At 39.9% G+C, this 54371-nt stretch overlaps 1 protein-coding gene across 2 annotated transcripts; it reads left to right on the top strand.

Moving 5' to 3' along the window:
• The first annotated feature begins 17112 nt into the window (after positions 1–17112).
• col17a1a (collagen, type XVII, alpha 1a) lies at positions 17113–53622 on the top strand. Of its 2 annotated transcripts, none has more exons than XM_079812425.1 (52): positions 17113–17171; positions 19752–19828; positions 20800–20856; positions 20949–21155; positions 21882–22370; positions 22533–22580; positions 23618–23659; positions 23797–23844; positions 24044–24178; positions 24261–24359; positions 24492–24542; positions 24679–24750; positions 24852–24905; positions 24998–25162; positions 26529–26597; positions 26692–26730; positions 26855–26986; positions 27084–27350; positions 27430–27480; positions 27563–27589; positions 28664–28690; positions 28923–28985; positions 29111–29215; positions 29328–29390; positions 29533–29622; positions 29702–29737; positions 29818–29853; positions 29960–30022; positions 31637–31672; positions 31756–31827; positions 31940–31966; positions 32128–32163; positions 32634–32669; positions 32755–32838; positions 32928–32963; positions 33048–33113; positions 33191–33265; positions 33342–33413; positions 33729–33779; positions 33865–33891; positions 33984–34016; positions 34108–34224; positions 34415–34462; positions 34571–34696; positions 37965–38078; positions 44879–44998; positions 45226–45366; positions 45452–45520; positions 48809–49000; positions 49093–49161; positions 52497–52595; positions 52682–53622. In XM_079812425.1, exons 2-52 carry the CDS (start codon positions 19765–19767, stop codon positions 52738–52740), a joined length of 4404 nt encoding a protein of 1467 aa, XP_079668551.1. In that variant the 5' UTR covers positions 17113–17171; positions 19752–19764; the 3' UTR covers positions 52741–53622. The 2 variants fall into 2 exon arrangements, with proteins under 2 accessions (XP_079668551.1, XP_079668552.1); XM_079812426.1 differs by lacking the exon at positions 17113–17171 and adding an exon at positions 18976–19100.
• Positions 53623–54371: the final 749 nt, after the last annotated feature.

Raw genomic sequence — 54371 nt, 5'->3', positions numbered from 1 at the left:
TCTCAGACAGCAGCAGTGACAGACACATCCGTGCTTCTAAAGGTATAGGCCTATTTTTTTTTAAATGGATAATATATTAATATAATATATTCCAGACATTATCAGAGCTTGGCAGACAGAATTATAATTTTTTAGACAGATTAATTAATAGATTATAGTCTAATAAATGTTATTATTAATTTATAATTTAGCTAGGCTATATTCATATAAATAATCCTGTCATATAAAGTTTATGGCATTTAAAAAAATATTTAGATAAAAATGGGACAAATAATTACATGATAATATAGTCATAATTTAAGTAAATTAATTTTAAAAAAATAAACATTTTTGAAACTCAAAAAGGTGATTACTGGTTCAGAATGACTGCCTAAAGGGACAGTTCACCCAAAAAATTAAATTCTCAACGGTGCCCCCAAAGCAGCCTTGTTGCACACTTTCTTCAAAATCTCTTCTTTTGTGTTCAGCAGAGCAAAGAAACTCATACAGGTTTGGAACATCATGAACGCGAGTAAATTATGACAGAATTTTCATTTTGGGTGAACTATCCCTTTAAAGTGCACCAAATAGGCTACTAAAGAGTTCTTTAGAAATAAATAAAATAATCAGATGTAAAATAATATAAAATGTGTTCTGTTGCAAGTTCACATACTTGATCTCATGTTTTCTTATGGTTTATTATTGAGCTGTCAAGTTGTCAACGTTGAAATAATCATTTCATGACGTATTCTTTATTTCTGTCCCTTTACTTGTGAATGGGTGTCCCTCATTTTGCCACACTGAAGGTGGCAACCCTAAATACGTGTTGTATTTGTAACCTATAGGCCTTTTGAATGATAACATCTGCATGTTATCATTCAAAAGGCAGGTGAGGAGAATTCAGCTCGGTGCAAGGCCTTTGTGACATCATAAATAGAATTCTCAGGGTCTTAAAAGGCTGAATCTCACTTTCTCATTTTGTAGGTTGATGTTTTTCGGAGTGGTTTTATCGCATAGCGCATTGTTATTTTATATTGTTTTTATGGGACAGCTAAGTTCAAGACCAAAGGCATCTGATGTGGTTTATGTACCAGAACCCCAACCCTGTGTACTGCTCAAATACACCACCATCACAGCAGAGGACCATGCTCACCCGTTTGACGAGACACCTGTTTGCGAGGCTGAGATTAAGGAAGGAGGAAAAATTAGGAGATTTTTTTCCCGCAGAAAATCCAGAAAACACGACCTGGCTCAAGCTGAGATGATGTACCAGAGTGAAACGGGATCTTATCGGAGAATTACTGATGGTAAATCACATGAACACGTTATGATACTAGTATTGATGGGAGATTTTTAGAACAGTTTAGAGTGACTTCTCAGATTAGAATCTTTGTATTCCTCCATAAATCAGAAAATGTATATTTTTTACCATGTGTTTAGGAGTACATTTTTGTATAAAATCAGGCAACCATATCTGAACACAAAGCAAACCTCTGTAAAAACCTTCAGAATATAGATAGGCATGCTATTGAAACTGACATGCATGGAAAAAAGCCCTTAAACATGTATTGTAATTTTAAATCTACAAACAAATTGATATAGTGCAATACAATGAACACTTAAACGTGTATTTTGAACATCTTCCACTAGTTTAAAACATGTTTTTTCCTGTAGTGATTTTTGATCTGATCATGGGAAGCTTTATTAATGGTCATTCCCAAACCCGTCAATATAAATAAGTACATTTGCACTGTTTAAAAAAAGGTTAGTTATTCAATGGGTTCATGGTATTAATATTGCTTTTAATATTCCCCTCTTTAGATCAAACGTCTAATCTCCGAGAAGCTCCAGTCTCAGAAACCCTCCCAACTCTTAATGAACAGCTGGAGCGGGACGTCCTCCAGCATCAGGACGTCAAAACTCCAGTTAGTTCGACTATGAGGGATTTCACAGAAGAAATCAATGATCTTCGTGATGAACAGCTGGAGCAGGACGTCCTTCAACAGGATGTTGAGACTCCAGATATTTTGCTTGATGATGACGACGCAGAAGAGCTGGATGAAGGTAAGTTGAACATTAATATACACACGTTCTCACATTACCAGTTATTGAGGATAGCTTTATTATCTTCAACTCCAACTTCAACTTTATTGTCCATTCTACTATATATACAAGAATTTAAAAAAAAATGTTTTTTTAAATGTATCTTCAACTTTCAACTTTATTATGTGTTATTACCAAACGATTCAATATGTGAGAATTGAGTCAAAAGTGACCCTAAATGATCCTCTCTAATTTGAGAAGGATATATTTTATTCTAATTCTTTATTTGATTTCATACCTCATTTTTCCTTCTTTAGATCAAATTTCTCTGCAGACACATCTTCAGGAAGCTCCAGCCTCTGAAGTGCTCCCAACCCCTGAGGAACAGCTGGAGCAGGACGTCCTCCCACCTCAGGACGTTGACTCTCCTGAAGATGGCGACGCAGAAGAGATGGGCATGGGTAAGAGTAAGAAATATATGAGAACTAGAAAAACCTATTATGAATGCTAAAATTTAATTAAATTTCATGCTAACAACAATTGTTTATCTTTTAAATAGGGCACATTTTCTGGAGATATGAAACCGGACACAAGCTGGGCGAAGGAGGATTGGGTGTTGTGAATGCAGGGACTCGCTGCAAGGATGGCCTTAAGGTTTCTTTTGTTTTACTTATTCAACTTTGCATATCTGTTCAGGATTCAATCTCTTCTGTGCACATGCTAACTGTTAATTCTCTGTTTTGTTGATCAGGTGGCTGTGAAATGCGTTGACAAGACACCGCACATGCCATATATAACAGTTGTGAGTAGGCTAATTTATAACATTTTATATTCATGTTAATCACAATAGTCAAACTTGTTTGTAGGCTAAGTCCTTACTTGGGAAAGCCCCTCCATCTAACCATCATATTTTCCTTGCTTTTAGCCTGGTCATCCCAAACGCCTCCCCATGGAGATCGGTTTGATGTTCATGGCCAATAAGGGTCCCAGAGTCCCAGAGATAGTTAAATTGGTGGATTGGCAAGATGACCCAGACGACTACATGATTGTTATGGAGCGGCCCTTGCCTTCTATGGACTTGGATCATTTTGTGAAGCTCCGTGGAGGAAGCCTCAAAGAGGACACAGCACGAGATGTTATGCGGCAGGCCATTCATGCAGCTAGCGTTTGCTGTGAGCGTGGTGTCTTCCATCGAAACGTACATTTAAAGAATCTACTCATCAACCAGGACACCATGGAGGTCAAATTAATTGACTTTGGTTGCGGTGCGCTCATGAAAGACACTGCCTTCGTGGCCTTCCGTGGTATGTGTTATTTTGTTAGAGGGTTAATTAGTTTACTGAAACGACTCTATATTCAAGATGCTGTGGTAATGTGCTAAACATCAGATAAAATCTCTTTCATCCAGGCGAAAAAGTGAACCGTCCACCGGAGTTCACAACTGACGGCGAGTACTTTGCTAAGCCAACGACGGTGTGGTCGCTCGGCATCCTCCTCTTTGAAATGGTGTGTGGGGATCATCCTTCGGCCAACGACTTGATCATGATCAGTGCGAATAACTGGGCAAGACCTGGCCTGTCACAAGGTGAGGACAAAGAAGGACAACTTTACTTCTTAATCATACAAAAAAGATCAACAGCTTCAAAAAGAGCAGATATGAGCAATAAGCTAATGTCTCTCCCATCTTTTTTCACAGAATGCTGCCAGATCATCTGTGCTTCTCTGCAGCCAAATCCACAGCAGAGACTTGCTCTTGAAGAGATGTGTCTCCATGACTGGTTTAAGGTACTGAGTCTAAGATTACCTAAATGCTTTTTTCATATATATTTTTGTTTTTGCTTTTGTTGCCAAGTCATATTTGCTCTAAATGTAGTGTATGCAGTCAAATAACACTGATTTATGTTTTTGTTTCAGGTCATGGAGTAATACACAGGAAACATCAGAAAACTGCTCCCTGTCACTCCCTGTTTTTTTCCCTTTCTTATATATTTCTTCTATAATTTCTTTCAAATTTAGAAAAAAAATATTATAAATGTCTTACAAATTAATTAATTATACATTTCCTTACAAATGTTATTATAAAATAAGTTAAAAAAAAAAATCTTTTTTTAATATTTTTCTTACAAAATATATATATATACACACACACACACACATATATATATATATATATATATATATATATATATATATATATATATATATATATATATATATATATATATATATATATATATATATATATATATATATATATATATATATATATATATATATACACACACACACATATATATATATACACACACACATATATATATATATATATATATATATATATATACACACACACACACACATATATATATATATACACACACACACATATATATATACACACACACACACACACACACATACATATATATATATATATATATATATACACACACACGCATACACTTATTTATTTTACATTTACATTTACATTTATGCATTTGGCAGACGCTTTTATCCAAAGCGACTTACATTGCATTCAAGGTACACATTTTGTCAGTTCTTGCTTTCCCTGGGAATCGAACCCATGACCTTGGCGTTGCTAGCGCCACGCTCTACTGTTTGAGCTACAGGAAAGCAGAATTTATATATATACACACATACATACACATTATTTGGCTGCATTAGCTAGGTCAGCTGGAACCGGGAACACTTCCCAAAACACCTGATGTACTCATTACATCATCAGAAGAATGGCATCTACGCTAATGATAGTCTCTCTGTTTATCCCGAGGTCTACTGCAGTCAGCCGGATCCGGGCCGCATCCAGATCAGATGGTGGACCTGCGCCCAGACATGACCAACGCATGACCCTGAAGTGTCTGCAGAGACTTCAATTAGACTCCCCTGAAATTGCCTCATCGACACGGCATCCTCAATAAACCCGTCTCCGGCATGATGACTCCGATCTTTCGAATATTGCACTTTAATAATTGTTTCATCAATACGGCATCCTCAATAAACTCGTCTCCGGTGTGATGACTCCGATATTTCGATTATTCCTATTTAATAATTGTTTAATTGACACATTCTCGATAAACCCGTCTCTGGCGTGCTGTCTCTGATCTTTCGAATATTCCGATCTATTATGACCTCTGACCTGTAAAGTTGCCAGAATAATAATCATACGCTGTTTGTTAATTGACCAGAGGAGAACTGGCACCCCGACTGAGCCTGGTTTCTCCCAAGGTTTATTTTTCTCCATTAGGTCACCTGATGGAGTTTTGGTTCCTTGTCACTGTCGCCTCTGGCTTGGCTTGCTCAGTTGGGGACACTAAATTTTTCAAGTAAATATCCAAATAAATCTAATTATTAAACTAAATTACTGATCTAAAGCCCACATTGGCACTGTATGACAATTGAAATGAACTGATGACATCACCGTTTTCTCCGGAATGGCTATACGGCTGAATAAAATTATGTTGCATTATTTTCCTGTTTAACACTGCGAAGCTGCTTTGAAACAATCTGCATTGTTAAAGGGTTAGTTCACCCAAAAATGAAAATTCTGTCATTAATTACTTACCCTCATGTCGTTCGACACCCGTAAGACCTCCGTTCATCTTCAGAACACAAATGAAGATATTTTAGTTGAAATCTGATGGCTCTGAAAGGCCTCCATTGGCACAATGGCACTTTACACTCTCAAGACCCTTAAAAGGTACTAAAGACGTCGTTACAAAGTCCATCTCACTACAGTGGTTCTACAATAACTTTATGAATCGGCGATAATAGTTTTTGTGCGCAAAAAAACCCTAAATAACGACTTACATAGTGATGACGATTTCAAAACAAGGCATCATGAAGCTTCGAAGCGTTATGAATCAGTGAGCCGAATGATGATTCGGATCGCGTGTCAAACCGCCAAACTGCTGAAATTTGGCGATTCAAACGAGTAGTATGAAGCTGCAGACTCGGAGCCTGCTGCATCTACAGTCCCGCACCCAGAGTCCCGCATTCTCAGGCCCCTCGTTTTTCGAGACAGCGCCTTCTATCAAATTGAACATGTTGAAAAATAAAACATGTTATATGCACGTGTGTTTGAGTCAGCGGGGAATCAGGCACGCGCAGGGCTCCCTGCAGCACATCCACGGAGGAGAACATCCACCGTCTTCGCGATTTCAATGCCAGATTTGCACAACGTCAGCTGCGTGAAAAAAACACTGCCGGTGCGTGGATGCACGACGCGCGCTCTGCACATTTCACGGAGGACAACACAAACTTCCACAAACTTCGCGAGTTCAATACAGGATATGCACAACGGCTTGTCCTGAAAGCTGGATTTACAAACAGAAGCTGTTCACGGGCCACAACCTGTAAGTCTGATTTATTTTTCATCGATGTGTTTTCCTGTAATAGGTTGTAGCAAGGAAGTAAACAGATGACAACGCTGTTCTGCAAACCAGTCTGTTAAATGCTCATTCATACTTAACGTTATCCGACGAACACCTAACGTTACAAACACTAACGTTAAAATCTCAACAGCGAACCTGGCATTAGTGTAAATGATTCTTTGATTAGAGCTTTTATGTATTGTTTATCTACAGGCATGCTAAACATGGTTCTGTGTGTGATTTGGCTAACTTACTAGTTAAAGCCAGTGCTTAGTGTTTGTTTTGGGTTAGTTCTTGTGACAGATATTTGGCTATAATCGTTCTAAAAATACAAAAGTTAAAGTGCCATTCAGTAGCGATCATTATAGATCCGCAGTCTTTACTCTTGAGGACTGAACAGGTTCTGCTCGATCATCTTCACTCAAATGTTCTGGGTCTGATTCGGGCTCAGATTGGTATGGTTTTATTGACGCCGTTGTTTCTAACACTGACCAAAGCACAGCCTCCGATAAAGGTAGGGGTGTGACGTTTCCGACATACGTGCACTAGGCGTTTAGCGAATCACAACACACTGGGCCAGCTAACCAATCTGAGCCCATCGCGTATTTTTGAGGGACTGGCTTCATACAACCCGGAAAGCATCAGACCGTTTTACAAGGAGGGACAGAGCAGTGTAGAATAAAGGTCAAATATATGAAAAATAAGGCAATTTTTTTTAAAACGAAGCATGAACACATGTTACAGTGCACCCCACAAACACAGTCAAGCCTTCAAAAGAATGTGTTTTACCACTCCTTTAATTAGACCATTAGCATAGGTTGAACTGAAAGAAACATTGGAATTTGAAAAACATTGAGGCAATATAATAATCACACAATATTAATATTGATAATAAGATAGTTCAATCTGTAATTGTATCTCTTCCATCAGTAATTTTCTTTCGATTAGGCTAGCCTACCACCCACACACAAAAAATAACTACTGGGTAATTTGTTAGTCAGAGAACACAGTGTGTTTTTTGGCACATGCACTGAGCAGGGAACGCAAATATGTTGTTTTGTTATTATTTTGTGTTAATTTATTTGAAAAACTTTAAAAGAAGCGAGACCGTTATATTGCATCCGGAGTCTGAGAATGCGGGACTCTGTGTGCAGGTGTTATACGATTTTCCGAACAGCAGGAGGCGCTGTCTCGAAAAACGAGGGGCCTGAGAATGCGGGACTCTGGGTGCGGGACTGTAGATGCAGCAGGCTCCGAGTCTGCAGCTTCATAATGTTGATTCAAACCGCTGATTCGACTCATTGATTCATAATGCTTCGAAGCTTCATGAGGCCGTGTCTTGAAATCTACATATACACACACACACACACACACACACACATATATATATATATATATAATATATTTTGTAATAAAGTTATATTTATTGCAGATTGTTTCCTTGTGGAGTTTCTAGGACATTCCCCTGAGAGCCCTGATCCTAGAGGCTCCTGCAAGTCCTTCCTGTCACTTCTAAAGTCTCTATGACCTTAAGCTCTCCCACATATTCTGCTAGTCTAACTGCGGTAGTTTCCGCCATTGGTGTGAGCAGCAGTGCGAGAAATAACTTTTAAACTATCTTGCTAATAAAATTTCTGTAGTCATTTGGCAATCTTACAACCCTGCACTGAAACCACACTTTCCAGAATGTGCTATTGCCTTAATTAATGAGGTGATATTGATAAGTAAAGTGGCAAATAACAAAAACAGCAAGTCAGGATTTCGGTTTAAAGGATAGTTCTTCGTACAGTCTAGTGCTCCCATCACTGCACTTTAGGAGCCATACAGGCCTGGGAGTGAGCACCCCCTGCTGGCCTCACTAAAGCATCTTCCAATAACAACTGAGTTTTTTAAAAAGGTCTCCCTTCCATGTTACAGCCTGGCTCGAGCCCGCTTAGCTTTGGTAGGGAGCCAGGCTTTGGGCATGGGACACTACAGCCGCTCTGCTTTGTGTTAACTTGATATAATGGGTCCAATGGAGGGGAAGCACATCCTGACAATAAACTGAATGATATCGTCCCCTTGTGTGGATGCTAATATAGAATCAGCATCTTTAAAGCCACCACATCAACACCTCTAATCAGGTGGGTGGAGAAAGTGCAACAGTTTTCCTCAGTGAAAACACCTGTGTGTCTCATGTAACTTGATAATTATAAGCTATAAGGTTGATGAGAGTGAATAATGCTTCAGTCTGTCAGCTATGATTAATACTCCCTTCTGTATGGCATTTACTAGCCTGTACAACTATGTAGAAACCCTGTGGATCAAGCCCAGACACATATAGGCCTAATATGTTTTAGGTTTAGAAGCATACATGAAAATCTACATCTATAGATCTATAATACCAAATTTATCTGCATTTAATCTAGTCCTGGACCTCATTAACAGTGACTATTAACTTTCAAATGCTTAAATAATTGGGTAATAAATTGGGTAATAAGTAATAAAGTACAGTTTATAAAATGTAGTTAACGTATTAATATGTACAAACAGTGAGTTCTTCATTCATTGTCGCTGTAATTAACAAATGATTATTGTTTAATTAGGTCATAATATAAAGAGTTAGATAATGCTTTGTTAACAATTTATTAACCATAAATTGTTCTCACTTTAGATCAGTATCAGAAAATGTCATTAATTAAGTGCTTTAAACCATGATTCTGCTATTTTGTTCAGGGTTGTCACTTCGGTTTGTTTATTCTTGGTTTGCTGACAGAGCTCTGACACTGCTATCGTCCTGCTTGTGTGAGTTATGTAAGACCATTGTTAAAAGGAGTCACATGGAGGCGTCTTGCCTCTGGGGAGTGATGACTGTCCTTCTTACAATGTTACATTTTGCCTATGAGAAAGGGTTGACCATCAATTGGCAGAATCTCACAATTAGGGAGTAAGGCAAAATATGTAGAACTTACACTCAAAAAACGAGTACAAAATTGTACCTTTAAAAGGTACAAGTGGCCGTCACTGGGGTGGTAACCTTAAGGGTACATTTGTGTACCTCTAAGTCAGGAGTAGGCAAGTTCGGTCCTAGAGAGCTGATGTCCTGCAGAGTTTAGCTCCAACCCTACTAAGCCACCACAGTATAAAACTCATGGCTCCCAGGATGCATTGCAGCATTAAGTGTGTCACCATTGTTGAGATTCATATGTTGATTGTCGATATCTAAACTCCACTCCAATTCAGAATTCAGAATGTCTGATCTGTGGCAAGAAAGTATTGTTGGTGAATATTATTTATTAATATTTTTAGTCAGTGATGAATTTAGTCAGACATTTTTCTTCATGATTTTTTGTTTGTGGCTTCTTTTGATTTGAACAGATTGTGTGTTTTGTTAACACTAACGAAAACTACAAACTCAAATAAAAAGACAAGAGTCAAACTGCCCAACTAAACGAAACACTGATCACCATAATGGCGACCAAACATTTTCAATAAAACATCAACATCTAAACCTCTGTTAATTCTCAATAAGAGCGTCTATAGATGTCTTTCAGGGTTGGAGCCAAACTCTGGACAGCGACTCACTAGGACTGAACTTGCCTACCCCTGCTCTAAGTAGAGGAAAACATTGGTATTATTGTACCTTGTGTACCTTTAAAGGTACAGTTATACGTTTTGCTCTCCAAGGAACAAAATTACCTCTGCTGTACCTTTTTTCATCAGCTGCATACTTTCATGTCATATATTGTCTTGTGCTGTGTTGCACTCGGCTTGTGTTTTTCATTGGCTGCGTGCTGCATCATGTTTTGTGTAAACACACAGTTTATGAGTGTTCTCATTTGCTGCATGTTCTTGTCATGTTTTGTTTGAGCACATGGCTAGTGATTGTGTTCGCTGGCCATGTGCTTGTGTATTTGGTGTGAGCACATTGCTTGTCGTGTTTGTTTCTTTGGGCCATGTGCTCTCCTGTCTATTGTCTTTACCCGCCCATCTTGTTATCTGATTAATTTGCCCCAGCTGTCCTTCCTCATTACATGCCTCGTTTGATCCCAACTTATTTTCCTTGTGCGAGGATATCTGAATGCAACAGGACTGGTAAATAGGATTTGGATAGGAAGAATAGTATAAGTTCTTCAACCAAGTTGTGCTCCATACTCCAATCCGGTAGTTGGTTTGCCAACCGCCATTCAAAAAACAGAAGAAGAAGAAGAAGAAGAAGAAGAAGACATGTCCTGCCTAGTTGCTGGTCATTTTTCCCCTATGGGCTAATTTTTGTTTGTTTTATTTTATTAATAATAAAAAGCCCAGTGTTTCTTGCTTCTTGAGTCCTTGCTTCACCCCTCGCCCAACCCTGACACATTTGATTCTCAGAAATTTTTATCTAAGGATGCCATTAAAAATTCCACTTAATTCCAACACTGCTTAACCCTAATCCTTCCCTCGGGAAATGTAAAATTGCGTGTTCATTGGAGTGGTCTAAGACCCTAGGACTTTTGTCCCAAAGAAATGTACTTGATTCGAGGAGTTTTGTGGTTGAAATTTAAAAAAAGTAACAAATCCTTCCCTCGTGGGTCAATTTGACCCCCTTAGGAATTAATGGAATGCGAAGAATGCTTCATTACACATAGAAAAACCTAAAAATGCTAAAAATAAATAAATAAATACAAATAAAATTGCTAAAAATTTGCCAAATTTTTTTTTTATAATGTGTATCTGAATGCTGAAGAGCTTAACTGAAGAACTGACTTTAGGACCCAGCGGAACAGCCATATAGACCTTTAATGCCATCTAGTGGCAAGAGTCATGAAATATCATGTTATATTATTTGTTTTCCACAAGAGGTCAGCAAAGATAAGATATTTTGAGCTGAATTTAAAGGGGTTATGCATGAAATTGTGAGTTATTCTGAATTTAAGTTGAAAGAATGTGCTTAAATGACTATTGAATTATTATTTATTGATAAAATCTAGTAAATCAAATAAAACATAACAAAAAATCTCCAAAATAATTGTATCAAAATATTACCAAGATGTAATAAGCTTTCTGGACCCCCCAAAAAAGTATAATTTTAGGACTTTGGGTAATTTTGACCCGTGAGGGAAGGATTTGTTACAAAGTGAGAGGGAAGGATGAGGGTTAAAACACCTACACTGTAAAAATTTCAGGTCTCCAATTGAACATTTTCTAGTGACCGATCACATCTAAATTTTTAAGTTGGCCAAATTGAATTTCTTCAAATTGATGCAATTTATTTAACAGAAATTCAATTTGGCCAACTAAAAAAAATGTAGCTGTGATCAGTCACTAGAACATTTTCAATTGGAGACCTGATTTTTTTTTTTACAGTGTAGAGGAACTTATTTGCATGCTGCGTTTGGCAGAAACACAAAATGCATCTTGTAGAAACAATCCATCACTTAAACTTCCCCTGTAACCACATGTGTACCTTGATTCATCAGTGATGACTGTTCAGCGTCTATCTAATGTCAGGAATGATACAACACAACAGGTGAGGTCTTGTTTGGAATGATAAGGTCTTCACTCAAAAGGGAATTAAGTGAAAAGCCTTTTTATTTATTTTTGATTATTGACTATTTTACCCATAAATACAATTTTTCTTTTTTTTACAGTCAAGTCCGGGCAGGAAAAGAAAGAAAAGGATCTCCTTAAACCCAGAAACACTTTTGAAAGTATTCTCTGGCATGCTAACATGCAAGCCTACAAAAACTTCTCATGTCAACCAGCTGGTGAAGACAGGCGTGACTACACTTAACAGTGAGCGTTCAACTGAGATGGTTACAACATCCTCAGAAAGAACGCAGAATATACTGTAGAAGTCTGTGTCATCAGTGCATACAACTACTTACATCTATATGGCTATTTTGAGTTATGGTTGCCAATGCAAAACCACTTGATGATGTTTGCAGTGCTTGGCAGACCGAGGTGATGACACCAGTGTGATATTGGCTCCATATTCCACGCTGCATGTTTGTTTTATGATGCTCAGAGTTGGAATGAACCAATAAACAACATTTTCTCTGGCACTGATTATGCTATGTGCTACTAAATAATACACACCCAATTTGTTTTGTATTTTTCTTTTACACAATTAAATTTTACTTACTGCTTATTTATTTATCAAAGATTTGCATACCCTTAAAATTTGTACATACAACTGTATATTGTCTGTTTTATAGTTTCTTCTATTTACTAATTTGATGCTTTTCTTATATCATTTATTTCTGGTGGGCTCTACTGCTATTTTGTAAATATTATTGTGCAATAATTTTTTTATGTTTTTTTTTTTTTAAGATTTAAAGAAAGATTCAAGTGTCAAGTATCAAGAAAAGCGGTCACATTTAGAAATGGCATCGCGCTGACCCTAACAAGTGAAATGTGTGATGGGTTTTATGTTCATCTGATTTTCTCCAGTTTCAGTGAAATTGTGCCTCTGGTCAGGCTTTGCCTTAACTTGACTGTTTCTGTGAAATTTTCTACCCTGTGGCAAAGGGAAATTTTACTTGACATTCCTTTACAGTAAATCAAGTACTGTACAGCAAGTTGGTAAAAATAAAGGACAAGTGGCCGTTAAGCACTAAGAAGAAGGGAAAGAAAGCAAAGGCAAAAGAAGAAAAAAAATGTTCCTTTGCTCTTTAATAGAGCACTGTTGCTTTCACAATGTTGTCTGAAGATTTTTTGATTGAAGCTTCCAATAAGTTTGCTTACTTAGACCTCTGGGCATTGAATAAAACTGACATTTTTACCTGTCTAAGACATGTTCAAACACAGTGTTTATGCACTTGCATGGAAAAACAGCCATAAATTCAATCGTTTCATGCATTTGAATACATTCCTATAATATTACACATGTATAATATATTTATAAAATTTGTATTTCTGTTCACAGGCGACTGGAAGAAACAATTAAATGCAGGGTCAATGGCTACACTAAAAACACTGGCTTAAAAACAACCCAATTTGTTTTTTTTTTTAACCCAAGGGCTGGGTAAACATACAACAGAACACATGCTGGGTTAATTTTACCCAACATAATGGGTTGATTCATTTCTATAATACTAGCTTTTTTTTTTACTTCATACATAAATTAATGTTCACGGATTAACTTAACTTTTTAAATTCTCGACACAACCACTGGTTTGCATGATAATTCCATTATTTTCGATCATATTTTACAGTATAGCATATTTTATATAATTTTAATACAAAATATATAATTGGGTCAACCCAAAATGGAACAATGCATAATCTGCTTTAATCTTATTTAGTTAAAGGTACAATATGTAATTTTTTGCAGCTAGAGGTCACTTATTCAAAACAAAGACGTTGCTTGATGACGCCTTGATTTCGTGGAATCATGGGAATTGTTGTCTTCACCTCTACAGCCGGTGGAAAAGAGTCAGACTGGACTCGGGCAGAAATCAAATTCATGGATGAGCTAATGTATTAAAGATTTATTGAAGTTACTGTAGTATGAAGCGGGGTGGGGCTGAAAGCCATTGGAGTAGAACGAGGCCGCTGAAGTGATTGCTAATGACAGACGAGCGCGACACACGGCTCAAGAGCAATGGAGCTTTTATTATGCCTCAGACGATCACTTCCTCTTCTTCCGCTCATGTGTATGTGGGGTAACGCAGCACTGTTTTATCATATTAGATACATTTGAGTGTGTTGAAAGTTGTGTTATAATGCTACTCTGTGCATTCACTCGGCAGCTACTATGAGACAATTGTTCACACTGCAGTGAGCTAGATGGATATTAGGCATGGTAAAACATGGAACTTGCGGTAAATCAAGAAGCAAGATTTGAACAATAAGACTTAGGCCGCGTGTCCACCAAAGCGTTTTTTCATGCGGCTGGCTGCCGTATTCAATTGCTTTCAATGGGAGCGGCGCATTTTTAGAACGCCATGAGCGTAACGAGGTGCTGAGCGAGTTTTTCACGCTCAAGCGCTGAACGCTCAGCGTTTTTTACCGGTCGCCGAGAGATAAAGAGAAAGTTCAACTTTGAATAAAGCGCAGCGCTCATCACTGTCACTTTTCACCCAGCCGGCCAATCACAATGGAGGAGGGGCGGGACAAATACAACACCAACCAACCGCCACATTCTGCTTGTACTGTACAATGTCAACAGATGATAACAAGCAGTATAATAACTAGGGGTGTAACGGTACACCTATTCGTACCGAACCGTTTCGGTACAGGGCTTTCGGTTCGGTGCACGCGTTTCCGAATACAGTCTTTAACAGTTAACAGTCGTCTTGTTTTAAGCGCGGAACACACTTCAATCCGAGTTCCCACACAAACATTAAGTATTCAGTCCATTTTATCACGACATTCAAACGATAAATTGCCGTTTTGACACTCTTTAATGTGACGTGACTGATCACTGATGATCACAGTTCTAGCGCCCACGCGACGCGCGCGCGTGTGAACGCGATCGATCATCTCTTCCTAAAGAATAAACATGAATGAACAACTGAAGGTGTGTTGAGGATACATTACTTCCTGCCTCGTATCATATGTGGTGTAATCGCTCAATCAGTGTTTCAACGGCGGAAAGACCTCAATATAACTGCTGTACACTAAACAATGTAATGTAGCATCACATTTACCTCAGGCAGAAATGAACTCTGTCACTACATATATGCACTGTATTAGCCTATATATTCATTACATTCTACTTAACTTGTTAGTGATGTCTTGATTATTTAATGTATGTTTAAGTAAACCTGTCATGAAAATGACAGACACGGTGAGTATGATTATATTTCAACAACGAATTGGAGAAAAAACTATTTTATAATTAGATTTAGAAGTTATTGTAAAAGTTAGTGTGAAGTTAACATGTTTATGTACTGTGTTATTTGAGTGTTGATTATTATACCTAAAAATAAATAGCAACTGAATTTAGGCTAATAGTTTGGGCTCTGTTGTTAACCTTTAATATTAATGTGCAAGTAAGGGCTCCCTATATAGTTTACAGCAATATCTCCAATAAACTTTTAGTTATAATTTAATTCATTCAAGGACAGAGACTTTTTTTTTTCTTCAGTAAACCACTGTTTAATAAAAATAAATAAAAAGCAATTTTGTAAAACTGCTGTACCGAACCCGTACCGAACCGTGACTTCAAAACCGAGGTATGTACCGAACCATCAGTTTTGTGTACCGTTACACCCCTAATAATAACGGAACAAAATAATTTAAAACAAGAGCCAGAGCAAACACTTTACATTGTATCAGCATTTTTATATAGAATCAATACAGAAACAAACTATCTGTGAAATGAGATACTAGTAACTTCCGCGGATATTCTGTATCATAACAAGGAAAGCAAACAAGCAAAAAAAAAACGCTGCGCTGTTCTCAAGCGCCCACAGTGACATGTTAACAGCAGAGCGCCTAACACTTTGGTGGACACGCGGCCTAACTGTGTTGAGCTGTATAACAATGATTCGTTTTCTGTCGATGAATGTATCCAAACAGTTGCTCACCTGTCTAAAACACACAATATATTAAAGCGTCTTTGGTGTTTCCATGGTTTCTACAAAAAAAAAAAAAAAATCGAGGGTAACGCGGGTATGGTGTCATTGATAAGCCACGCACAGACACGGCCCATGTCCTGGTTAAAATGGCTTATTTCTCTGAATTTAAACATTCTTGGAAACATTTGGGATAATGTAAGTACACAAATCAACAAAAAAATATTACAATGTTCTAGTGGTTTTTGATATTTTAATCCAAAAATCTTACATATTGTGCCTTTAATTTACTAATCAAATCTGTTTAATCTGCATATTTAATCTGTAAATCAATAACCATCTGTCACAGAGTATGTCAAGGATGTATCAAGAGGTAGATGCTGTAATGACAGATAAGAGCGACTGATAAAATGACTCTATGGTGAATCACTGAGGTCGATTCATTCCTTCACACCTGTTCAAACGACAGAGAGAGATACCCAAAAGGATGATTATGATGATCTCACTGTGTTTCTGGATCACACTGGATGGCAGGTGTGTGTGATCTGAGATTCAAGTTTTTTTTTTGATGAATGTATTATTTTTTGTTTCATCAGGGACGAGCAGAATACGTCCGATGCTGAACATCCTCTCAAGCATCAACATCCAATTGACACCATCTAATATCCAGTCATTTTTCTATGATTTGGTATTTTTACTCTAGTTTGAGATGACTATTTGCATTCCAGCTGCAGTACAAATGGTCATCATTACTGCCGAGCGGTTGGATGCTCAGTGAGGAATTTGAAGGGACTTCATGATTTTTCTATTGCAAGGGATAATTCCCATGACCCCTGCCAATATATGCATCTCATATTCAGCCAACGACTAATAGCTATGGAATGGAAGCATTTCTTATATAGAACATGCTGCGATCCATCCTCAAGCCATAACTTTATCAAAATTCCACTTAAAGAACTTTCTCCCAGGGGATTTACCTGGGCCATAATGATTTTTGTAACCCTTTTTAGCAAATAAAAGCGCCTCAGGCTTCTCATGACGTGACAGCCCCCCTCGTCTTGTCAAAACTCGCCTGTAAGTGACTGTAGGTCAGAAAAACTGATACAGTGTTTGTAAAGGGATAAAAAAAAAAAAAGCATGCATGCCGGGTCTTGGATTACTCATCACATCTGAACGTGCCTTCTCGTAAATATAATCGCTTTTTGGAGCACATCTTTACACAGAAGAACGGGCACAACAAGAACATTACACTCATTTCTCCCAAAAGAGAGTCAAGGTGAGTTTTAACATGGTGTTTTAAACTAAATGTTGCTATGAAATACTGAGGGACTTAAGATCTGCATTGTATAGTTTTATAACTGAACCTGACCTGTTTTGAAGTTCAAGTTTTGTGTTCACGGATGGGAAAAGTCTGTCCGGTTTGTCTGTTATAGGAACAGCCAAGATGCTCGCTCATTAATGAAAACCTCTGGCAATGAAAGGGTGACATTTTTTGGCACATTGTCAGGTTAAAACCTGAAATATTCAACGAAGAAAATGTTTATTATTATATAGCATAATTAATTCTATATAAGAATCTATTTCTAAGATTGCATCTGTTTGTTTTTATATGTATAAGAGTTACTATTTTTCCAGCTCGAGTGAATCCTCTCTTAAATATGAAGGTTCTTCCTTGGTTCCATGAAGAACATCCATGGAATATTTCCATTCCACAAAAGGTTCTTTATAGTGTAAATTCTTCTTTAGATGATTAAAAAGCTCTTTACACTAAGAAAAAAACGTTATTTAAAAAAAAACAATCACTGAAAGGTTCTTTCAGGAACCCAAAGTCATTCTTCCATGGCATTGTTATACCTTTTAAGAGTGTAGATTACATCATTAGACACTTAAAGTATCTTATCTGTAAAGAAAGATCTATTGTAAGTATTCATTTGTGATCATGAGCTGTATAACCATGACAGAAAAAATGTCAGGCAACCACAAATGCATTATAGAACAAGCATAGACACACACACATATATACATAAACACTCATTAACATGAGTTTATGTACGCAGCATGGGTTTAGTAGCTGTAATTTAGTTGTGTAACGGATTCATGACTCATTATCCAAAGTAATTTCATGATGTGTAGAGAAAATCATTACCGTTTTGCAGCTGTAATGATGACTATTACACAACAATGAAAAACATTGCTTTGAAAAGACGGCATTAGACTGGTGATAGATGAATGCATGGATAGATGGATGAACATATCAATGGACGGAATAAAATATATGCACACGTCTGGAAAATATCACTCATTTGTATTCTATTCAAAGGTTTTCATTTTAATATTTATATATTATTTACATAATTATATTTTATTTATTTATAGATACCTACTAAAATATGCTGTTTATTATGTGGTCTTATTTAACATGACTATGTTAAAGACATTCATCTGTGGGTGACATGGTATATTGCCATATTACAATCAAAATGAAATATAATAGAGATGGTAAACTGCTTTAGAAGAATAAAATCTGATAATATGTTCACTTTTTTAAATGTATTTAATATATAAATGTGTGTGTGTATAATTATTTTTTAATTTGTTTTATTCATTCATTCATTGAATTTATGAGTTTTGTGGCATTTTATTGACTTTTTATTTAATTTGGTTCCTTTACATTTTTTAATAAGCTTATTTCAATTTTGTTCTCTAAACCTGCTGTCAAGGAATGTTCTGAAACCTAAATGAGAGAGAGAAACATTTTAAATGAAATGTAAATTTAAACTCACTTTACAAACAAAAATGAATTGAAACTAAATTAAATGTCTTTTTTTGTTATAGTAAAGTTGTTGGGAAGCTCGGAAAGCTCTAAGCTAGAAGCAAAGGAGACCAATTGTGTAACACCAAGTATCACCAAGATGTAAAATGTATTTAAGAAGTGAAAGCCCTGATCATGGAGGTGACCTTTCACAGTAAAGCAGCAATAATTGAATTCAAATCCTATATACAGTGTGCTATTATGTGTCAGGTGTGGACAGTATAGCTGCTGCCTTCGGGAAAACTTCAGGTTTAAACTTGTTGGCTCCAGATGTGTTAAGAAGGCTTGAAATCCAAGCTGAAAAATCTTTTTATGGAGGGGTGCTGTGATTGAACTTGAACTGAAAAACATCAGTGTTGATACAGGACATGAGACGGTAAATTATAACAAGTGGTAAGTGCCAATTTGTTCCGAGCAGATATAGGATAAAATCTGATGTTTTCGGAATCTTTTTTTTTGTTTTGTTTCACAAATGTGGTTTTGTACTATATGTTATTTCAATACCAATTTGTGCATTTGTAGAGCACCTTCGGTTCAGCCAAAAACATTTAGGCTGCATAGGGTTGAGTTGAGTTGCAATCTGGTTACATTATAGGTTGCTAAGTCAGAACTGTCTAGGTTCTTTTTCTTAAAGCTAGAAAGATAAAAGAAAAAGAAATCAGGTATTCAACTCTTTGTGGTTCTTCTGATTGTAACTTTTATTTTATGCGAAGCGAAAGGGTTGCACATTGTAAAAAGCCAGACCAGAAGTTTAAAGGTTTAAAGAAAGATAAAGATATTTACTGGTAGCTAAAATGATACGTTACTGGGCTGTAAATCAATTTATCAAACACTAAGAGGATATGCTTATGTCTGAGTTGCATTTGGAAAAACAGTACTTCGTTGTGGATTTTCTCTTTTGCTTGCATTCTTTGAAAATCATTTTGTGTTAATGATGTTTATCTATAGTACCAACAAAAATGAAAGCAAATGATTAAAAGAAAGAAAAAGCACAAAACAAATTGTATGTGTTATTTTATTGATAAGAGTCACTTTGCTTTACAGTAGTTAACATGGAATGGACAAGCTAACCACAACCAAGATTGTAAAAGTAGAGGGGGGATCTGGAGGATCTGCAAGAGGTGAGTGTGGAAAACACTTTTATCACTCGTAGAATTAAAAGAGCTCTATGTAGAATTCTGAAACGCTTGTTATAGCGACACCGGTGGCCACTGAGTGAACTGCAGACAGCAATGTACTAGAGACTGAACGTGATTCAAAGCCCCGATATAATCAGGGCAAAGTTCTTTTTCGTTCTTAAAAGTAAAAAGAAGTTGGAAATACCCGTTCACGACGCAACATTAAGATGAATCTGTAAATATGTTCAATACAGGGCCGTTACTAAAAGATGCCCCCCCAAAAATGTACTGTGCCCCCTGTCCCTCCCCATTGAACGCAAGCGAATTTGAGTTGCGAATTCGCCCCCTTATATCGGTACGTTTCGGATTAGTTGTGGGGGAGGGGTTAGGATTAGGGGTGAAGACCTCAGGTAGCGACTTCAACGAGGGACAATAGCGATGCAGTGATCATAGCGATGTGGATGCACAAGCTCTGCAATTCACTCGCATCATGTGGACAGTTTGGAAGTATATTTGAAATGATGGACTGTATAGATCTGGCTGTGTGAGACTATAGTTTGAATGAATCCCTTTTCAATACATGTCTCATTGACATTACAGAACGAAGCGGCTCTTTCAGCATTATCCCGAACATTGTATAAGCATTCGTTTCATAAAAGAAGAGTTTCATCACAGAAGAGAGGCTCTTGTAAATGTCACAAAATGTAAAAAACGTCCTGAGTCCTTCACATAAGAATCAGTCTACAGGCATTCATAGACAACCTAGGAAGGCGGCGAAGGTCTCGTTTTAAGTTTCGTTATACGCCGTTCACACATTGGCAATAAAAAACATTTAATAGATGAAAATTCTTACATATAGCAATTCTTACATATAACAGAGTAATTTGGCACAACCATAGTAAAACTGTGTATATGATATACTGACTATAATGTAAATTCAGTTGTCCCTTACCTTGAATTGTCAAAACCTACAGAAATCCAGAAACATACCGAAACTGTAACGACCACAAGACTGACATCGCTACCCCCAAGTATGTTTAAATTGCAATTTGAAATTACATCATTTTTTATGCCGTTCTCAATTTCCTGCCCTGCTGAATGTTATTTGGTGTCTCCCCACTAGAGGGAAACAGCAGCTCCGTGAGCAGCCAACAGGTACTGACCTCCATAGTGAACAGCTCCGGCTCCGGCTCCGGCTCCGGCTCCGGCTCCGGCTCCGGCTCCGGCTCCGGCTCCGGAGGAGCTTCAGGAGGAGCTGTTCTGCTGGAGAAGAAGATCATCACCCAGAGCAGTGCTGAAGGGGGCGCTTCCAGAAATTATGTCATATCCTGTGAGTCCAGAAATCATTCAGCTTCAACCATCTATGCATGAAATGTACAGGATATTGATTAAATTAACACTTATTTACTAGAATTAGAATTAGAATTTATTAGAATTAGCAATATTTACTAATTCTAATATCTATGAAAGAAAAAGAATTAGTTCACTTTAAAATGAAAATGACCCCATGATTTACTCACCCTCAAGCCATCCTAGGTGTATGACTTTCTTCTTTCTGATAAACACAATCGGAGTTACATTAATAAATATCCTGACGCTTCCAAGCTTTATAATGGCATTGAGTTTGAAGCTCAAAAAAGTGCATCCATAAATCATAAACTCCACACGGCTCCGGGGGTTAATAAAGGCCTTCTAAAGCGAATTTATGTGGTTTTTCCATAAGTTGAATATGGAAGGCAATCTGGCGGAAGCTAGATATTTTACTTTATAAAGTTTTAAATATGGATATTTTTCTTTTATAAAAAAAAAACAAAACATTTTATTCGCTTCAGAAGGCCTTTATTAATCCCCCGGGGCCGTGTGGAGTACATTTATTATGGATGGATGCACTTTTTTGAGCTTCAAACTCAATGGACCCTAACCCTCTGTCATATTTATTAATGATATAACTTGAGGGTGAGTAAATATTGGGGTAATTTTAATTTTAAAGTGAACTAATCTATCTATCATCTGGATTTATTACCCACTTATTTATATACAATGTTCTTCTCTCCAGCCTCTTCATCTGGAAGTTCAGCGATTAGCAGTTCAGGAGCTGGATCTGTGATTGGTGGATTTGACGGATTATCTCGTGAAATCAGTGTAACCGGTCCGATTAGTAGCTCAACGGTTAAAAGCTCTAGTTCTGTCATTAAAAGCTCTAGCGGCGTCTCTACCTCCATCACAAGAGCTGGCAGTTCCTCAGCAACAGGTGGAGATCTGTCTTCTGGATTCGGGTCCATCTCGTCCTCAGAGTTTGTGTCTGGTTCTTCAGGCGGTTCTGTTAGTGTTTCTGGTGGTAGTATGAACATATCCAGAGGTGGTGGTGGAGGAGGAGGTGGTGCTGGCTCCTCTGCAGTCATGTCTGCCGGAGGAGCTTCCAGCTCCATGACTGTCACCAAGTACAGCTCCTCGTCCCCTAGTGGAACAAGAAAAGGTTTGAGTTACAGCACAGGTTCTACTGAGAGGAAGACCAGTCTAAAACTTCACACTGGAGGATATGATGGTAAGCGAGAGATCATGACCTCTGACCTTTGCAGGATATATTGATTTAAAAAGAGAGGAATCTCATTCACACAGTATTTATTGTTGATATTAGTTTAAATATACATTATAGCCAGCAGAATTAAAATACAGCATGCACTGTATGTTATTTATATTAACCCAGGGAGCTCCAGTGGAAATTCCTCCCCTGAATACACAAAGAAAGAGTACGGTATGTCCATTTTAGTATTTTGTTTTGGGGCTAGTGTGAATTTCAGGGGAGAAAAAACAAAACACAATTTGTAACTTAGCTATATGAAAGAAAGTGTTAATCAGTTCAGCACAGTTAACCAAACAAAGCTATCGAAAATACCCATGAATTCATGTTACGAGTGCAGTTTTCTTACCTGACGTACTTTTCTAATGAAACTGGACGTTTGTTTGGGCGACAGTAGTTACGTCACACCCATGAACCGTGATTCGCTACCTGCTTAAATTATGCATTAGGTGGGCGGGGCATGCTCATTATTGGGAGCATTTGATTGGACTGAAATGTGTCGTGCAAGATCAGTCGTCAAATATGCAAATCTATAGTAAAGCAACATGATTACAGGATTTATGTTTTGACAATGTTATATCCAAAAATTGTTGCAATGAAAGTGCCTCCTGGTGATTTACGTCGCGAAGGTGTATTTAGCATCAGGTAAAAGCGCCAACTTTTGTGGTGATAGAAACATTTTTTTAAAAACAAGCAAAACAAATGTTGATATTGTAAAATGTAAAAATGTAATTTAAGGACCATGCTACTCTATATCCGTTCCCCAAGCGTATTCTCTCTCCGTGTGTGTGTGTGTGTGTGTGTGTGTGTGTGTGTGTGTGTGTGTGGTCCGATATAATTGTCCGTGTGGGGATATTTTTTGGTCCCCATGAGTAAAACCCAATTTTACAGCGTAAACAGCTTAAATATCAGACTAAATGCTGTTGTTTGAACATGTAAAAATGCAGAAAGTTTCTGTGGTGGGTAGGTTTAGGGGATAGAATATACAGTTTGTACAGTATAAAAATCATTATGTCTATGGAAATTCCCCCAAAAACGTGAAAACACAATACGCTTGTTTTCGTTCTCATCGATCATTGGATCTGAACTCTGAACCCTCCAAAACAATAATAATCCTATTATTGTTGTTGTTGTTATTATTATTATTATTATTGTTATTATTAGTAATTTCAACCGTGAAACTGTTTTTTTATTACATTTTTTATTTGCAGTTTCGTCAAGCGTTTCCTCCAGAGGGCGCACTCAGACACGAGGTACTGGGTATTTATGAAACAAAACGTAGTTTCACAAACTTTCCAACAGTCTTAAACTTGAACTTCAAGTGTAACAATATCGTTTCTCTTAATTTAAATCTCATTTTTAATCTTAATGTTATCGTTATCTTTTCCAGAGAGTGAGATCAGAGCCAGATTGCAGAGTGCTTCACCCTCCACTAGATGTCAGTGTTGCTTCGTCAATCAAAAGTGTTGTTTTATTAATCTGCTTAATTATGCAAATGATTTGAAATGGCAAAACATTTTTTAGTTGCACCACATATGTACATTATATATTTATTATAGGCTATATGAAGATATAATTTCATGATCAATAGTATGTGTTGCCTTTAGTTCCGGAAAATGAACGATTTATGTATTTAGGGACCGAACTGGATGATGTAAAGAGATTATTGAAGGGAAGTCGCTCCGGGAGCATCAGTCCACCTCGCTCTCCCACCAGCACTCTGCCTATCCCGAAAAAAGCCAGCGTGGACACGCGCCACGAGAGCCAGTCAGGTAACACACACACACACACACACTCACAGATATGTCTGAGATACACATAGTCAGTCCTTCGACACTAATGTATGTCTTTCAGGTTATGATGGCTCAGTCCTGGATGCTGGGTTCAGTGGATATTACACCAACCCAAACAATCTCAGTTACACCACACTGCAACAACCATCATCACCCACAGGTTAAACACAGAGAAACATTAGTGTCTGCATGTGTCTTAAAGTTAAAAGGATCAATTAAACTAAAAGATAAATGGCAAATAATAGATTAAGAAAGAGACAGATTGTCACTGATCACGTGCTGTTTGTTTCAGGTGGCATGCAGAATAATCTGACCCTCAGCTCATCTGCCCTTGGTAGTGCAGGTCATTACATTCACCAGTTCATACCACACTTTCATTAACAAGCTCCAATTTTGAGCTCTGGTTAAATGCCCAAAAGCCTCATGAAACTGAAAAAGTACCGGATGGATGCTGATGTTTTCCCTCTGTTTCTCTCCAGTGTATGGGATGCAGAATAACCTGTCAACATCTGGCGGTGCTCTCATGGCTAATGGGATGAGTTTTGGCCACGGTAAACCGAACCTTGTCTCTCTCTTCTAACTGTTATACACTGACGTAATGCATGCAACATAACTACAGTAAGAGATGTATTATGCCTGTTTGTACTTCCAGTGTATGGGGCACCGAAGAATGTCGGAAGCACTGGATTGGCCACCAATATTACTGGTAATATTTTAATTTTAATTAACAAGGGACAAGATTAAAACAATACAATATTACCAAATAAAAAATCTTCTTTTTTTATATCACATTTACAGCTGTTCCCAGCAGCCCTATCACCTCTGATGACGTGTTCGTGAAAGATGGGAAGTTTATTGCGATTGGGAAAGAAAATGTAGCGGCTAAGAAAGAGACTGAGAGACTGATCATGTCCAAAAATATTGGGAAACAGTTTGCGACTTCCACCACAAGTGCTGGAGCAGGTAGACAGCTCAGACTTTAACTATAATTATAGCTATTAAAGGTGCACTATGTAAAAAAATTTTCAGGAAAATATCCAAAAACCACTAGGCCAGTGTTATATATTTTGTTCAGTTGAGTACTTACAATATCCCAAATGTTTCAGACTATTTGTAAATCGTGAGAAATTGCTATTTTAACCAAGGAACCGGGACATGTGAGGGAGTCGCTGGTAGATTGCTTCATATCTGCGTTACCCTCGGTTTACGGTTTTATTTTGCAGAAACGCTTTACTCTCACTGCAGTGTGCAACAAGTGTCATAGCAGCCGTCGAGAGAACGTCATAACATCATTATCAACACGCTCAGATGTATCTAATATGATAAACAGAGCTGCGTTACCTCATACTCATGACCGTGACTGTGGCATAATAAAAGTCCCGCTGCTCGCGAGGCATGTGTTGCGTTTGTCTCTTATTAACAATCGCTCCAGCGGCCTTGCTCAGCTCCACAACACTCGGTCCTGCTCTGCTTCATACTACAGTGACGTTAGTAATCGCATCCATGAACATGGACTCTGCCCCGAGTCCTATCCCGATTCTTTTCCACTGGCTGTGAGGTGAAGACCACATGTCCCAAGATTCTGCGCTCAAACGTGGCGTCACCTGTTCACCTTTGTTTTGAACAGGCGACCTCTAGCGGACAGAAAAGTTACATAGTGCACCTTTAATTTGATTAAAATCAGTCATTTAATTAGTATAAAGTATAATTGTTCCAGTTGGATTGGGTAAAATTGTTAAATGAACACTGCCTTTCAAACAGCAAAGAAATTAATACTTTTATTCAGCAAGGACACATTAAATTGATCAAAAGTGACTGTAAAGACATATATAATGTTACAAAATATTCTTTATTCATTTCAAATAAATTCTGTTCTTTTGAAATTTCTATTCATCAAAGAATCCTTAAAAATGTAACTTTGTTTCCACAAAAATATTAAGCAGCACAACTGTTTTCATCATTTTTAATAATCAGAAGTGTAATGTAATAATCAGAAAAGGATCAGATCTGGAGTAATGATGCTGAAAATTCAGCTTTGATCACAGGAATGAATTACATTTGAAAATATATTCAAATTGATAACAGTTCATTTTAATTTTTAAATTTTTTTGATCAAATAAATGCAGCCTTGTTGAGCAGAAGAGACTTCTTTTAAAAACATTTACGTCTTACAGACCCCAAACGTATCGATTGTAGTGTATATTTTTTTTTAAATAAACATAAAATTAATACATCATGATTGGAAAATCACATGATTATATTACATGAAAAATCTTGCTGTAGTATTAGAAATTGTTCTGTGACAATAAATGTTTTTCTTATGTTACAGATACATTTTCTGAAGATTCACTCAAGAGGGAGAAAAGGATGATCTCGAGCACCATGGAAACCTCCACTGGTACATTCAAGTCACTTACTGGATATTATTTTTATTAATAAATGAATCCTCAGTTAAATTCCATCCAATTAAACCAACATGTATGTGCTTCCAGCTTCCAAAGCCTCAACAAAAGACAAGGCAACATATGCAGGTACATCTCTTATATACATTTGAATTATTACAGAAGATCACAAACATCGGCTCATACAGCAATGATGAAGCAGACATTATGGATCTGGTTTTGCTCATAGTCTCATATTCTAATGTCACAACAGAGATCCGTAAAGATGATTCTGACAGCGCAGGACTAGGGTTTTGCTCCTGCTGCTCGTGGTGGAAATGGCTTCTGGCATTGATTATTGGTCTTCTCCTTCTGTTGGGACTCCTTTGTGGTCTCATCGCACTGGGTACATTATGTCTCAAGACGTCAAGACTAGTCTAGGCCAACTGATTTAGCTTGTACTTGTACAATTTCCTCCATCATGAATGTTTCTCTCTGTATAGGTGAGGAGGTCAAGAAGCTGAAGGCTCGTGTGAACGCTCTTGATGGTGGAGAAAACGCAGCCTCTGCTCGAACCAGTCGTTTGTCCTCCTCCTCGGCTGTCAACATTGTGGATCCACTGGAATCTTCATACGCCGAGCGCATCTCTGGTGTCCGTGCCGATAACACTATAAACCTGGGTTCAGCACCTGCCGCACAAGACCCTGTGGTCCTGCAGAGGACCATCCAACAGATCCTCAGATCTGAACTGCAGTCGGACACCGTTAGAGGTGTTTACCAGAGTTTATCAGTTAACATTTATTAATCAATCATTAGTTTGCTATTCATTTTTTAATGATTCCATTATAGCTTCACTGGCAACTTCACTTAGGGGTGAGAGAGGAGATCCTGGGCCTAAAGGTAACATTCAAAGATTAGTATTTAGATAATATATAGTGAAAAGTGTGATTTCCGATTTGCTAATATGTACATTTAATTTTAGGAGACCAAGGAACTCCTGGAGTTAAAGGTATTCAAAAAGTCATTGTCTGCAGTACAATTTGCACACTATCACAAATATATCACAATAATATCAGAAATGTAACACAGATATATCACAATAATGCCACACATGATCACAACAGTATAAAGCAAAAGCACAAATATATTACAATATTATCGCATATCACAAATATATTATATCAAAACAATCTAAATATTTACAATCATGTCACACATTATTGCAACAGTTTCACATAACATCACAATTATATGACATTCCACAAATATAGCAAGATTACCAAACAGTATCACAAATAATATCAAAAACTTATCAATATCACAAATACATCCTAATGTCACATATCACAACAGTATCACAAATAGATAACAATATTATCACAACAGTATAACAATTATATCATCACATTTCACAATGTCACATCACAACAGCATCACATTTCACAAACATATCAATATTATCAAAACAGTATCACTAATATATCACAATTATGTTGCACGTTATTGCAACATTTTCACATAATATCACAAACGTATCACAATTATATCACATTCCACAAATATATCACAAATATAGCAAGATTACCAAACAGTATCACAAATAATATCACAAACTTATCAATATCACAAATGCATCACATTTATATCACAAATAGATCATAAATATAGCAAGATTACCAAACAGTATCACAAATAATATCAAACTTATCAATATCACAAATGTATCACATTTATATCACAAATATATCACAATGTCACACATCAAAACAGTATCACATCATATCACAATAATGTGACACATCATTGCAACAGTTTCACATAACATCACAAATGTGTCACAAATATGTCACATTTCACAAATATATCACAAATATAGCAAAAGTATCAAAACAGTATCACAAATGCATCACAATTATATCACAATGTCACAGTATCACATAATATCAAAAATAGATCCCAATATTATCACAACAGGATCACAATTATATCACAACAGTGTCACATTATATCACAAATAGAAATTAATTACAGTATATCACTTAATATTATGAAAATATCACAATAATATCAATTCATTTTACAGGTGAAGCAGGATTTCCTGGAATTCCAGGTAAAGTTTATTTTTGTTTCTTTTTTTATAACGTCTACAACTATGATATTAGACACATTTTAGGAAGCAACATTTTTTTGGGGAAAAATGCTAAGAAACTGACTGGCTGATTGTGGATCAGTCTCTCACATTTTACACATATTACATAAATTAATAATGACAAAATGACTTGATATGTAAAAAAAAAAAAAATTCCAAACAAACCTGAAATAAATGAATGGCATCTTTTCAGGTCCTCCTGGCCTCATTGGTCACCCTGGACAGGAAGGTCCTCGAGGACCCAAAGGAAGTTCAGGTATGATGCAGAGCCAGACACTGATCCAGCAGTAACTTCTGCCAGTCAGTTTAAGACTGATTTTGTGATGCTCACATGCGACAAAATTGATTCAGACCTAAAACATCTCTTTATACTGCTATTAGGTGAATCCGGAACTGATGGTTTACCTGGGCCGAGGGGGCGGGAGGGGCCAGCCGGTCCCAGAGGAGAAACAGGACCTCCAGGAGTTGGAGAGAAAGGAGAAAAAGGTGATACCACTGACTTTATTGCTACTGTTATATTATAAACATTTATACATGTTTTTCACAACAAGCTGGAAAAAAAAACAGACTTGCTAATTATTTTGCATTTGCTCCTCAGGCTCATCTGGCGATGTTGGTGGACCTGGGCTAGCAGGACCAGTAGGTCCCGTGGGTCCCAAAGGTAAGACCATTTGTTCACAGACAGAGTGAGAAACAGAGCGAGGAATTTCAGTACAATGTGTACAATATATATATATATACTGGCTTTGCTAGTAAAGATGGACCTATGTTTTTTTATTTGTAAACTTGTTTTGTCACTGCAGGTGATGCAGGTGCTCAAGGCATACCAGGTCTAACAGGAGCGCCTGGACCCCAAGGCTTCCGTGGAGATTCTGGTGATCCTGGACCCAAGGGTAAATCTTCCTGTTCTTAACATTCAACATTCAAGAATTTAATTTGAACAATTTGTTTTCATCATCCTTTATATTTTAGGTGATAAAGGACCTGCTGGGCCACCTGGGATCAAAGGTTGGTAGAAGCCAGAGATACATATTGCAGTTTTTAATATGCTGATAATTGTGTTGAAATGATTTGTATCACTAAATTAGGTGATCAAGGAGAGAGAGGTCCACGTGGTGCCACTGGTGAGTTACGGTATCTTACATACAACTAAGTCACTGTACAAAGCTGTACAAAGTCACTGCGCCGTTTGGTATTTAGCATCTCAAAACATGATGATATTTTTGTCAGGTGAGCCAGGTCTGGTCGGACCTGCAGGGCCTCCTGGTGAGAAAGGTCTTAAAGGATCAACAGGTGGGTTTTATCACAAAAAGAGAAACTTGAGTAAAAGAAAACCTATATCACATGTAGATAAGATTTATTCTATTCTGTACGAAATATACACTACTGTTCAAAAGTTTGGGGTCAGTATTTCTTTTTAAGCAAGGACCATAGGCGGAGTTTCACTTTTGTGCTCGAGAATGCACTTTGTGGTAAAATTTATATTATTATAAAAAATAACACTAAAGGAATTGAATAATTAAAGGAATTAAGGAAATAAATAAATAAATAAGAATGGTAAATAAGTTCTAGGTATAATTGTAGGCTTATGAATTAATCAATTTAAACTATTTGCCAATAATATTCTATTTTAAAACAAATTCACACTTACTCGTATGTTTAATATGTAGAAAATGCAAACTTTTTTGGCCTCGTCGTCACATTCATTTATGAATTACATGAATCAAATAACTAATCTATTTCAGTCGATAGCTGAACATTTCTATCATAAAACAGTTGTCTAAGATTTGCATCCCCTTACTTCTTTCCACGAACTCTCGTTGTGTTGTGAACATAGGGTTGTGACAGTGACAGTATGACAATAAGCCCCGCCTTCATTAATTTGATTTTGCCATCTCAATCTTTTTGACATTGATGAGGGTTGTAAGACCGCTGAGGTAGAGGAGCCTAAAAAAGTAATCAGCCCAAACATTTTTCTTTTTAAAATTTTTTAAACAAATAATCTTTACTCATTCTACTCTAAAAGGATAAGATAAGAAAAATAAAATGAGCAAATATCCATTATATTATTATTTTAATTTTTTTTAATCATAGCTCAGACAAAGTCATTGGCTCTGGTCTGGGAGGGCTAATGTCTGAGGTCAACTTATGACGTTCGCATGGTTTTTACATTCAAAAACATCATAATGAATAAGTAATAGGCTATTTTCTACCCTGGTTTACGCGTTTGTCATCTTCTTCTGTTGAGGCGCGGTTTCGTACACGTCACAGGTAAGCACATTCGCTGATTGATCGTTTGATGAGCCAGCTGTCAATTAAAGCTTTTCTCTGACTTAGTTTTCTGCTCCGAAATTTACAGGATATTCTTATATTACCATGACCTTTTATATATCAAAAGATATCAAGATTTTTCTATTCATAACCCCTTTAAATTGTTCAAAAGGGACATTTATAATGTGCAAAAGATTTTTATTTCAAATTAATGCTATTTTTAACTTTCTATTCATTGAAGAATCCTGAAAAAAATGTTTCATGGTTTACACAAAAATATTATGCAGCACAATCGTTTTCAACATTGATAATAATCAGAAATGTTTCAAATCACCATTTGCAGGATCAGCAGGATCATGTGACACTAAAGACTGGAGTAGTGATGCAGAAAATTCAGTTTTGATCACAGGAATAAATTTCATTTTACAATATATTAAGACAGATATCAGTTATTTTAAACTGTAATATTTCACAGTAAAATAGTCAAATATTCTGTATTTTACTGTAATTTTCAATCAAATAAATTCAGTCTTGACTCCTTTCAAAAACATAGAAAAATCTTACTGACCCAAACTTTTGTCTTGAAAATGACTGGATCTTATGTATATATCATATATCTTATTTCATTTTCCACAGGTGCTCCTGGGCTAGATGGTGTTAAAGGAAATCGAGGTAATTTTGAAACTAAGCCTTGGGAAAACATTAGCCTTTGTCTCTCTTATCAAGCATTTCAATTTCTCTCTCTTAAATTCAAGGGGATCAAGGTCCGATTGGATTGCCTGGAGCTCGGGGACCAACAGGGCCTCCTGGAGACGCAGGAATACCAGGTATAAAAGAAAAATCACACCACGGCTGAATAAAAAGACAATGCTTCTCATACCTTTTAAACACTTGTCAATATGCAAACCATGTAAAGGATTTTTCTGTTTTGCTTCACAGGTACACCAGGACTCCAAGGACCACCAGGTTTGATTTTACTCTTTCTGAGATGAATATATTAAACACAGCATATCTAATAGTATTTCTGGAAAAACTCTCAACAGTAACAAGCATACAGATCCAAAACACACACACAACTGTTTCTTAATGATATTTATTTATTTGGTTTTTATCTTATTTAACTAAAGGTTTGCCAGGTATCTCAGGCCAGCCAGGGCCCAAAGGTAATATTTCTTGTGAGATGTATTGAATTCAGTTCTAAAGGCCTATTTATACCAAGGACGATAACTATAATGATAAAGATATAGTTCTAAAATCGTTCAAAACCACAACTATAACAGCAAAGAGAAATTATATAGTTAGGATCACTTTCAGAACGATTTTTTTCCAGCTAATGAATGATAAAAACATAGACAGCCAATCAGAATCCGTCCTGCTTTAAAGCGCTGGAGCATTTAAAGTGGCAGACACAAATCTGCAGGGCGTGCAAATACTAAACTGAATGATATCCGCTGGATGCTAATATAGTTATTGTTATCATACATCTTTATAGTATATACAGTATCTTTATAGTGATCGCTCTTGGTGTGAACGAGCCTTAATACCATAAAATTAATCACATTGTGTGTTTTATATATACACGATCAGTCTAATCTCATTCATCTTTCTAATCATACATGCTATCTCTCTTTAGGTGAGCCCGGTGAACCCGGAAGAGTCATTTCTGCAGGTGAGGGAACACAAATGAAAATCTTAGTTAGCTTCTGGTCTATTAATTTGGGACACCATCATCATCATCTGGTCACTCCTCACAGGCGCCAATACTAACACTGTGGGTGTACCTGGACCACCTGGACCTCCTGGAACTCCAGGTCCTGCTGGACCACCTGGACTATCAGGTATCATGAAGATCATTACTGATGATCTCAGATGCATTTAAAAGTGGTGTGCTAATATTGAGTTATTGTTGTTGTTTTTTTTACCCAAGGTCCTATTGGTCCTGCTGGTCTTCCTGGTTCACCTGGTAAGATGACGCCTGTTTTGTTTCTATAAAACAAAAAGATTGAAATCAGAACCTTTTAGTTCACTGTCGTTTGAATCTCTACAGGTTCAAAGGGAGATCGAGGAGACAAAGGAGATGATGGGAAGCCTGGAGTCTCTGAGAGTGCAGGAAGTAAGTGTGCTCACTTTGAAAATGTACTTTGTAAGTGCTTTTATATCATTAATTTGCTCTTTATCTAAATGAAACAGGGAAAGCTGCTGCTGAACCTGGTCCTCCTGGCCCACCTGGTCCACCCGGACCACCTGGTGATGATGGGAAGCCAGGTACATAGTCCCTAATTCAGTTTTGTTACATTTCTGGTATGTTACTATATTAATGTTTAATTTTGTTTTTCCACAGGTGTTGGTCAACCGGGTGTTCCTGGTCCTCCTGGTGAAAAAGGTGAACCAGGAAGCTTTGTACCCACTTCAGGTATGCTTTACAGTTAATTTAATTTAATTAATTTGTGATTCAAAACGGCACACAAACATTTTTACGAACAAAACACGATTCATCAATAACTTCCATTCTAAAATGTATTATTTATGGAACAACTAAACAACTGATACCATGCATACAAAAATCACATATTCTGGGTTTTGTGTGTGTGTCTGTGTGTTGAAAAGGAGAGTTCTCTTGTGCATATAAATACAAATAATCCACACAATTATTAGGATTATTAGTGAATAAGACCTATTAAATTATGTTTTTTTAAATGATCTGATTGTGGTTTTTGCGGTCAATCAGAAACCTTCTTTGCTGGACCGCCTGGGCCTCCGGGACCAAAGGGATCACAAGGTAGATCCAATATACAATAGATACAATATACAACATTGTTTTTTCCTTGGGACCCTATGTATTTTTATGTTTGTCTTCTGTTCAGGTGATATTGGCCCTCAAGGATACCCTGGTAAGGTTTGCTCATTCCATCACACATACACTGTATAAATAGGACATTCTGACGTTACATGCTTTCTTTTGTGTCATCTTTTTCTTTTAAAGGCCAGCCTGGTTTACCTGGAGAACCTGGAATCGGTTAGTGATTCAGATTTGTATAATACAGAACACACAAGTTTCTACATTCTACAATAGCGGCACAGTTCACATTATTTTACCCCGAATCCAGGTTTTCCAGGACAGCCAGGGTCACCAGGATCACGTGGAGAACAAGGTCCAGAGGGTCTGCAAGGACCACAGGGACCTCAAGGGCCAATGGGTCCCATTGGGCCAGAAGGTCCAAAAGGTAAAATGGAAGAAAATATATCATTGTTAGGGCTTTTTTAAACAGTTTTTATGTAAATGTGTATAAAAATATATATATAACAACATATATATATATTTTAAAAGACTCCAGTTACAGAAAAACAATTACAATGGAAATAAAGATAGTTATATTTTCTATATCTGTGCACTGACATTTTTTTTGAATATAGGTGACGCTGGAGTCCCTGGGGCCCCTGGCATTCCAGGTTATTCCTACGGTAGGTAAATAGGTGTATTGCTCTAACATCTGCTTTGAGATGAACCGTTTCAAACCAGATACCATTTCATTAGTGAAAGAAAGAATTTCATGTGATTGTTTTTATAAGGTGGAGGATCCAGAAGCGCTCCAGGACCACCAGGTCCACCTGGACCCCCAGGGCCTCCTGGAGCATCTGGTTCCCCTAGTGGCGGCTCACCAAATGTTGCTCAACAGATTTCGGACTACCTCAGAAGTATGTTTTAACCTCTTAAGCTCTGGGACCATTTTTGGGATTTCCGTCTGGATTTGGTCTACCCAAATTGAAAAGCTTCCCATACCCAAATGCAGTGGTCTAAATTCAAAACTGTGGTTCCATTTTACAGGAACCTCTTTGTTTCATAAAAGTTTCACAAACCACAGCTAAAAGTGATAAACATGTAACTGTAATAACCCCGGAAAAATAAAATACTGGAAAAAATCTTAAAAATCTGAAGGGAGGACCCCTCCCCCTTACACCTCTTACCCCCCATACCCATATACAGTGGTATAAATGCAATATCTCAGTGTCATTAAATTATTTTTTCCCAGTGTTTGCTGATATATGCTGGAAACAACCAAAACTGTCTGCATGGTGCTAGAGCACACAGGGCCTGAGATATACACTTTCAAAAATGAATTTATAACCAAAAAATAAAAAACGCCTATTTTGTTTGTCTGATTTTTTTAATATTTGATATGTTTATTATATCAAACACAACATATACTATAATATGTATCACTTTCAGAAGTGTTTTAAGTAATTTCAGGGTTTTCTGTAAAAAAAACACAGGGATATTGCATTTATACCTCTGTATATGGGTATGGGGGAGGGGGGAGACGGAAATTACATAAAAAAGGTCATATTCCTCCATTCAGATTCATTTGAATAAATCTTGCATAAATGATCCAGAAAAAAATCTTTTTTCCAGTATTTTCTGGTATTTAGTGGAAACAGCCAAAACTGTCAGCAGGGTGCTAGAGCACACAGGGCCTGAGATATACACGTTCAAATATGAATTTATAACCAAAAAAAAATCAAAAAGCTTTTTTTGATGTTTTTATTTGGAATTTCAGCAGACAATCATTTGTAAGTACACTTTTTTTAAATGCACCCAAATAAAATTAACATCCTAACAAATATGCATTAAAATAAATAAATAAATAAAAATAAAAGCATAAAAAATAAAAATAAAATCTACAGAAAACTCATCCAACCCCACCCAAAACTACAACCCAAAGGTGCTATCCAGAGGTAAAAGCAGGTAATGGATGCATGATAAACATTAATCACAAGTTTGCAGAAAAGAAATAAAAGGGGACCAAACTTTTTCAAATAACAAAATCTTGTCTTTTAAGGTATACCTAATTCTTTCTAAATGTAGTGTACCAGACAACTCTGTCAGCCATATTTTAAGCGTTGGAACTTCTTTTTTCTTCCAAAACAAAAGAACAAGTTTTTTGGCAGATTAACCCATATGAAACAAAATGTTGTTGTGTCCGTGTAAGGACTCCAAATATAATTAATATAGGATCTGGTTCAAAATGTATGCCCAATGTGTCTGTAAAAACCTGAAAAAAAATTAATTTTGGACACATTACATAGGAATGAGACAGGGTGGCATCTAAAAATTGACATTTGTCACATAATGGAGACACTTCTGGAAATATTTTGTTCAATTTACACTTGGAATAATGAACAAAAACCTTTTTTTTGTGTGTGTGTGTTTATTACAGCTCAGACAACATATGCTTACATTTTTATCACTTTTAGCAGTGTTTTATGTAACTTCAAAGGGTTTCCTGTAAATTGACACCACAATTTTGAATTTAGAGACCACTGTATGTGTGTATGGGAAGCTTTTCAATTTGGAGAGACCAAATCCCGGCAGAAATGGTACCAGAGTAATTTAGTGTTAGTAAGTTACTTTGTGTAAAACAAATGCCAAAGTGATGCATATCTCCTGAAGGTAGAGACTCTAAGCTTTCAAATGGTACCATTTTGTGGTCAGAGCTCCTCCACAGGCATTTAAAATTGAAAGTATATACATGATGTCATTCTGGACCCGGTACTGGTATGGTGGTTTTAAAAAGATATGAAAAACCCGGAACACCTAAAAGTGAAAGAAAGAGATTTCTACATGAGAATTCATGTTGTTCCAAACCTGTATGACTTACTTTCTTCTGTGGAAAAAAGAAGATATTTTGAAGAATGTTGGTGACCAAATAGTTTTCTTCCATAGAGACAGAGCGAATTTAAACCATCGCTCTACATTGACTCTGTATTGAGTGAAGCGGCCTCCTTGTCATTTCTGACTTATAACAAAAAACAGAGCAATGTCTAAAAGCTGCTATGTGACAGGGTGAACGGCAAACAAGCTAAACAAAACACAGAAATAAGTTTTTATAAGCTGTTGACCACCAAAAAAACAAGTGTTTAAGGAGACAAAAGTGGATACAGCTAATAAGACGTGAAGCTTCAGCAGGAAGAATGGGTACATTTTGGGATCCTGACACTCAGTATGCCTCAGTATGCCTCTGTGTGCAGTAAACACTGTTTGTCACTGTTAAGTCAAATATTTAAATGTCAGTTTTATGTTATATTTCCTGTCGCTGATTACGTTCCCCTCTAATGGGTGTAGTTCTCAGTGTAAAATAACATGTCGCGCTCTGTCTCAATTGCCTGTATCCACTTTTTTTGTTTTTTGGGTCAATAGCTTATAAAAAACTTCTGGGTTTTTGGTTCTGGGTTTATTAGCTTGTTTGCTGTTCACCCTGTCACATATCAGCTTTTAGACATTGTTCTGTTTTTTTTTTAAAAGTCAGAAATGACAAGGAGGCAGCCTCACGCAATACAAAGTCAATGGAGACGGTTTGATTGCACCAACCCCCGGTGGGCGTGGTTTTCAGATTATGACGCGTGTCGCTTTGTCTCTATTGAATATTTTGTCCATACAATAGATCTTAGTCGGATAGACGCCATATTATATTTAAAGCAGATGGTAATGAGGCTGTGAGGGATAAACGTACAGTCTTTACAATGGCTAGCTCTATGTAACGGTCCTAGATCACAATTTTCAACTCACAACATTCAAGCAGTTTTGCAGAGGTTTTTTTCGACTGAAACTTTTTTTGGAAAGACGTTTCATCAGCTGAACAATCGGTATGTTGTTAAACAACAGCACAATCCATTGAACACACTGTACTTCTATCACACACAGCCTCGTTTTCATTCCTATCAAAAATTAAATATGCCGCTACGGTGTGGTTACCAACATTCTTTAAAATATCTTCTTTTGTGTTACACTGAAGTACGAAAGTGATAAAAGTTTGGAATGAAATGAGGGTGAATAAATGATGACTGAATTTTCACTTTTGGCAGAACTATCCCTGTAACTACTGCAGCTACCAATATGTTAGCATTGTGGCAGCAACTTTTGGGTGGAAAAGCATCCATGACAGTAATATTTAATGTGATTTTGTAGGTGAACCCATCAGAGAATACCTGGCTGGACCTCCAGGCCCACCTGGACCTCCAGGACCCTCCGGATCAGCCTCTGATGATACTCTGGCTAACCGTGTCATTGATTACCTTCAAAGTGAGTGTGAAATATTCAACAACTTTATTTATTTTTTGTTGGTATCACTTTATTTCGATGGTCCACTTTAGACATTTTACTAACTATAAGTACTTTTGCAGCTACATGTCAACTAACTCTCATTAGAGACTGTCAGTTTAATATCTGCTAACACTTTATTTTGATGCTGTCCAACAGACATTATACTGACTACAAGTAACTCTGCAACTACATGTTAACTTACTTTACTTACCTGAACCCTTAACACCTAACTCTAACCTAACAGTCTACTAATTACTCGAATGACTTGCAGTTGCTAAGTTACTTATAGTTAGTAGAATGTCTAATAATACAAAATAATGTGTAACCTTTTTGTTTTCTGTTGCTTTTTGCTTTCAATAAACATGTAACTCAAAACGTCTCGGTTACGTATGTAACCCTCGTTCCCTGAAGGAGGGAACGGAGACGTACGTCGGAACTGACCGACGAATTGGGATCTGTTTTCAGAGACCGACCTACTTCGAGTAATTAAAAACGAGCCAATAAACATTGGCATGCGATCACGCATTCCACGCACCGCCCCGCGTTGCGGGTATAAATAAGGAAGTGGAAGTGCCGCATACCGTTTTCAACTGAGGAGCCGAGATAAGTGGCTCGGGCCTTCAGCTGAAGCACAGCCCCTGGCGACGGGACGTACGTCTCCGTTCCCTCCTTCAGGGAACGAGGGTTACATACGTAACCGAGACGTTCCCTTTCAGTCGGTCACGTTCGACGTACGTCGGAACTGACCGACGAATTGGGATCCCTACCAACACGCCAGGAGGCTGGCCCTTCCAGCGTCCTGCCTGAGCTCGCTGGACCACTCCTATGTTAGAGTGGGAGTCAGGGCTCCGGGCAGGGAAGGACAGTCACTGCTGTTCCTGCAAGACCCACTCAGCGTGACTATTGGATAACGCTGGGAAAGCGTGCCCGTCTCGGGAGATGGAACGCTGCGGACCACATCCTTCAATGGAAGGAGAGGTGGAATACACATAAGGACTAACCTAGCAGGGTAGTGCAACAAATGGCAGTCTCTGGAGTGGACCCAACCTGGTTCCAGGGGGGGGAGAACACAGCCAGAGACGACAGAGGAAGCTCTGTCGAGGGAAAGACACGGGGCTAACCGAGCAGGGTAGCAGATACCGTGGAGAATACACATATGGGGTAGCCGTGAGGGGACCGCAACATATGGAACCCAGCCTACACACACGTTCCACAAGCATACGGGTGCAGGCCTGGCGCCAGACGGCCGCAACGTCTGGCACCGCAGGGGTGACGGAGGAACTCACAGGGTTAGCCGAACTTCGGGGAACACGACTGGAGCAAAAATAGACGCACGTATCCGGCCCAGAGGGCGGGAGTGGCGTATGCAAGCCGACACTAGAACGGGCACTTAGCGCTGCTGGCCACTGGGGGCGAGAATGCGGGAAGATACCGGCTCTACACGGAGGCTATAAAATCTAGCGAACGTGTTAGGTGTCGCCCAGCCCGCAGCTCTACATATATCTGTCAGCGAGGCGCCTTGAGCCAACGCCCAGGAAGAAGCAACACTCCTGGTTGAGTGTGCTCGCAACCCGAACGGGCAAGGTACGTCTTGGGACTGGTAGGCCAAGACAATGGCATCCACTATCCAGTGGGCCAACCTCTGCTTGGAGACAGCCTTTCCCTTCTGCTGGCCTCCGTAACAGATGAAGAGCTGCTGTGAGGATCTGAAGCTCTGAGTCCGGTCAACGTAAGCGCGAAGAGCGCGGACGGGACACAACAAAGCTAGGGCTGGGTCTGCCTCCTCCGAAGGCAGCGCTTGCAGGTTCACCACCTGGTCCCGAAAGGGAGTGGTAGGAACCTTGGGCACGTATCCAGGCCGGGGTCTCAGGACAACGTGAGAGTTGGCCGGCCCGAATTCTAGGCACGATTCGTCGACCGAGAGTGCATGCAGGTCCCCTACCCTCTTGATTGAGGCCAATGCAATCAGGAGAACTGTCTTCATGGACAGGATTTTTATCTCAACAGACTGCAAAGGCTCAAATGGGGGGCCCTGAAGTGCTCTGAGCACCAGGGCTAAGTCCCAAGAGGGTATCGAGGTAGAACGAGGAGGATTTAGTCTCCTCGCACCTCTGAGGAACCTGACGATTAAGTCGTGCTTACCTAAGGATTTACCGTCTACTGCATCATGATACGCCGCTATTGCTGCGACGTACACTTTGAGGGTGGAGGGAGACAGCCTTCGATCCAACCCATCCTGCAGGAAGGAAAGCACAACGTTAATCGAACACTTTCGGGGGTCTTCCCGGCGGGAAGAGCACCACTCGACGAACAGGTTCCACTTCAGAGAGTAGAGGCGCCTCGTAGAGGGGGCTCTAGCTGAAGCGATGGTGTCTACCACTGCTTGTGGTAGGCCACCTAGAACCTCCGCGTCCCGTCCAGGGACCAGACATGGAGATTCCAGAGGTCTGGACGCGGGTGCCATAGAGTGCCCTGCCCCTGAGAAAGCAGGTCCTTCCTCAGGGGGATCGGCCAGGGAGGGGCTGTCGCGAGGAGTGTGAGTTCTGGGAACCAGGTCCGGTTGGGCCAGTAGGGCGCAACTAACAAGACCTGCTCCTCGTCCTCCCTGACCTTGCACAGTGTCTGTGCGAGAAGGCTCACTGGGGGGAACGCATACTTGCGTAGGTCCCGGGGCCAGCTGTGCGCCAGTGCATCTATGCCTAAGGTACCTCCGGTCAGGGAGTAGTACCACTGGCAATGGGTCGAGTCCGGAGAAGCGAACAGGTCTACCTGTGCAACTCCGAAGTGGTCCCATATCAGCTGGACGCTCCGGGGGTGGAGTCGCCATTCGCCCGGAGGTGTCGACTGGCGAGAGAGCTCGTCGGCTGTCTGGTTCAGCGCACCTGGGATGTGAATGGCACGAAGTGACCTCACAAACTTCTGACTCCACAGGAGGAGATGGCGGGCGAGCCGGAGCATGCAACGGGAGCGTAGACCACCCTGACGGTTGATGTACGCAACGGCCGCAGTGCTGTCCGAACGGACCAGTACGTGTTTGTCCCGAAGCGGTTTCTTGAACCGGGCCAGGGCAAGACGTACCGCCAGTAACTCTAGGCAATTGATATGCCAACGCAGTTGGGGCCCCGTCCACAGACCCGAAACTGCGTGCCCGTTGTACGTGGCCCCCCAGCCCGTGGATGAGGCATCCGTGAAGACCACAGCATGCCTCGACACCTGTTCTAAGGACACTCCGGCCCGGAGAAACGAGGGGTCTGACCACGGACTGAAGGTTTGGCGACAGTAAGGAGTAACTAGGACCCGGTACTGACCGCTCTGCCACGCCCATCTCGGGACTCGGTCGTGCAACCAGCGTTGAAGCGGTCTCATATGAAGCAATCCGAGCGGCGTTACCGCGGCTGCAGATGCCATATGCCCCAGGAGCCTCTGAAAGAATTTCAGTGGGACCGCTGTCCTGCCTTTGAACGTATTCAAGCAGTTCAACACTGACCGGACGCGCTCTGGAGTGAGGCGCGCTGTCCGGCTGACCGAATCCAGCTCCATACCGAGATAAGAGATCCTCTGCGCGGGGCAGAGTTTGCTCTTCTCTCGGTTGACCCGAAGTCCCAACAGGCTGAGGTGACTGAGCACCATGTCCCTGTGTTCGCACAACTGCTCCCGAGACTGGGCGAGTATGAGCCAGTCGTCGAGATAGTTGAGTAAGCGAACGCCGCGTTCTCTGAGCGGAACAATGGCTGCCTCGACGACCTTCGTGAAGACGCGAGGCGACAGGGACAGCCCGAAGGGCAAGACTTTGTACTGATATGCCCTCCCCTCGAACGCAAAGCGCAGGAACGGTCTGTGTCGAGGAAGGATAGAGACATGAAAGTACGCGTCCTTCAGGTCGATCGCTGCGAACCAATCTCGGGGACGGATGCATTGGAAAATGCGTTTCTGCGTTAACATTTTGAACGGAAGCTTGTGCAGGGCCCGATTCAGAATGCGCAGGTCCAAGATTGGCCTTAACCCACCCCCTTTCTTGGGTACAATGAAGTAGGGGCTGTAGAACCCCGACCTCATATCGGCAGGAGGAACCGGCTCGACCGCGCCCTTCGCCAGCAGGACATCGATCTCGGACCGCAAGACATGGGCATCGCTGCTCCGCACGGAGGTGAAGAGGATGCCCTTGTACTTGGGAGGCCGGCGTGCGAATTGAATCGCATAGCCGAGTCTGATGGTACGGATGAGCCAGCGAGACGGCCTGGGGAGACCTAGCCAGGCCCCCAGAGACCGAACTAGCGGGACCAACGGCACCACAGACGTACCCGGGGTGAGGCAGCGAGGTGGAGTATTCAGACCCGACTCGGGAGGCCCGGAGGCGGCCCGGAGTGTTGTCTGAATACTCCAGGTGGGGCAGAGAGTGGGTGAGAAGGCCCGGGGGCGTCCTCGGTGCCCACTCTGCTGCCCCCTGGCGAGGGGTGAGAGGGAAGGAAAGGAGTGGCAAGGCCCGGGGGCGTCGCGCACTGCCAACCTGTCCCTCTCGGGGCTCAGGGAGGGAAGAAACTGCTCTTTTATTGAGAATGTGGGTACCGCTGGACCCCGGAGGGCCAGCGGCAGGATGTTTCCGGTACCAGTCTTGACATTCTCCCCCCGGTCCTCCTCCGGGGGGAGGAGGGGTGCGGACACCACCTCCCCTGGAGCAGCTCCTCTTCTCCCTGGGCTCCCCGTGTCAGGGCCGCTTGCCCTTGCGCTTGCCTGCCGACTTCGCGGGCCCCGACACGGGTTGGGCGGCACCCTGACGGCCGGCACCCTGCTTCCCCGATGGTGGAGGCTGCTGCTTGGGTTTAGCAGGGGCGGAGGCGGCCGCAGGGGGACGCCCTCGGCGACGAGCAGGCGGAGGTGCAGCCGGCGACTGGGTGGAGGCAGCAGCAGGTCGCCGGGGCAGGATGTTCTTGATGGCCTCCGTCTGCTTCTGTGCCACCGAGAACTGCTGGGCGAAGCTCTCGATGGCGTCGCCGAAGAGGCCGGCCTGACAGACAGGGGCGTTGAGGAACCGCACTTTGTCGGTCTCACGCATATCTGCCAGGTTCAGCCAAAGGTGGCGTTCCTGGACCACCAGAGTGGACATCGCCCGACCCAGGGTGCGTGCGGCAACTTTCGTCGCCCGGAGGGCGAGGTCCGTTGCGGTACGCAGTTCCTGCATAACCCCTGGGTCGGAACTACCCTCGTGCAATTCCTTGAGCGCCTTGGCCTGGTAGACCTGCAGGAGCGCCATGGCATGCAGAGAAGACGCGGCTTCTCCACAGGCTGTGTAGGTCTTGCCCGTTAGACTGGACGAGAACCTACACGCCCGGGAGGGGAGACGTGGATGCCCGCGCCAGTCGGAGCCGGTCTTAGGACACAGTTGCATCGCAACCGACCGTTCCACTGGAGGGACGTCCACGTAACCCTTAGCCGCGCCTCCATCGAGGGTAGTGAGGACGGAGGAACTCGCTGATCGTGCACGAGCGCTGTAGGGCGCCGTCCACGACTTCGTGAGCTCCTGATGCACTTCCGGAAAGAATGGTACTGGGGCGGGGCGCTGAGAACCAGCACGGGCCGTCCCGAGATACCAATCGTCCAACCGCGAGGGTTCGGGACACGGTGGAGGGTTCCACTCGAGCCCGACACTCGCGGCGGCCCGGGAAAGCATAGCCGTGAGCTCTGGATCAGACTCGGGCAACGGTGCCACACCCGAAGGGGGCAACGCAGCCGAATCCTCATCTCCAGAGTCCATTAGCTCGTCCCCCGATGCAGCTATCGATAACATGTCCTCAGCAGGAGCCCCGAAAGAAACGGGTGGCCCCCCATGGGAAGGACCACCGCGATCTTCCGGGAACTGCGCCGGCGCAGCGGAGGGGGGAGGGGCCCGAGCAGCCTGTTGACTGGGCGGGGTTGCCCTGACCGTCACCCTCAGATCTCCACCAAAGGTATCAGCCAAAGTAGCAGCCCTCTGCTTTGCAGCGGGAGGACCACTAGATCGGGGGATACGCAATGGGACTCCGCCCCTTTTGAGGTATTGGAGCCTAGACCGTAGCACTGCGATGGTCATGTTCGCGCAGTGCGAACATGACTCATCCACGAAAGCCGCCTCTGCGTGCTGAACGCCCAAACACGAGAGACAGCGATCGTGTCCGTCAACTGGGGACAGAAATCGACGGCATCCAGAAACACACGGTTTGAATGACATCTTGAAAAAGACGCAGGGTCAAACCGTGTTGCTCTTTTAGTGAGAGAAAAAACCGCTCCGACAGTGCCGAGGCACACAGGGGAAATGGCCGCGGCTCACAGCAGTTCAAAGGTGCAAGCCCGCTGTGAGCACTCAATGAGAAAACGCCCAGCGAGCTGTGGAAACAGCTGTTTGTTTTCTTCGGAGTCTCGCGACCACCGCTGCAAGGCACCGTCACACCGACACTGGACCGGAACAGGTAGGACTTTTCTTCTCTCCGCTCGTAAGATGAAAGATGAAAAAACTCTCCGTAGGAACACCAGAATACTGAATGCTCGGCTCCGAAGTTGAAAGCGGTATGCGGCACTTCCACTTCCTTATTTATACCCGCAACGCGGGGCGGTGCGTGGAATGCGTGATCGCATGCCAATGTTTATTGGCTCGTTTTTAATTACTCGAAGTAGGTCGGTCTCTGAAAACAGATCCCAATTCGTCGGTCAGTTCCGACGTACGTCGAACGTGACCGACTGAAAGGGAACTAGCATACTTTATGACACATTTTGATGGATCCACACATTCTTTGGTGTATAAATAGGAGATGAGGTGAGACGGTACCTGATTGGTCCACCAGGGCCTCCAGGACCCCCAGGTGTGCCAGGTGGATATGGCTTTAACACTCAGGAAGTTGCTGGACGAGTGCTGAGACTGATGAACGGTAGGAATGATATGCTGGACATCCTAGATCATTTTCAGAGTTACCTCAATAATTAAAAATCAATAATATTACAATTGAACTGTTCTTTAAAATTATAATTTATTCCTGTGAAGGCAAATCTAAATTTTCAGCATCATTACTCCAGTCTTCAGTGTCACGTGATCCTTCAGAAATCATTCTAATATGATGATTTGATGCTCAAGAAACATTTCTTACCCTTGTTTTAGACGCTGGTCTCCAAGGACAGCCAGGACCCCCGGGCCCCCCAGGACCTCAAGGACCACCAGGAAGCTCTGGAGGAATAGTGTCGTACGCAGTGAATGAAAACCAACCGCAAATCCGTGCAGAGTCTCAGGAGTACATCAAGAGTAAGAACAGTGTTTTATTAACTGTATTTAACTTTATTAAAGTTTTTTCTTTAGCAGTTTAATGGCAGTTTGTTTACTTCTGCAGGTCACCCAAGCTCTAACGTAAATTTGGATTACCCAGCCATCGCTAAACATGTTGCAGATTACATGAGGTGTAAGTTACGCAACTTTAGATGACCTAAAATGCACTAACACACATAAGCATATCAAAAATCCTTATTCTCTACATTTCTTCTCTTCTCGAGCTTGCTTTCTAATAGTATTTTTTATAAATCTTGCATTGTATATTACGAATATTGTTGGCTCTTTGACAAATTTCTTTCGTTCATCTTTTGTAAGTTTGTGGTGGAAATTCACCTATAAGATTAAAGTCAGTAGACTAACAAGCCACACCATTGGCAGGGCTCAATCCGAGCGGCAGAATAAACAGTTGTCTTTCAAATTCCCTCTGCACGCAATAGGATAGCGCTACAACCAACCAGAGCAATGAAGAAGGTGAAGCGGAGAGAGTTGATAGATTAAACTTTCGCCGTATCCGGTCGGCAAAACTCCCAACACATCTTACTTTTTAAAGAATGACTTCAGTGCCGTTCTTTGTTCCTTCCTCAAAGAAAAGCTTAACTCCAAGTCTTCCAGAGTCGATGTGATTGGCCTGACCAGAGTTTGTTTTTTCCAGCTCGCAAGCCAACGGAGAGTTGCTAGACTACCCTGGCTGCAAATTATATTTGCTGCCACTAGGGTGCGTCTAGATTTCTAGGCTATAAAGTCAGGCCACTTAATAGTACATTTACATTTACATTTACATTTAGTCATTTAGCAGACGCTTTTATCCAAAGCGACTTACAAATGAGAGCAATAGAAGCAACTACAACAGTCAGAGGCTACAGTATGCAAGTGCTGTAACAAGTCTCAGTTAATCTAACACAGAACACATAGGATTTTTTTTTTTTTTTTTTTAAATAAATTAGACAGACAGAAAAATGAATAGAATGTTAAGTGCTATTCTTGATTGGTCAGGTGCTGCTGGAAGAGATGCGTCTTTAGATGTTTTTTGAAAATGGCTACAGACTCGGCTGCTCGAATTGAGATAGGCAGGTCATTCCACCAGGTGGGGGCAGTCCAGGAAAAGGTCCGTGACAGTGATTTCATGCCTCTCTGGTATGGCACCACAAGGCGTCGTTCACTGGTAGAACGCAAACTCCTGGAGGGTGTGTATGTCTGAACAAGCGAGTTAAGGTAAATTGGTGCAGAGCCAGTGGTTGCTTTGAAGGCGAGTACCAGTGCCTTGAATTTGATGCGAGCGGCTATTGGTAGCCAGTGGAGTCTGATGAAGAGAGGCGTGACGTGCGCTCTCTTCGGCTCGTTAAAGATCACCCTCGCCGCTGCATTCTGGATCAGTTGCAAGGGTTTGATAGTGCATGCCGGAAGGCCTGCTAGAAGAGCATTATAGTAGTCCAGTCTGGAGAGAACAAGAGCTTGGACCAAGAGTTGTGTGGTCAGCTCAGATAGGAAGGGTCTAATCTTCCTAATGTTGTATAATGCAAATCTGCAGGAACGGGTTGTTGCAGTAATGTGGTCAGTGAATTTTAGCTGATCATCGATCACAACTCCAAGATTCCTGGCTGTCCTGGACGGAGTTATGGTTGATGATCCTAGCTGAATGGAGAGATTGTGATGAAGTGCTGGGTTGGCTGAGACCACAAGCAGTTCAGTCTTTGCAAGGTTGAGTTGCAGGTGATGCTCCTTCATCCAGGCAGAAATGTCTGTTAGGCAGGCAGCAATACGAACACCAACCGTGGGATCATCTGGTTGAAATGAGAAGTAGAGTTGAGTGTCGTCTGCATAGCAGTGATAGGAAAAGCCATGTTTCTGAATGACCGATCCCAGTGATGACATGTAGATGGAGAAGAGAAGTGGTCCAAGCACTGAGCCCTGTGGAACGCCAGTGGCTAGATGATGTGACTTAGACACTTCACCTCTCCATGACACCCTGAAGGACCTACCTGAGAGGTAAGACTTGAGCCACTGGAGAGCAGTTCCTGAGATGCCCATCTTCATGAGAGTTGACAGGAGGATCTGGTGGTTAACTGTGTCAAAAGCAGCAGACAAATCCAGTAAGATAAGTACTGTGGATCTGGAAGCCGCTCTTGCCTGCCTCAGTGCCTCCGTAACCGAGAGCAGGGCAGTCTCAGTTGAGTGGCCGCTTTTGAAGCCTGATTGGTTGATATCCAGGAGGTTGTTCTGTTCAAGAAACGTAGAGAGCTGGTTAAAAACAACTCGCTCGAGTGTCTTTGCAATGAAAGGCAGAAGGGATACCGGTCTGTAGTTTTCTAAAAGTGCTGGGTTCATAGAGTGTTTCTTAAGCAGTGGGGTTACCCGAGCCTGCTTAAATGCTGTGGGGAAGGTCCCGGTGTGAAGAGAGGTGTTGACAATGTGAGTGAGTGCAGGAGTAACAGAAGAAGAAATGGCCTGAAGGAGGTGAGTGGGGATAGGGTCAAGCGGACAGGTAGTGGGGTGGTTGGAAAGGATGAGTTTGGAGACTTCAGCTTCAGAGAGCAGAGAAAAAGAGGGGAGTGTATGTGTTATGGTTGTTGAGATGTGCGTGTCGGTTTGTGGTGCGGAGAATTGGCTGCTGATGGAGGAGGTTTTTTGTGTGAAAAATGATGCAAAGTCATCAGCTGTAAGAGTTGATGAAGGAGGGGGGGGGGGGGGGGGCAGAGGAGCGAAGAGAACGTTCTGAAGAGTGCACGAGAGTCAGAGCAGTTAGTAAAATTATCAAACCAAATTTATTTCTGAAAACCGAAATTCAGGGAGCTACAAAGTGAGCCATTTATTTAGTCAAATCATACATATTTTTTTAGCAAACAAAGACATTCAAAATGGACTGGATAAACAAAGGAGCAGATAATCATAAGGTCTCCTACTTCCTTGTATCATATAAGTACATTTTCTGGTTCATCGACATCCCAAAATATTCATCAACATTTTAATTGGAAACATCTTATCTGACTCCTAAAATTTCATCAGGCCTACTGACCTTGACTGCAGAAAGAGATATTCTTCCCAAATTGCTTTGAAACATCAGAAAAAACATTAATAAAAAACTATATATCTGAGTTTTTCACCAAGTGTATGTCAGAAAGAGTGGGCATATCTTAAGCAATAAACAGGTAGAAAACCTGTTTTCAGTACATGAAACAGTTGCACACATATCTATATGTCAAAAACACATCTTGTAACGCATGTAAGATTAACAAAATTGATCATGTAAAAGCAGTAGCACTGATTGAAAACACACAAGGAAATTATATTTCTCTTGCAAAGTCGCTTTGGATAAAAGTGTCTGCTAAATACATAAAGGTAAATGTAAACTAGATATGGGTAGTAGTACCTTGATAGATTTAGGAATTGTTGAGTCTAATGTGTTTGCATTTTGCTACAGCTAATAGCCTGTTTCAGGACCAAGGTTTGGTAGGTCCTCGAGGTATGTCTGGTCCAGCAGGACCTCCAGGTGCACAAGGTCCACAAGGACGTCAAGGAACAGAAGGTTTACCAGGGCTTCCAGGACAACCTGGATCTCCAGGAATCAGCCTACATCTCACCAACATGGCTGAGATCATGGACTATATCAGAGGCAAGAAGGAACTTATTCAAAAGATAAACGTTTATGCATTTAACAAGCATGATTTTAATTCAAATATGATTAAAAATGCGTCATTTCCACAGAACACCGTATGATTGGACCACCAGGGCAGAAAGGAGAGCCGGGACATGTAGGACCTGCAGGAGCAGATGGTAAAAGTTCTGCTGATCACTTGACCATATGAAATTAGCCAGGAAAGCAAGTAAACCTAGGTTGAATCCAAAATCGCCCCCTATATACCCTCAAATAAGGCATTATTTGAGTGGACAGCCATTTGTAGTGGTGTCCGAAACCATAGTGGATGTCATTGAGTGCACTCAGTCAATCCTGCATTGCACCGCAATAATGAGTGTACAGCCGATGTACACTCAACGGCTGTCCAAATTCGCTCTCTTGTTTTCATTCATTCCTTTAAGTGAACTGTATTAGTGGACTAACGTAGGGAAGAGTGAATGAGGGTTTAGGGGGCGATTTCGGATTCAGCCCTAGTTATCTTCATTTGGTATCTGAGTGAAGATACTAGGAAGTGAAGTAAATTAATCCTGTTCACACACAAAAACATCCATAAAAATGAAGCCAGAACTGCATAAACAGAAGTTGAAAAAGTTACTCAAAAAGATGATTTAGACCTACATCTCCATTAACAAACATGTATTTTTAAGAATAGTTTGAGCTATGCATGTATGAACCTGGTAGGTTTAAAATATATGAAAATATAAAATAAATGAAAACATAATTCAAATTTAAATTGAGAGCATTACAGCTGCCCTCAACAGACTATAAATTGTATTATCGTATTTGATACGGACAATTTCTAAGGCATCCTAAAATGATCAAACCTTCTGATCGTCCGCTAGTTCATACTTTAACAATTAAAAGGTCTTTTAAGTATAATTATACAAATGTCCACCTGTTCACGTGTCTTTTTGCTGTGAAACCTTTCTGATTTTTATCAAGTAAGCAAAGGAATAACTTTTATAGTAATATTTCAAGATGAACACTTACTGGACTGAAGCAACTTAGCTTTGCTTGATTATCCTTTTTTAGAAAATGTGAGTATCAAATATGATACATCATTATCATATCTCATTGATTTACATTACAAGATTCACTATCTCATCTTTCTTTTAGGCCATATAAGTATGAGTAAATTCACCAAATTTCATATTTTTGTCAAGTTTGAAAACTCTGGTGTTTTTTTTCCTCTAGTAGTTTAAGCTCCATATTCTCATCAAACTACAGGTGCATCTCAATAAATTAGAGTATCGTGCAAAAGTTCATTTATTTCAGTAATTCAACTTAAAAGGTGACGCTAGTTAATCCAAAACACCTGCAAAGGGTTCCTGAGCGTTTAAATTGGTCAGTCACAATCATGGGGAAAACTGCTGACCTGACAGTTGTGCAGAAAACCCATCATTGACACCTTCCACAAGGAGGGAAAGCCTCAAAAGGTCATTGCAAAAGTAGTTGGATGTTCTCAATGTGCTGCATCAAAGCACATGAACCCTCTTTGGTTCTTCATTTATGGGTCACACTCAGGACCTTCGGGTCAAAAATGCCCCGGGGGGCGGGATTAAGATTAAAAAGATTTGAGTAAAATCAGTGAAATATATTTTTGTTCAATAATATTTTTTCATGTTTTGAGATAATTTTATGATTCATAATTACTATTTATGCAATAATTGAGACCCATTTTTTCCCAATGAATATAGTAAAAAATGTATATATATATATAAATATATATATAATTTTTATTTTTATTAAAGCTGTATTTCATTTTAGAGTCAAGCCTAGGCCTCATGAAATCATTTTTTTAAATGAGATGGGTGCCATCCGGTGGACACATTGAGCATTTTTATCACGCAATAGCACATTTTTACCACTATAGTGGATCTTACGTTTTATACATTTAAAAAAAAAATTGTAGCTTCACCGGAATGGTCCGAAACTTGGTGACTTTATTGTTACTTGGTATATGAACACCCAAAAAAATTGGGGACAGGATTTGAAAAGTCTAAGTGGTTGTAAAAAAAAATAGTCACACTCAGGACCTTCGGGTCAAAAATGACCCCCATAGGAAATGAATGGGAAATTAGTTTTTTTGTGCATGCAATCTACAAATCAGCCAGGATGCAGAAAAAAAGGACTCAACAGTGAAGGGGTGAATCTCTAAAACATCAAGAGTGCAAAACAGACAAAAAAAACTCACTCACACACGCACACTCAAATTAATGTGTGCCATTCCAAAAGCTAATTGTGTTTGTGTGCGTGTGTGTGAGTTTTTTTGTTTGTAAAACATTTTTGCCAATTTCCCATTAATTTCCTATGGGGGTCATTTTTGACCTGACCTTTTTACGACCACTCAGATTTTTCAAATCCTGTCCCCAATTTTTTGGGTGTTCATATACCAAGTACCAATAAAGTCACCAAGTTTCGGACCATTCCGATGAAGCTACGATTTTTTATTTTAAACAATTCGGGTCAGAAATGACCGAAGAGCCCCAGAGGGTCAATAGAAAGTTAAGTGGAAGAAAAAGGTGCACAAGTTGCAGGGATGACCGCAGCCTGGAGAGGATTGTCAGGAATAGGCCATTCAAATGTGTGTGGGGGGAGCTTCACAAGGACTGAGGCTGGAGTTACTGCATCAAAGGAGAATCCAAGATGCTTGAAGTCCAGTGTGAAGTTTCCACAGTCTGTGTTGGTTTGGGGAGCTGGTGTCATCGGCTGGTGTTGGTCCATGTGCTTTATTAAGTCCAGAGTCACCAAGGACATTCATTTTCCAGCAGGACTTGGCACCTGCCCACACTGCCAAAAAGTAGCAAAACCTGGTTCAATGACCATGGGGTTACTGTGCTTGATTAGCCAGCAAACTCACCTGACCTGATCCCCATAGAGAATCTATGATGAGAAACATGAGACCGAACAATGCAGAAGAGCTGAAGGCCACTATCCTGGTCTTCCATAACACCTCAGCAGTGCCACAGGCTGATAGTAATTCATGCAAAAAGGGCCCAAACAAAGTACTGAGTGCATATGCATGTTTATACTTTTCAGAGGGCCGACATTTCTGTATTTAAAGCATTTATTTAAATTGATTTCAAGTAATTTTCTAATTTTCTGAGATTTTGGTTTTGGGGGTTTCATAAGATGGAAGCCATAATCATCAAAATTATAACAAATAAAGGCTTGAAATATTTCACTTTGCATGTAATGAGTCTATATAATATATTAGTTTCACCTTTTAAGTTGAATTACTGAAATAAATGAACTTTTCCACAACATTCTAATTTATTGAGATACACCTGTATATAAAGGGCTGATGTACAGTATCAAATGTGATGCTCAACAAAACATGCATTTTAGATTTTTTGTTTGATTGTCAAAAAATAATTGTGTTAAATTCAGTATGTCAGGCATTGCCAAGTGTTCAGATATCATCTACAGTATCGTTTCATGTTTCAACTTGTAATTTTACTGTTGTACACAGGTTACAGAGGTGTTACTGGTATGGTTGGGCAACCTGGCTTCCCAGGCCCCCGAGGTCCCATAGGCCTCCCAGGAATGCCTGGAGAAAAAGGAGAGAAGGGTATGAGCCAGTTTACAAAATATATAATTGCTCATAACATATATTTCTTCAAGATAATGTCATGACAAACCTTTTTTTCCCCACAGGTGATGCTTCATACGTCACTCGGAGGAGGAAGAGGAGGAGCACCACCACAGGGATTTAGACTGACATCAGTGTTTGCCTTAAGCAGATAATGCTTCAAAAATGTACATATTTCAATTTAATCTTTTCTATTTTTTTTGACAATGATTTGTTACCAAAATATAAATATATTCACACTGAATAAACAGGCCAAATTTGGTAACACTTTAGTATGGGGAACAAATATTCACTATTAACTAATTGTTAATTGTTAACTAATTGCTAATTAATAGTTTAGGTATTGGGTGGGATTAAGGGAAGCAGAATAAGGTCATGTGGAATAAGGCATAAATATGTGCTTTATAAGTACTAATAAACAGCCAATATCCTAGTAATATGCATGCTAATAAGCAATTAGTTCATAGTGAGAACTGAATCCTAAAATAAAGTGTTACCCCAAATTCAAATGTATTACTTCAGTTTTTAAAGACAAAATGTTGTATTTTTGTCTTCGTCATAAAAATGTGATTGCATGACTGCAAAATGGGATTTAACATAATCTGGGGATATTAAAATTAGCTTTTTGTCATTTGATATGCTAAAAATGATTTCATTATTACAGACTTTCAATAGCATCAAAAGTGGTTTGACTTTTAAACTGAGAAATAAAGACTGATTTTGTTTTTTTTAAGCTGTGACTTCTGAAGACTTCATGTCAAAGTCCCTTTAACCCTCTGGTGCTCTTCGGTCATTTCTGACCGGAAAATTTTGAAATTTTAAAAATCTCTGCTTCATCGGAATGATATGAAACTTGGTGACTTTTCTAGCATTAGGTATGTAAACACACAAAAAAATTGGGGTCATGATGTGAGCATGCTAATTGATCGTTAAAAAAAAAGTAGCATTCATTGTCTTAGGTCATAAATGACAGAGTCCGACCATAGGAAATGAATGGGAAATCGGCAAAAACACAAAAAAATCACGGAATATTTGTGTGTACAATCAACAAATCGGCCACGATGCTGAAAAAAAGTACACAGCAGTAAAGGGGTGACACTCTAAAACATCAAGAGTGTGATATTGACACATCCACTCGCACACACACCTATGAAAAACTGAACCTATGAACCACATTTGGAATTTTTAAAAATCACTGCTTCATCAGAATGATATGAAACTTGGTGACTTTTCTAGTATTATGTATGTAAACACAAAAAAAATGAGGGCATAATTCCAGCATGCTAAGTGGTCGTAAAAAAATACTCCCACTTGTGCTCTTCGGTCAAAAATGACACCGAAATGAATGGGAAATCTGCAAAAACAAATTCACAGAAAAAATCTATTTCTAACAAAAAACAAAAAAATATCTAAAACTTTATAATAAATAGTCTTTGAGATTTTTTAAATATATATTCAAATCCATCAAAAAAACAAAAAAAATCATGAAATGTGTTCAAAACAGAACTAGGGAATTCTCAAGCCTCTCCATAGAGACATAGAGTGATTACACCCACGGGTGCATGATTTCAAATAATTCCAAAAGAGGGCGCTAATCTGCCTTCAAAAAATATATTTTGAAGGCCTAGTCTCTATTTTAACCTGAAATACAGCATTATACAGCAAGTATCATTTTCAATGGCAAAAATAGACCACAATTATTGCATACATATTAAAAAATGCCTAGCCTGACGTCGTCATACTCAATTCTAGTCA

The sequence above is a fragment of the Gobio gobio genome (assembly GCF_949357685.1).
Source record: "Gobio gobio genome assembly, chromosome: 3".
Taxonomy (NCBI): Eukaryota; Metazoa; Chordata; class Actinopteri; order Cypriniformes; family Gobionidae; genus Gobio; species Gobio gobio.
This window is presented reverse-complemented; position numbering and strand designations above follow the sequence as displayed.

What these genes read in the sequence shown, in the direction of transcription:
- col17a1a (XM_079812425.1), top strand. Translation starts at nt 19,765, where the DNA reads ATGGACAAGCTAACCACAACCAAGATTGTAAAAGTAGAGGGGGGATCT. An exon ending in ACAACCATCATCACCCACAG is followed by an intron (nt 24,360 to 24,491) that starts GTTAAACACAGA and finishes TGTTTGTTTCAG; the next exon opens with GTGGCATGCAGAATAATCTG. An exon ending in TGGGATGAGTTTTGGCCACG is followed by an intron (nt 24,751 to 24,851) that starts GTAAACCGAACC and finishes TTGTACTTCCAG; the next exon opens with TGTATGGGGCACCGAAGAAT.